At 37.7% G+C, this 71,733-nt stretch overlaps 4 protein-coding genes and 1 non-coding gene across 9 annotated transcripts; 3 read left to right on the forward strand and 2 right to left on the reverse strand.

Annotated features, from left to right (window-relative positions):
• The first annotated feature begins 2,419 nt into the window (after window positions 1-2,419).
• Window positions 2,420-12,327, forward strand: LOC104437995 (protein FIP1). Its single transcript, XM_010051049.3, has 14 exons — window positions 2,420-2,809; window positions 3,030-3,117; window positions 3,216-3,324; window positions 5,564-5,613; window positions 5,752-5,818; window positions 6,518-6,590; window positions 7,361-7,416; window positions 7,652-7,748; window positions 8,010-8,094; window positions 9,522-9,584; window positions 10,060-10,119; window positions 10,938-11,030; window positions 11,617-11,679; window positions 11,807-12,327. Exons 1-14 carry the CDS (start codon window positions 2,754-2,756, stop codon window positions 11,897-11,899), a joined length of 1,053 nt encoding a protein of 350 aa, XP_010049351.2. The 5' UTR covers window positions 2,420-2,753; the 3' UTR covers window positions 11,900-12,327.
• Window positions 12,328-13,086: 759 nt separating this feature from the next.
• On the reverse strand, window positions 13,087-18,922 carry LOC104437997 (tubulin--tyrosine ligase-like protein 12). Its single transcript, XM_010051051.3, is given in 18 exon segments — window positions 13,087-13,275; window positions 13,278-13,341; window positions 13,562-13,685; window positions 13,687-13,717; window positions 13,799-13,868; window positions 14,104-14,178; window positions 14,306-14,629; window positions 14,794-14,951; window positions 15,344-15,509; window positions 15,590-15,731; window positions 16,062-16,169; window positions 16,655-16,892; window positions 16,895-16,910; window positions 17,006-17,131; window positions 17,209-17,425; window positions 17,499-17,623; window positions 17,907-18,158; window positions 18,577-18,922. Coding segments are annotated over 18 exon segments (2,583 nt in total). The 5' UTR covers window positions 18,844-18,922; the 3' UTR covers window positions 13,087-13,195.
• A 15,495-nt stretch (window positions 18,923-34,417) lies between these two features.
• On the forward strand, window positions 34,418-39,683 carry LOC104440101 (receptor-like protein 15). The gene is made up of 5 exons (XM_039309867.1): window positions 34,418-34,769; window positions 35,007-35,096; window positions 35,712-35,780; window positions 36,842-38,931; window positions 39,666-39,683. The coding sequence occupies exons 1-5, from the start codon at window positions 34,418-34,420 to the stop codon at window positions 39,681-39,683; spliced, it is 2,619 nt and encodes an 872-aa protein (XP_039165801.1).
• A 9,335-nt stretch (window positions 39,684-49,018) lies between these two features.
• LOC104438124 lies at window positions 49,019-52,338 on the forward strand. Its single transcript, XR_005549041.1, has 5 exons — window positions 49,019-49,172; window positions 49,417-49,564; window positions 50,946-51,098; window positions 51,247-51,423; window positions 51,668-52,338. It is a non-coding gene; the product is annotated as an uncharacterized LOC104438124 (transcript).
• A 3,454-nt stretch (window positions 52,339-55,792) lies between these two features.
• On the reverse strand, window positions 55,793-61,322 carry LOC104438120. Of its 5 annotated transcripts, XM_039308401.1 has the most exons (9): window positions 61,197-61,322; window positions 59,357-59,401; window positions 58,718-58,992; window positions 58,525-58,627; window positions 58,300-58,443; window positions 58,147-58,209; window positions 56,794-57,215; window positions 56,664-56,711; window positions 55,793-56,580 (listed from the first exon to the last, which is right to left on the reverse strand). In XM_039308401.1, the coding sequence occupies exons 1-9, from the start codon at window positions 61,237-61,239 to the stop codon at window positions 55,954-55,956; spliced, it is 1,770 nt and encodes a 589-aa protein (XP_039164335.1). In that variant the 5' UTR covers window positions 61,240-61,322; the 3' UTR covers window positions 55,793-55,953. The 5 variants fall into 5 exon arrangements, with proteins under 5 accessions (XP_039164335.1, XP_039164333.1, XP_039164332.1 ...); XM_039308399.1 differs by having other exon boundaries at window positions 58,525-58,965; XM_039308398.1 differs by having other exon boundaries at window positions 58,525-58,992.
• Between the last annotated feature and the right edge of the window lie 10,411 nt (window positions 61,323-71,733).

The raw sequence follows: 71,733 nt of genomic DNA on the forward strand, positions 1-71,733 counted from the left end.
AAAGGAAGACGAGCCGTGTCATCATCTTGTCAGCATGTGAGCGGCATTATTTGCTTTGAAATCCAATCCCATTCGATTCCTTTCTACGATCCAACCCGTTTGGGCACTTGATCCCGGCTATACCACTTGACCTAAAGGCTTTATGCTTGTTTGACGATTTTGCTTTTTCTAAATGATTTCTATTGAATTGATGTCTAATGTTAATTTGCAGATGAATATCCATTTAGCAAAGCTAATAAGATTGTGGAAAAGAGTCAGAAAAAGATGTTTATGTAACCTTTTAAATCATCTCGAAGGATCGAAATTGCATGTTTTATGATCATTGTCAAATGCAATTGATCGTCGAAACATGTGACACTTGCCGGCTTGATAAACACCGAAAAACCTTTCTTATTAACTTCATCTTGAGAGCATTGACAACAAGAGAAGATTACCGAAACACTATTTTCTAATTTCTCAATCAATTCGGTGTCCAAACTTATTTTCACCACCAACATTTTCAAGCTCTTTCTAATGATATAAATCAAAGTTAGATCGAATGGTGATATTGCTGTCACATACATCTCTCGGATTTAGCTATTAAACTTCTAGTGCTTGTTTGCCTTACATGATGCCAAAGTGATGTTGTTCTAGTTAAAAACTAGCTCTTTTAACACTCATAAGCGCTTAAACATTCTAACTTCTCAACCTAAAGAATCCTTACCTACTAATGCACAAATAGGACTCAAAATTTGGATTCAATCTTTTGACTTGCACATATAGATAAATGGGTTAAAGCGTGAAATTTTGTTACTATGATTGACTTTTCAATGTTTAATTGGTCGAAACTACTCTGAAACATATGAACTGCCCATAGGGGTCATGCTCTTTTAACACTAGTCTAGGTTGGAGCATCCTCTAATTGGCTTAGATATTGATTGTGGTGGTGGTTGAGCTACTTGGCTATACATCCGAACTTTAGAAAGATGGAGAAACAATCAAACACACAGATCTCCTCGGCTGTGCCTCTGCAAACGGAAAAAGTGCAAGAAAAGCAAGTCGCTCTTGTGCGGAAATCGAAACGCAGCCCGGAATCGGAATCGCATCAAACTAGGAATCGAAATTACAAGAACGGAACGAACGTTACATCACATGAAAACAAAAAGGCAGAGAGATGAGCGGCGGCCTCCTGCTGCAGCATCGCGAGAGAGATCGCTCCAATTCTTGACGGCATTCGGCCTGCGATGGTAGCAGGATCGTGGGCTTGACGAAGGACCGAATTAGATGTTAAGTTAAAAGGCCTGCAAAGACGGAACGCATCGTTCTTCATTGGGCCGGTTTTCAAAGCTTCGAAAAGGCCACGGAAAAGGCGCCGAAATGGCAGGAGAAAAATGGGCAAGAAAAATCGACCTGATCGGAAGTCGCGTGATTTGTGCTCGATCCTCTATCGAGAAGACAGCGTGTTTAAGGGCTCCTGTTTGGCAACGTCTTGCAAATGTCTTGATTCCGATTTTTTGTTCCTAACCGCCGGGACGAGAATCGCGTTTGGTAAATTTTTTGTTCCAGGGAACGATTTTGGACAAGATTTGAGAATAAAAAATTGATTCTACGTCCGAGAATCGAAAAGAATCAAAACGTAAACTCTTGGTTGCCATCCACCATTGCTCGCCGCCGTCCGCCGTCGCCCGTCGGTCGCCGGGTTCGCCGCTCGGCCGCCGGAGGCAAGCCCGGCCGACTGACGAGGCCGGGCCTTGCCAATTTGACGAGGCCGAGCCCGCCGGGTGGCCAGGGCCCGCCCGGCCCGGCGAGGCCGGCCGCCACCACGGGTTGGGCGAGCCTCGCCGGCACCGGCGAGGCTCGGCCTCGCCGCACTGGCGAGGCTCGGCCTCGCCGACCGGGCGAGGTCGAGCCTCGGGGGCCGGGCGAGCCTCGCCCACCGCCAAGTGAGGCTCGCCCGGCCACCGGAGAGGCTCGCCCGGCTCGCCACTGGCCGAGGCTCGGCCGATGAAGGCCGACCTTCAGCCGAGGGCTCGACGACGTCCTAAGTGAGCGTCGCTGCCTGCCTCGGCCGCCGCCGATCCTGGCACCTACCAAATGAAGAAGAAGAAGAATAGAAAAAAAAAGGGAAAAAAAGAAAAAAAAAAAGAGGAAAAAAGATAAGAAAAAAGTAAAAAGTAAAGAAATTATTTAAAATTTATTTAAAAATCAAAAGAAATTAATTTGGAATGTAATCAATTAATACAAGACTCAAACACAATTCTATTCCGTAATAAAAATTTTAAACAGCTTACAAACGCGCTTTTTCTCGTAATCGCCTTCTAACAAAATAAAAATAATCATTTCTAGAATCGCCTTCTCGTAACGTAATCGTTCTAAACGCGTTTAAATTCCTGTGATCGCTTGTGCCACTCACCCGCCGTCCAGGAGAGGTGGTGCCCCTCAGGTCGTCTAGGTTTTACGTGCTGCCGATTGTACGGCGGTTTTTCGGAATTCAAAAAGAAAAAGAAAAAAAGGGCAAGAAAAAGGAAATACTCTTTCTCTCTCCTCTCTCTCTCTCTGTGTTGAGTGTCGCGCAAGGAGGAAGAAAGAGGTCGCAAAGGCTTTTCGCTTTCGCAGTCCCATCGCGTGAAACTTCTCGCCAGCTCGAAGGATGCCGATTCGCAACCCGCGCGAATGAATTGCACTGCGCCCGCGCTCTCCTTCTCCTTCTTGTTCCGGAAATTGTCGACGCGGCCCCGCTGAGAACGGGGGTGGCGAGGATCCAGTCGACGAGGATGGCCACGGACAGGCACGCCTCGGTGGCGGCGACGTCCCCTGAAGACAACGCGCTGTGAGTGTGGACGGCGGACTGAAATTTTGAATTTTGTGTTCTGGGTTTCGGTGTGTTGCTCCGGATGATGGATTGACTTTGATGGACTCGGAGTCTTGAGGGTCGATCGGCTAGTTTCGGCTTGAATTGTTTCGACTGGAGCTTCTTCTTTTCTTACCAAGAAAGCATTTTGTGTTGATGCGCGATTTAGGGTGGTCGTGGGTGATTCTGGGTCTTGCAGGTTCCTGGATATACTGCACGAGGCGCCTTTGTTCGGTCACCGGAAGCGCACCCCGATTTACGGCAGCATTGCGTACTGTTTCTTGTTGGCAAGTACATTGCGTATGATTAAGCGAGAATTGTGAAATGCGATGATGTTCGGGTGTTTTTGTTGCGAATTGGTCGCTGAATGTTTGTTATTTTTTAGGTCGGGTATGCTGTTTTGGCTGTTGCAGCTCCGTGGATCTTCAAATCTATAGAAGCGCTGATCCCGGCTTTGCTTTGCAGTTGCAATGTCGCCTTAATGATAGTCACAGGTACTTGCATTGATCCTTTCCCTTTGCGAAAAGAGAGTATTTATTGTGGTTTTGTGGGGTTCTAGCACTTATGCTGAATTTCCTGTTATTTATCCTCTTTGTCCATGTAATTGTGTGACTAGATTCAGATATATACAGATGATCTTTCCTGATACATGCTTTTGTGAATGGTATGGTGATTGTGGATAAGTATAGAGAAAGAGTGATGTGAAGATGGAATTATCCTGGGGAAATATGGAGTATAAACAATCTAATCCAAATGGGTCAAAGATGGAGAGTGCAATTCTTGTAAATAAAGATTTTTGAACCATGAGAATTGGAAAGGAAGTAGTAAACAATGGGCTCTTCCGGTACACCGGCTTCTCTCTACGAAAAGGTTGGATATCCTATGAGTGAACTGGAGCAACACATTTGATTCCTTTAGCGTGCAGAATGCAACAGAAGTGTTAGAGCAAAATGTATGCAGCCATAGTAATAGTGATAATGCCTTTTAATGAAAAGTTTGGAGAGTCAAAGTACCAAAATACACACAAGATGACTAGCAGAAATGAGAAACATTGATGTGTGCATATTAAAGATGATAAAACAGGAATTGAATTATGGGAGAGGTCCCCTTTTCTCATGACATGGAAGAAAATTTGTGTGGATTAAATTGAGCAAGTGAAATGAGGGCCTTGAAATACTCTGGTAGGAACTTTGACTTTGTGCTAGAAGAGTGGGTCAAAAGGGAGAAGACCTGAGAAGTAATGGGTGAAAACTTTTTTGGAAGGACCCTGAGTATCTGCAAGATAATAAATGTATGAGAAGAAAATGAGAGAATTCATATAGCTAAACCCATCTAGGGAGAAATGTCTGATTGCTGTTATCATCATTTCAGGCAACAGTCGTAGTTGAATCAACTTGTGGGGTCTTTTTCCCAATAAGACTTGGTTTAGGCCTCGAAAATTTTAGCTAGAGTATGATGTATCTCACTTTCAGTTGCTATGGAAAATGACTATAAATATACTGGCCACAAAGCATTTTCTGCCTACAGCCCAATAGTTGGAAGATCATTCTTGCTGAATTTAAGATGATACTATACATTACAAGTGCTATAGATTGATCCTGTACTTTCCTGATTGGGATATGGAAAGTTGTTAGTGGTTAATCTGAATTTCCTTTCTCCAAAAAACTAGATTCTAAGCCATGTGTTACCAATTAAATTTACTTATTAATACCTTTTGTATGACAATTTGTTTCAAAAGAAGGCCAAAAAAAAAAATAAAAATGAAGAACTTAAATTAACAGAACTATAAAAGATAATGAGATATGATTTTTTTTTTTCAAAATTGTGTGATGTATAATGGAATTTTATTTCGTGAATGTCAAGAATAATACTTTTTATCCAATCTTCAAAATTGCAATAACCATGCTTAGACTTTGATTTCACTTATGTTAGTCTATACTCGTGCACACTTAATCAATTGAATGTTTATACAATGCACTGTTCTAACTACTACCATCGGTCAGATAAAAGAATAATTTTAAATGAAAAGTGAGAATAAAAATAAAATGTGGATCAACAAAAATGTGAGTTTGGAAGAATATTAAAATCACTAGAAATACTCAAGAGGGCTTCAACCTTGTACTTATGTTCACTATTTGATCCGTTTATTAATAATAAAAGATTGCATATAAATAGTAGTTTTAGGGTTGGGCAAGGATGAATATGAATAAATATAGAGGGAAAAAAGTTTGTTTGGAGAAAAAATAAAAGTTATCAAAAAAATCATCTCATTACCATTCATCACCCAACCACTTTAAGATATAAAATATCTGCTTATACAGTATGACAGAGTAGATCAAGCAAATGTTCTTTGACTTCGCTACATGAATCTGATATTTGTTGGATTCAGAGGAGGGGGACATACTTTGGATGCCATGCTGCATTAGTTTTGTGCTGAGAGATATGTGTGTAAAGCCTGTAAATTTGATGACGTTGTGGTGCTTGTTTGGAAATCACTTGGTAACTTCTGTGATATATGTTAGCAATACCATTTTGCGTTGCCAAAATACATTTCTAAATTCTGCATTTGCTTCTTGTGCTTATTTGCCAATTCCCAACCCTCTTTCTCCTCCAAAATTGGCCCCATTATGCATTTTTTTCTGTGTTGGTGCTATTAGACAACTGACATTTGTTTGCTATACAAAGATCTTGCTAAATGTTGATTCTATTTCATATAATGTTTCATTGGTTCAGGAATCTTTCAACAGTATCTGGTCTACCAAGTGCAGAAAATACGTCTGCAGGTAATCTGTCTCCATTTCTGCAACAATGTTATGGAGTGAAATGGGGAGGTGGCATTCCTATAATCATTTGCTGCCTTCTAATTAGATATGTGAGGTTTTGTGACTATTTGTTTACCCTAAGTTTTTCTCTTTGGATAGGGTTACTATAGTTTCAGCCAGAAGTTGAAGCATATTGTCCGCCTACCTTTTGCATTCACAGCATATGGTATGTGGTTTCAATTTCTTGATTTTTTCATTTGGACAAATAAGATGATACTATTAACATCAGCAGCAACTTTCATGTTTTGCTCATTTATTAATCTGTTTGTTTATTTTGACTACCATACATGAGATAAATCACCATGGTCCTAAACATTGAAAGCTTAATGGTTCCTTGTAACTTGAGTCTTCTTTAGTGCATGACTTACACAAAATGAGATATCTGATGCACTTCAAGGAATTTCATAGCTTTGCTCTTAGATTATTCTGCACATAAGCAGTTTCTTATTTTCATTGTGACTTATATGGTGGAATAAGAGGCTTCTCGATCTTTTATATGCATATGTGGAAGATTGGGAGCAATAGCTTCGTAGGGAAATACTCTTAAGTATAACCCAAATACAATCCGAACGTGGACATGGAATAGTCTATGTGGAAACATATTAGGCCTCTAGGACTAGATAACTAGTAAAACCATGCAGTGCTGGTTTTGTTTGTTTGATATTGTAGTTGTGTGCCAGGGCTAGGGGCAAATGGTTGGGGTGTTTCCTTAATTTATGAGTACCTTTTACTATAAATGCCAGAGGAAATATTGTTATGTTCTATCATCTTCTCTATCAGAGGCAAAACTTCAGTGGGATTCGCATAAAGAAATATGTCGTCTATGATGCTGCTGGTACTGACTTGAGTTTCTTTTGGATGCTAGGAACCGCTGCTATGCTACTTGTCATTGTCTGGAATCGCTATGTCAGTTTTCTCTCCATACCTGTGATGCTGAGGTATGACAACCGCCCACCTATATCAATGGTTCTTGTTTGACAAATGGCATTGGCATGTATATAGCATGAAAGTTCTAGAATAGAATTTTTCTGTTGCAGCTTTTGCAAAATGGATGATTAACCTTAGTTTTATCTTTGTTTAATGAAAGCATAACAGAAACCTATCAAGCAGAATGAAGTTTTACAAATTGAGAATAGAGATTATCTGTCTTCTTTTTCCTGAGAACTGGTTGCTGAATTTTCACTTGGATATTGGATAACATGATGAAGTTCTTGAGGAGAGTTCAAACATTTGATGTGTCATGGAATATGTTTATTAGACTTGCTCTATGTTCTTTTGCATGGAACTGATTGCTGAATGTTGCTTGGTTTTTGATGAAATGATGAAGTTTTTGAGGAGAGGTCAAAGATGTAATTATCTTAGGAATTTGTGATTTAGCACATGATCTATTTTCTTTTCCACTTACTGGTTGAGGATGTCTCATTATCCCTTTGTCATCTTGTTAGTATTACTGCTGTAGCCGACCCATTATCCTTTATTTATCAATCTTACAACAGACTTTTTCCTCTTTTGCTTCTTATTCTTTCTCTTTGTTTTTGTTTGTTTTTGTACCCCATTAATTTAGTTTCTAGATTTTTGTACCCTTTAGGATTGAGTGCATGAAATCTAACGCTGGTTTGAGTAGTCTCATTTTTGTTGAATTTTTGTGATTGAAAATTCTTGCTCATTTCTGTGCGTAATAATAATTTCAATTGTAATGGACATGCAGGATTATCATGGTCATAGAAGCAATATGTGCTGGGTCTTTTATGAGTGTATATATTGGTGAGTAGACATGCATCATAATAAACGTCAAACTTGTAAGAACCTCTTGATACATGCTCATCTCACACCAATACAGTCTGGAGTTGTACTTTAATTTTTCTTCGTTGTTCCATGATCCAGATATGAGCTCATGCAAACACATTTATATTGAGTATTCTTCTCTTGATATCGTGAGGGTTAACAAATTGTGTATCATTCTATCAGCTTCGGATTTTCTTTTTGTTGGTGCATGCAGGATATGTCCACCGTTACAATTCGTTAAATTCTCATCCTGATGTTTTAAAGTCACTATACTCTCCACTTCAACAGTCAAGTCCTTTGGAAGCTGTAAGGTTGATATTCTTTCTGAAGCTTGAAATTCGTTATGTCTACTTTTATTTCTTAAATCATGAGTCATGTAATATACCTCTTCTGGCCTTGCAATTTGGGTCCTTATATATTGATGTTATTGGAGTTTGTGACACTTGGTCTCCTGTTGGAGCAGTTTTGATTTGCTGAAAATATAATTTGAACTAACAAACAGTATTGCCATGAATAATGGTTGATACTTTAATGGATTTCATGATATGGTGTTGTGATAATATGTGCTGCAGATACCATGATGGTGGACGGCTTTCTGATCAGCAAATGGCTTTATTGCAGTATCAACGTGAGAACCTCCATTTTTTAAGTGAGGAGGTAGGTGTTTTTTTTTTTTAAAGCTTAATGGGTGTTTATGATTTTGGTTTGCACTTGTTGATCCCTCATGGCAAGACGTCTATGAGCTCTTTCTGTTTCAATCATTGGAAGATTGAGGTTCATGGTGTTCTATATATATTAGAAATTGCCAGTGTGATGCTGCAGAACTTCATGAAATTTCATTAAATTCATCCAATATGATTTTATCTAGTCAATACCATTGGCAGAACACTCATCAGATTGATTTATACTTGAAACATCTAAATCTAGTACATTATGAAATGTCAAATATTTGTTGCCTGAGGATCAAACAAATTTAATCAATCGTATATGGATTAACCTTACTGTAATAGGTCCTTCCTATCATTTAGCATGAATACTAGTTCAGTATCAATATTTATTAAATGAAAATTAAATTCTAACAGCAGAAAAAACATAACCAGAAAAAAGCAACTTGTTTTTTTGGAGTTAGTTTCGTAGCCAAATTAGGTCCACCTGCTTACCATCCAATGAATGTGTAACTTATCTTTTACATCAGCTTTGGACTTAATATAAATCCTATTTCTAAATTTACAATAGTATTCTTTAAATTTTGATGGGAAATATAATAAATAATTTTTTCTTAAAAGATAATAATAAATGCCATTCTTTTGGTTCATCTATCCATTCGTGATGAGATGGAAAACAACCAAGGAAATGGGAAAAATTGAAAAGTCAGAAATTTCAAGAAAGAAACTTAATGAAGAAACTTAGAATAGAAAAGCACTCAATCAATAAATTCCAAGCAATGCCTATTCTTGATAAGATATAAGAGATATACAATGAGTTATTCAAACTTGAATAGGTATCACAAAATTTTGGAAGAATTAACAAGTTGAAAATATTAACAATTATAAAATGAAAATCAAAAGCACACATGGTTAGGTTAATTAGGAAATACAAAATAACTAGCTACAGTGATATAATCAATGAGAGGCAGAAAAAATAGAACAAAGTAAATTTGTCTGTAATTAACTTTGAAAAAAGCAAACAGACGAAAACAAAGGAAAAAAGCAAAATGATGCAAAAGATAGAATTTATCTTTACTTAGAGTGGTATTGAAATTTTTTTTTCTTTATTTGAATTGAAAGAAAAAGAAAACAAGAAAGAGGAACACAAAAAAGCAAAGTAATGCTAAAGGGGGCGTTATCTGGATTTGACTTGTCGACCTTGGGCCTGCAGAGAATGGCCATGCTCCACTCCACTGGGCTATCTCATACTACATGTTCTCTTGTTCAACTTTTGTATGTATAATGAAATAGTGAGCCGAATTACAAATTACCATTTGACACGTGGAGAAACATGGTAGACCCCCAGCTGTTTCTCTCTTGATATGCTACTATAGTGTTGTCAAAGATAAGATAAAAAACTGTAGGATTGTGCTGCAGGTTCTTCGACTGCAAGAATCCTTGAGCAAATATGAGCGATCCAATGACGGGAGCACTCCACAGGTAGTATCTTTTGGCTCTCCTTCAGTTACATGGTTGAAACTAGAGTATGAAGGTTCTTGAGAAGGTTTACTGAGTCGATATAAAGATCTAAAGAAATTAACATATTGATAATGATAATTCTTTATATAAATGTTGAGCAGTAAGTGTGCTGTGTGCTTGTAGAGATGAAATGGTTCTATAAAAATTATTTCAATTCTTTACTCTACCACTCTCTTATGTAGCACATTATGTGGGTGAGCCTGCCAATCTCATTGTGATTCATATGGAGACGGATGATCTACCTCCCTTCTTAGATAAGTTAGCCACTGTAGCTGAGGACGAAACAAGTTTTATGTATGTTCCTGGATGTGAATGGATTTCAGACAACTAGTGATGGTTTAAGTTGTTTTGTTATCTACTGAACACTGATATTCCTATAAACAAACGACTGTTAGTTGGCCATGAGCAATAGTGATTCTCAGCGGCTGCTTTTCAGGTTGATCTGGCCCACCTATTGGCAGCTCGTGATCAAGAGTTAAGGACGCTCTCAGCTGAGGTAATATTATGTCCTACCATCGGAGTATGATCTCTTTAATGGGAAAGTGCAGCTTAATTTAGGATGTAAATGTGCGACCTGCTGCCAAATGACAATCATTTGCGTTATTCTTAAGGCTGGCCCCAATCAAATTCAAGTTAGTGAATGGAACCTGGGAGATGAAAACTGCCAAATTGATGTCTTTACATGATTTAGAGTAAATGATCATGTGGAGGAAGCTGTTACAAGTTTCTCCACATGATTGCTTTATCACAAAACGTTTAAGTTAGCGGTAATATGGCTATAATCATTTTGTAAAAGAGGCATCACTGTAATAACAAGGAAGTTAGGTTCATATATTCAATTTCTTAAAGCCGTGAGCCTGTAAACATATGAGACATCAGGGGATAACTTACATCTTCGGGTTTTGTTTTCTGTTGTATTATTTTTGTTCCTTATATACATGTCAAAGATTCGCTTGATCAAACACCTAGTTATATAACAATTTAACTCAGTGATATATATTATTTATCAATATGTACTCTAAACTATCATAATGGTTTAAATTCTGATATCCTATCAAATGACTTGGCTTCTTTATGGAAGTTTAACTAGAAATGTTTCATGATTGAAGAAATTTATCTTGGGCTTCATTACCACCTTCATAACCTTCACAATATGCCTCTTTCGCACTTCCTGACTCTGGCTTTATTGATTTTTTCATTCTTGTTCCTTGACATTATTTGTGCTTCCTTGGTCAGTTGAATCCAAGATCATGATTGGCAATGTGGACATATTATATCTAGTATTCTGTTGGTGACATTTTTGGCATAATGTAGATGGATCAACTGCAGTCAGAGCTTAGGCTTGCTCGGTCTTTGATAGCTGAGAGGGACTCTGAGATCCAGCGTGTTCGCACAACTAACAATCAGGTATGAAATATGGACTTTTCTTTTATGGACTATAGCAATCACTCCAACTCTGTTTCAATATCAGAAACAAACGTGGAAGCAGGATGATTTTTTTTTTTAACCTAATCGAGAAGGATGAGAGTTAAAAAAGGTAATAGCAGTCATCCCACAAAAAGAAGTTACTAGAGAAAATTCAGTAAAATTCACATCCCCTCTCTAGGAATCAAAGGGAATTGTCCTCTTTTAACATGGATTTCTGTTTGTTCTTTGTCTTACATGCTTGAGCTGGGGATGGACCTGCCTCATCTCATAACTGTTTCGCTGACATTGTAGCACATATCCCACTAGTTTCAGTTAAAGTTCTGCTCTGTGAGGCCTTTACAAAGTAGATTATAGACTTGCCTTGTGAATTGAAAATCCTTCTTAGAAATTATTCCTCTTTCAAGGGTTTAATACTTGCAAGGCTGGTTAGGAAAGGAACTGTTGGAGTGGATGTCACCTGGAATTTACTTTGCAAGCCATTACACATTTGTCTTCTATACTACAGTTAGGTTGTTTTCTTTCGTGCTTATGATGACTTACACTGCAATTAATTCTTGAACAACAGTATGTTGAAGAACATGAGAGGCTAAGAGCTATCATAGGCGAGTGGAGTACTCGGGCAGCAAAGGTACTGTTTTGTTTATTTTCTTCATCATGCCAATGTTTATAAATCAGCGATTGTGTAGTGCATAGCACCTTTTGTATCTTTCATTTATGAAATGTTTCTTCTAAGACAATGATTTGACCTTTTGAAGCTTGAACGAGCCTTGGAAGAACAGCAAAAGAAGATAGCATCAAGCAACCAGCCACAAAGTTCAGCAGCTTCAACAGAGAAACAAGGACCTTGATAAGCTTTGCTGTCATATTAAGGATGATTTTTGTACAGTATCTGCTTAGTCATTGGTCAAATAGCTTCTAGATTTTAGAACATCTTGATTACGGTGTCATGGCCCTCAAGGCCTTATCATTGTTCAAGAAAAGAGAAAGGACTGACCATATCTGTTCACTTGTTAGGAGTGTGGACATGTGGAGGATAGGAAGTACTGACCATATCAATGTCCATTTACTGATCTTCAGGGAGTTTGAAATTGGGACATGTAGAGGATGTAAAGTGTTCATGTTGAATCAAGCTACTAGCAAATGCAGCCAAGCTCTTGCCAGTGTTGCGTGTGCCTCTTTCTTTAGACTCACTAGGGTTATGGTGATGCTCTAAAAGTCAAATCTTTCGATATGTAATGAGTTCATTTTTTCAATGACCCTTTATCAGCACTATCAATTGTGGCGCTCCATACCTTGTGCGAACATACGTACCCATCATGTACTCAAATCTGCTCTCAGCATTGCCGTCCTTGCAAGTGCAGGTGCTATTTAGGGAATGGTAGTAGAAAGGGCGAGAAAATAATGCTCCCCGGAATTCCTTGAAGAGGATAGAGGTGACTAAATGCGTTGAATGCACATTATAGGCGAAGATGTTTCGGGGTTCAGGTCATGATCGACTCTTTCATGCTTGATCTCTCTAGAAAAAAGCTTAGAGAAGGTAATAGATTAGGGTTCAAGGGAGTATAATTAAAATTGTTGATTCAGGTCCTTTGCACATTTTTTTCCTAGAAATACTCAACCGTTCTCAGGCCTAATCAGGTTCTAGGGGCCATGTTATACTGACCATCATCCGTGTGTCCGTTGGGCATATGAACTTCTACGCATGAGTTTTAGCCTGAGCCTACGGTATCATCATCACCACACATTCGCTCAAACTCCCACGTCTCATTCAGGTATCTAAGCCAATCAGTTAGAGAGCTATAACGCCTATTAACAAGTTCGAACGGTAATACTTTATATGACAATGAGGGGAATTGTGATCCTTATAACTATGGAAAATGTTTAATTGCCCTCTAATTCTCTCTTGCCATGCAACTCTTCACAGTTGATTTGGGAAAGGCCCAAGGGACAAATTGCCGTTGCGACAGGAAAAGTAAACACTACAAGAATATTTGTAGAGATCAAATTATGCGGCACTGGTGTTTTCGTCCCTTACTTTTACAACATGACAGACCAAGATAACATTAGTTGAAAAAAAGACAATTCAACAAAAAGACCTTACTTTAACATACATTGGAAAAGTATGTTCATCTCTGCCGAAACCATCACAATGGGCTAACATGAGTGGTTTCATTTAGGAAAAGACAACCAAAGACATCGTTGAAGAAGTTGGAACCCCTCATTTCTTCCCTTTAAAGACAGATACCATATCATACTTGCATGCTCTTGTACAGTCAGGACAGTAGGTCACCTACATATCATGTGAAATTGTCTTAGAAGATTAGTGATAATGAGGATTGTCTCGCCATGAATGAGCATGAATTGTATTGTCTTTCCTCCCATCAGTAGCAGATTTCAACAAGTGCCGCCGATTGCTGGGTGATGAAATTCGGGGAAAAAAAAAAAGAAGAAAGAAAGAAAGAAGCAGCTCCAGGATATTTACAAGAGAAATACACAATTCAGTTACATACCTCTAACAACTTGGGTTTGAAAGAGCTATCAAGCATGACATCCACTCCATAAATGGCCCTAGACATTGGACTATGCATCTCAGGATGCACAAATGCAGCTGCCTCAAATACTGACCTGATAATCTTTTACCCTCTCGTGCACATCGGACCACTTAACTGTAATTAAAGGGAATCCAGTTAAAGTTGAGTATAGGGAGAATATTTCTTGTCAGGCAATGAAAGCCAAGACTTGACTACCTTTATGTTCCTCTTCAAATTCCCTTACAAAATCAGGCGTGTTTTTATGATTGATTCTTCCGCGATAATTCTGAAATGTATAGAAACAATTAGAGAATCAGTGATTCTTTATAACTTCATATCCCTAATTCATATTGACTACCTACCAATAAAATCATTGATAACTCCTTTTTCATGAAAGAAAATTGCACAAGATGGAGCATTTCATTTAAATCCTGGGTTGAACCTTCTAAAGTGTGAACAACAGTGCAACACTACCAAAAAACTAGGAAAATCATATGGAATAAGGTGCTGTAGAGACATACCATTACTGTAAAGTGAGTTTCATACTCAAAAAAGCTGTTCTTCTCCAAGGAGTAAGGGTTGTTTGCCAACCTTACCTAAAATTTGAGATAATTTCAGAGCAAATAGTGAGTACTGTTTGATGCAGTATCTAGATGAGACAAACATTGGATTAAGAAGAAAGTTTGACTGATGTTATTGATAGTTAATGAAATGCAACCTTACCCAGAAAACATCGGAAAGGAATATCTCTAAGGGGTTTATACTGCAGACAAGTACTATATAGCGGATATCAAACTTTTTCCCTTGGAACAAAGCAGGATGCTCAATGTACTTCTGACATATTTTTGGACCAGTCTCCATGAGACGGATTATGGCTGATATGTTATCGGTGACAGTAGTGTCAATAGTCCGTGCCATGTTCCAGGGCTTTAAAATCCACAGATTATTAAGGCCATCTCTTTTACGTATGTAATAGTCGCCAATAAGTTGAGACAACTGCACTTCCAAGTTATAAGTTGGCTGTAGCCAGTCAGGTGATCCATATGCCTGACAAATGTAGAAGGGAAAACAAATTTCAGAGTCAAATTTCTGGAAACATTAACTAATTTTTGGCTTCAGAGAGAACCCAAAACTTGCAGGATGATGGAGAAAATGAATAATATTCTAGAAACTTATCTTCTGCAAACTAGAGAAACCTAAATCTTTCTGACCTTTTGAACTGTCTCAGCCAAATGATGTTTCATCACAACACAAGCCTCATAAGGGAACTGATTAATAATTTGGTCATCTGTTATTCCAGTCGCTTTCTTTGTATCCTCATCAACTTGCATACTTGTCCAGATGATATGTGCGTCCTTTGAGTCAGAGGCTGCGAACCAAATATAATATTAAAAATGATGAGGAGACATAATGGTGAAAAAAGAATTGGCAAATGCTGCTACTTGTAACTCAGGTCCAAAATGAGTTAACTAAACACCAAGCAATCAGATTTATATCAAGAAAATGGAACTCAGAGACCACAATCATGGGCAACATGAAGCCTACATCAAATAATCAGGAAACAAAAATGTCCTGCCATCTTATTAGGAAAGTCTCGCCAACCTCCACTACTTCAACCAGATATATTGAGTTGATGTGAGCAATTATTGAGAAATGACAGCTCCTCGAACAATAATAGTCACTACAACACAAGCCAAACTAAAAGACAGCAAAGAAGAATGATGGGGTAAGTTCTAAAAGCAGTTTGAATCCAGTACATACTGAGGATGAACTCAGGCCGTTTAAGAAATTCTTCAACTTGAGGTATGTCAGTGTACACACGTAAAGGACATCTGTCACCTTCAAGCAGGCTTTTAGTCACCAAAGACATTGCAGATGGGGGAGTAAAACTTCTGGATTCCAATTCGTTACGGTGTTTCTCATATTCCTGGATGAACAAACAAGTATTAATGATAAATCTACAAGCAGCTGTTTAAAATTGTTACAAAATAAATGATATGCTTGTACTTTAATAAAGTAATTTTCAGGTGTATGAAACCAAGCAGTAAGTCTGGCGGATCGCTGTTTGTCCTCTCCAATCCCATAAAGATAATCACGGGTGCACTCATCACCCTCCTGAGCATTCTGGATTGGCCATAAGAGAGAATAGCTGGAAAACATAGAGCAGACCCATTATAAAGATGACTCTGCCACCATTTCGCTAAATAAGAAAAAAAATAGAAATCTAAACTGACAACATAAAGATTGGACGAGCCCTGGGACAATGATTGATGATTAAAAACACGAGTTTGTTTAGCTAGAGGGAAAAAAACGAGTTCCATAACTCGTCAAACTACAGACAGAATGTGACAATAATTCAGGCACTACATTCATTGGTCCAAAAAAGGAATCAAAAATTGCATTCACGTATAGAAGACAAGGTTGTCGAGCAGAATGATGCCAAAAAGGCAAAGTTGAAGAGGATATAGTTGTAGCTGACCTCACAGCTGATGCTAGGTTTCCCTCTGGCATGTAGAGAAATGGGGCCACCATGAAATTTGGCTCATCGCTGTGCCTTAATGCAGAGCCCAGTTCATCCATCACATACCTATGCCACCAGAGAGATTGCACTGTTTATATTATCACAAAAGACATCCTTGATAAAGTACATCATACGGGAATCTTGAATGCTATTCCATAATCATAGAAAGGCAATTGGCAATACATAGAATAATAATGGGGTTCACAGAATTATAAGGTCAGTCATGTCTGCTATTGATATCTGCACAAAGTTCTTAGAGCATTTAATAAATAAAAACAAAGCTGAAACAGATATGCCTTTTCAGATGGTGAAATGTTCTCAGGCAGTATTAAATGAACCGCATGACATTTCAAGTTAAATATCAAATAAAAGTATACTTAAAGTGAGAATATTACAAAGATAAACAGAAAAGACATATGGACATGTCTCATTGTGACATACTAGGCATAGGAGGACATGTCTCATGGTAATATACTAAGCATGGGAGGACCTTGATTATATATGGCTCATTGTTCATGTAAAGAGCAGGTCATTGAAAAAAGCACACATACCATGCAGGAGTCTCATCGATCTTTTCCTCATCTGCAAGTCTATAAGTCATTAAATATTGCCACATTGCATTGATAACCCGATCTGCAAGGGGCTCTTCTGGTTTCCATTCCGGAAGACGTGGTTCAAGGATAGAATCAATCACATGCTTCCCAGCTTCTAATATTTTTGTTGCACAAACACCATTAAGGAAAGAAAGATTTGGGAGTGATTCCAGAATCACTACTGCACTTTCACCGAGGGTCCAGGAATATCCACCTATGTAAATAATTAACCTCTATTTAAAAATTGAAACTTTCAAACTCTCGTGGTAAGTTCTTGGAACAGTTAATTAACAAAAGCAAAATAATCACCTCAAGAGCATTTAAGGAAGGAAACTGCTTCAAGACTTCCAACAACTCACTTGCTGAATTCTCTTCAAGTGAATTTCCCCGAAGGTTCAAATATGAAAGTGATGGCATCATAGCAGGTGAAAATGCCTGCAGAAAGAGTAAAACATATTAAAAGAATAACACAAATAAGTCACTAAGAACAGTAAGCTAATTGAGTCACGGACCTTATTAGCAAGATTGTGGATGCCTCTGCCAGAAATATCAAGAGATGTCACTTTGTGCAACTTATGGTCACTTCCGCAGTGCTGGCCTGGGTTATCCTTCCCATAGACGTCTGCACAGAATCCCAATGCCCACTCCCCAAAATTATGGGTAAAAGATGAATTAAGGATTTCAAGCCCAGGACAAGCCTGAAGAATTTTATCTGCCAGACAGCCATCACTGAAGGTAAAACCATTAAGCTTTTCCTCCTCTAAAAGCCTGCTCTAAGTTACTGGGGTGCAAATGCACATACCATTTCTCTACAACTGGATTATTGTTGAGCCACAGAGCTTTTAGATGCTTGAATTTGGTAACTTCATGAAAAATGATATCTGCCCTCTCAAGCCTGTTTCCACACAGGCTAAGAGCAATTAAATCCTAGCACAAGAAAAAATAAGCATGTAAACCATATGTTCATCACATCACAATAAGCTCAAAGATGGTACTGGATATCATCTCCAGGGCAAGTATGTTGTAAGGAAATGATGGTTGCTTGTGCATATACTCCACAAAACTTGGTAATGTTAATTTTTAGTCTATAAATAACACATGATAGAGTTTTTATACCATAACTATACCATAGTTATGGAAGATGAAATTGTACAACATACATATAATCATGCGTGTCATTTAATTCAGGAGGAATGTAGTGAACACCAACCGGAAATTTAGCAGATAAATTGAGAGATAAGAGCGTGTCATCATTGATATTGAGCTCATCGAGCTCCAACCATCTGACAGTGTCCTTGTTCTCTTTTGCTTTACACAGTTCATGTTCCAGCATATCCTCAATGCACATGCTGCCAGCCTCCGCTATCGAAGTCCCTCCCTCAGCTTCTTCATCTACATTCAGATCGCCATCGACACACATTAAAACAGCCATCCTCTGAGCCAACCCCGGAACTTCCTGAAGCTGTAAAAAATGCAACTTTATGAAGACTCGTGCAGCCAGGAATCCTGAGGTTTTCTAACTCAAAGTTTCAGAGAAAGAAAACCCAGTAGGCTTTGCAGTTGAACTAATAAAAAAATAAGTTTATGCATTTACTTATTCTGCATATTATAAGCAAAAAGAACATATCACCCTATAAAATGATTCTCTATTGTACACTAACACTATTATTATAAAAAACGGAATGTCCCGAAATCATACCAACTTCAATTTACCGAAGTCTTTTAACCTTCCACGACACTCAATTCAATTTCTCCCGTCACAATTCAACAGTCAAAACACTAGCTTTGCCATTACATACACTTAAAAAAATCCGATGCCCATTTCCACCATTAAAGAAAAGTTAAACCGGACATGGGTGTCGAAACAGAAAATCAAGAACCTGCTTGAACGCATCGGAGAGCCGGAAAGTCCAAGCATGGTCGACGAGGAAGACGTCGGACTCCTTGCCCATGAACCCCGAAGTGAGGACGAGCCTCCTCCGACGCCCATCCTCGCACAGCTCGATCTGGAAGCGCGCGCCGCCGTCGAAGGTGTCGGCCGACAGCTTCTTGAAGAGCCGCTCGTGCAGCGGCTGCGGCAACCCGGAAGCCGTCAGCAGCAGGCCGTGAACTTTCACGAAGTCCTCGAAGGTCTCGATCCTCGACATTGCAGCGAGCTTCGGTTCCGGACCGCGCGTGCTGGCTATGCCTTGCTTTGGCCGGGATTGATCATGCGCTGTTGCTTCGGTTTGGCGTTCCTCGGTGTTTCGAGGTTTATACGAGGTTTATGGAGATGGTTTGGGCCGATGGGCTCCGATCCAAATGATCAGAACGTGGGCCTGGAGAAATTATGAAGTGGATCCGGAAAGCTCCTGAGTCCATCTATTTGGACCCGATTGATTTCGGCGGGTTTGCAATTCCCGTAAAATGAACGTTCTTAATGAGATTGTTCGCATGATTTTGTCTAATTATAAATATGTTTCAACTTGATTATAAAGTATCATCAACAAAGAGAATGGTAAAAAAGACTCACATATTCCACCACAACTCTCTCTCCCTCCCCCTCTCCCCCTCCCCAATTAATTCAAGACTTGGGAGGTGCTAGCGACCCCCTATAGGAATTACCATGAGGTCTTATACGGTTGCATGTTCGAATCCAGTCATAATTACTCCCATTACTGACAAGTTTAAAGTTTGAAATTGACAAGTCCATCTCTGTAACCCCTATCAACACGCTAGCATTGAAACGTACTCATGTTCTTGAGAAAGATAAGTTATACCTTTATCACAAGGCCAATGGGAATGCAACCTTACTTTGAATAGACTTTATTGTGGCTTTTACTCTTTTATCAATTATGATTGTGTCGCCCTAAATTTTATCTTCAAAGAGAGCTTAAGATAATTTAGTGAATTATCCATATACATTATAAAACAATTTCAAACAATCTTTTAACCTTAAATCTTTGCACAAAATGACTTACTACTCATCGGTGGGAAAAATGCAATTTGAAAGGGCCAACATAAGTCCCATCATACTCCATAAATCTCCGGTACATTTAGAATTTTGTTTATTCCCCTGAACAAGCAAATTATATAAGTTTTTCTTTCAACTTTTATCACACATATGTGCACCCTTTTTGCTAGTGTTTAAAAAGAGTATGTTTTATTTTATGGTTATCAAATATTTATCTAGTACTTTGGCATCGATGTACTAAATGTGACAAGAATAGAAAAGAGGGAACAAGGGAGAAACCTTCTTTATCTCCTCAAAAAAAAAAAAAAAAACCCGTGGGAGAAAAAATTTCTAAGACGTGAATCGGCACATTATATTGACCTTAGACTTATGGAAATTTTGGAGTTGAGAACAATAAAATCGATGATAATAAATCAAAACCACGGCTCTTTTCTTAAATATCACACGTCTGATTCGGAATGAAGTGATTTCCTTCACACTTACATTGCTCACAACTAATCAAATGCAGGCATAATATTAACTAAGTTGGTAATTACTTGCATATTCACTTATTTAGAAAGCACTCACTTAGGAGGATCGACATAAATTAAAAGTCAATCTAATTTTTGGAATGTATGATTGGCAACTAAACCAACTCTTTATGAGTCATAAATGAGGTGACATATCTTTCAACTTGATGAATTGTAAGCGCATAGGTCATCAACACTAATTGAGGTTAAATCAAAACTATTGATATGATATAGGTTGTGATCTTATTGCCATATTTTTATTTGGTCAATATTTCTTCAAAAAGATGAGGTTTGGTGTTAATAGTATAATCCAAACATAACCATGGAAAACCCTATTTGTCAAATGGAGTCGAGGAGATCATCGGGGAACTTTCTCATAGAATGATAGTATCTATATATGTTTATTTTGCTTGGTAGGATAAACTTATTAAGTCGAAATAATCTCTTTGGAATTAGTATAAAGAATAAAAAGATATTAGTAGAAGTAGAAAGGATAAAATCAGTAAATTATCTCTAACTGTTGTTCCAATTTATCGAAGTGGAGGTTATGGTCCTCAATCACCGGCCGAGTGAGAAATTTGGGTTGTCCACTGGTCCTCAATTGACATTCGACCAAGAGTAAAGTAAGCTTTCTTATTGGTCTTCCTTGCATTTTGAAATTGAAAACAATGCGATCTGTTGCGATTGCCAGAATAGATCAAAACTAGGGCACTTTTCATGCCTATTACTTTTACAATTGGAATGGAGCGAGTTCTTCGCACTTACAACTCGCGGCTAATAAAATGTGAATTTTGTATGAAATGGAATCAATCATTACTCGTATATATCACACTTAACTTAGAAAGCATTTATTTAGGAAGATCGACATGCATTAAAATGCAATATACTATTTGACATGGCATTATGGGCAACTAATCCAAAGTCATGATTAGGTTGACATATGGTCCAACATGATTATGTAAGCGCATAGGTCAACGGCACTATTCTTATTTAGGTAATGAGTGATGTACAGGCTATAAATATGGATGATTCCCATCAAATTGATCATTCACAGAGGTAAAAGAAAAGCTCTATTCAAGCAAAGTGATAGGGATGTACCTTTGTTCGGGCAGTGACTTATCAGAAAATTTCTTTTGAAAGCATTTTTTGCTTTGCTTATTTTTTGGTAAATCACTGATCCGATCAGAGTTCATCCCTTTTGTCAACATCAACATGGCAGTGTGAAAAGATGCCATGTGATGTACCTCAGTAACCGGCAACTAGAGAGAATGCTAATTGAAGATCTGTTGATTTTCTTGCTGTTTCCCATCTTCTTCGATTTCTTATTCAATTCTCTTTCATTGTAATGAGTGATGTATTACCTTTTATTCCTTCCCTTGTTGCAGGTAGATGTGTCCAACATGTACGTCGCATGAGGATCCAAAAATTCACAAGATATGCCAAGCATCGTTATGGATTAATGAGATTATTGTATCAAATCTTATAGTGGAAGTTGAGTTCATTTTATTTTCTTTTATGATCGTTAGGTGGAGATTAAGAAAGATGGTATTTAAGCAAAAGCAAATTATTATTATTGATTGTAATTTTATGTTTTACGATATTTTTCTATTTGTTAGATGTTTGTACCATGTTGGTGCCCACCTTTTATTATGGGACATTTTAACACAGCATAAATGTTATCGACGGTCTGCATTTGCAACGTCCCAGATGGACGATCTCTTGTATTTCTAATTCCCAAAGACTTGGTTGATTTGTTGAAGATACAATATAAAAAATGAGTTTTTGTAAGCTCTGTAAAAACTACACTAATATAAATTTTCAATCTCTTTTCAATCCCTTTCGCGAAGGAAAAGGAAAGAAAAATATGAGTATCTACTAATTCAGCACCATATTTATGGACTTGTGTTTCCCAGTTTATTTTTAAATTTCAAGCATTTTAAACAGTTGCCATGTGAAACGTTTTCTTTTTGATAATAAATCTTAGAGAATTTTTCTGTGAATTATACAGAATGTCTCAATCTTAATGCTTGTGATTTGATGATTTGAACTTCCGAAAATTGTAATAATCACAATAGACCTGTCTATACAATTTATGGTATAGAGTTTCAACGTCACATCCAAACTTACCCAAAAGTTGAAAAAGAACACAGATGAAGAAAACTTCAATCTACAATTCGTGCTCCTCAAGAATCTTTTAGTCCCCGTGGCATGTGGTCAAAACCATTCTTGGTACAAAACCAAAAAACATTCAATCCAAATGCATAACTGCCCACTCTTATCGTTAACAATCAAATCAATAGGAAGCAAAATCGCTTTTCAAAATTTTATTTTTGCACCTGTGGTATAAGGTTAATTGTTTGGCTGAGATGGTTCTTGAACCAAATATCTTTCATCGAAATAGAGGTTTCTTCGATTTTATTGTTTGTCTCAGGTTTTGTGTCATTTCGGAAAAGAAGTAACGGATTCTAATGTAATTACGATAAAATAAATTATGAATCTGAAATAATCGAATGTAAATGCGAAAACAAGGATAAACAAAGATAGCTTAAACCAATTGTATTGAAGTTTCTTTTGCAAAATGTGCAATCCCTAATAATGATGTTTCCTCAGTTGTTTATAATCTGGTGTTGTGAAAATCCATCTTCCTACTTCAATTTCAAATTTCCCAGAATCTTTAGTATTGCGCTGATAACCGTATCGTTTTATCCGCCGCATCGTCGGTATTGAATTCTTTAGAGACTACCTTCATATTTATCCTCTTGCTCATGGGTGATACTTGGCACCGATCTATTGGTATCCTCGACAGCCAGTCTTGCCCAAGCTATTGTGGGCCTATTCTTTTCACGTATTGGGCTTGGTGGACTTTACTATCTATCCATGGCCTATCAAGCCAATTTTTGGTGCTAACATTAATTAATCCTTCCATCTCTCCCCTTTCTTCTTTAGGCATTGATGTCGACCACACCACTATCATTGTTGTCGTTCATCACTGCTACCTTGTCACTGATCTGCGGCAACGACATCGCCATGACCACTGCAACGCCTTGTCTCTCCCTTCCTAATAATCATCATCACAAAAGTTTCATCCCTCTATGATGGGTAGCAATTGCCTTAGATTTCAAACAGTGTGCCCCAAATAAGAGACATTGCTAATGTGGACATACAATTATGAAAATTCGACTGAAAGTTAACAGCGATAGCATCTATTTTAGCTAATCTCTTTTTTTTTTTTTTTTAACGGGACGATTTTCAGCAAAATTTTAAAAGTTTAGGAATTAAGTTGAATAGAAAAAAATCAAGAGATGATGTTGAATCATAAAGAAAAGCCGAAAAACATTATCCACGTCATTACCCTTTTTTATTTTGACTTTGTTTATGGCAAAGATAAACCTATGTCACTCATTGGAAGATTATCAATGTGATGTGATGATGTTTTCTAAAATTTACCGTCAATTGTATACTAATGAATATTTAGTTTCTTATTCAGTATGAGCTTGAGGCTCACTTCACCTAGTATGAGTTTGACACTAGTGGTTTCAAATCGACTAAAATTGTGAACAAATCCAGACTAAAAGAAAACTCGTCACTACCTCTTTTTATTATGACTTTGTTTATGGCAAAGATAAACCTATGTCACTCATCGGAAGCATTATCAATGTGATGTGATGATGTTTTCTAAAATTTACCGTCAATTGTATACTAATGAATTTTCAGTTTCTTATTCAGTATGAGCTTGAGGCTCGCTTCACCTAGTATGAGTTTGACACTAGTGTATCCAAATCGACTAAAATTGTGAACAAATCCAGACTAAAAGAAAACTCGTCACTACCTCTTTTTATTATGACTTTGTTTATGGCAAAGATAAACCTATGTCACTCATCGGAAGCATTATCAATGTGATGTGATGATGTTTTCTAAAATTTACCGTCAATTGTATACTAATGAATTTTCAGTTTCTTATTCAGTATGAGCTTGAGGCTCGCTTCACTTAGTATGAGTTTGACACTAGTAATTTCAAATCGACTAAAATTGCGAACAAATCCATACTATAAGAAAAAAATGGGTTGCGGTCGTTTTGTTTTAATTTATTTGGTTTTATATTATCTTCAATTAGATAAAGCTGGGTTATAATCCGAACAGAACCAAATCAATGCCCTATTCCTCCAATGGATGTGATATTATCTCTGTCCACTTAATAATGTATTTCAGATGGGTACCAAGAAAACATAATGGTATGTTATGGAAATAGGAAAATTATCATTAGAAAATTGTGTTGATTAATCAAAATGGAAGTTATGGTCCTCGGCCACCGGTTAACAGAGGAATTTAGATTGTCCACAACTGACATTTGACCAAGATTGAGCTGAACTTTTTTCTTGATGTCACTTGCATTTTGGAACTGAGAACAATGATATCCATGATAATTCATTAAGACAATGGCCCTTTTCATGGCTATTACATGTCAAATGTGGAATAGAGTGACTTTCTGCGTACTTAAATCACTCCCGACTAATCAAATGAGACGTGAAATCAAATCAAATTATAACCCTTTTTTTGGCAAGGCGTTTGTTTTGGAGGATCGACTTGGATTAAAACCCAACCAATAATCTGGCATGCACGATTGGCAACTAAATCAACTTTTCATGACTCAAAATTAAGCTAACATATGTTTCTACTTGATGAAATGTAAGTGCATATAGGTTATCAAGGCCAAAAGCGCTCACAAATGAAATATAATAGTATGATATAATTTGTAATCTTACTACATTAATTTTATTTAGTTGACATCTTTTTAAATAGATGAAGCTTGGTTGTGTTAATTGTATAATCCAAACAGAACCATTAAACACTCTTCTTGTCAAATTGATGTTTTTGAGTCACTAAATCACCGAGAAAATTTCTTATAGAATAATAGTATCTCTGAATGCTTTGTCATTAAATAGACTCAAAACACTAGCTTTATCAGCCTTCCACTATTTCCGTTCTCCCTAAATCACAGCTACATTTTGAATTTTAAATTTTCCCTAAATAAACAAATCATTTCAATTTTTTCTTTCCAATTTTCTCGCACGTATTTGTGCCCTTCTGGTAGCGTTTTAAAAATAATATATTTTTCTTATGGTTGGCTAATATCTATCTAGTACTCTGACATATAAATGATACAAGAGTAGAAAAGAGGGAAAAAGGAAGAAACCCTCTTTATCTCCTCCTAGAAAATATCCGTGGAGCGAAAATTACCAAGACGTGACAAAATGGACACATTATATTGGCCTTAGACTTCATGGCCATTCTGGAATTGAGAACAATAAAAATGATAATTATAGATAAAGAGTATGGCCATTTTCATGATTATTAAATGTCAAAATTGGAATGGACCGAGTTTCTTTGCGCTTCCATCGCTCATGGCCTATAAAAATGGGAAGCTAAAATTAAACAACATCGATGATTTCTTGCTTATATTCACTAACTTAGCAAGAATATAATTAGGAGGATCGACATGACTTAAATTCCAACCCAAATAATTGACATTGCATGATTGGCAACTAATCCAACCCATTTTGAGTCATAATTAGATTGACATATTATCCAGCATGGTGATAGGTAAGCGCATAGGTCAGCGATACTATCTTATTTTGGTAACGAGTGATTCATAGGCTATAAATATGGATGATTTCCATCAAAATGATCATTCACAAGAGCAAAAGAAAGGTACTATTCAAGCAAAGTGATTAGAGATGGATCTCTGTTCGGGCAGTGATCTACCAAAAAAATTCTTCTCACGGCAAATTTGCTTTACTTATTTTTTTGGTAAATCGCTGATCCGATCAGAGTTCATTCCTTTTTGTCGATGTCAACACAGCATGAGCGAAAAAGATACCATGGAAGTATTTATTGATTTTCTTGCAATTTCATCAACTTCTTCTGTTTCTTATCAATTCCCTTTCATTATCACGAGCGATTTTTCCTTTTCTGTTTCTTCTTTGTTACAGGTAGATGTGTTTAAGATGTATGTGGCACGAAGATTGAAAGATTCACAAGATATACCAAGCATTGTTGTGGATAGATGAGATTCTTGTGTTAATTCTTATAATAAAAGTTAATTTTATGTGCGTCTTCTTTTTTTGATCATTTGGTAAAGATTAAAAGAGATTGTTCACTAGGCAAGAACAAGTTTTTATGACCATGATTGTAATTTTGGACTTTGCCTTGTTTTCCTGTTTGTTTGATGTTTGCACTATGTTAGCACCCACTTTTAATCATGCGAGTCTACTGCACGACATGGAGGTTATCAACGGTCTCCATTTGCAATTTCCAAGAAGGACAAAGATCTTATAGTTCCAATTCCCGAAAACCTAGTTGGATTGTTTGAAGATGCAGGTTAAACCTAAATGAGTTTTGTAAGCTCTGTGAAATCTACACCAGTATAAATTTTCTACCCTTTTTGATAAGTGCTTTATGCATTTGATAGTTTGAATTTGAGTCCAAATAGGATAATTTGTTATTCTATTTGGTATTTGAGAACGTCCTATGAACCGAATAAATCCGGATAAATCTTTAAAAAAATACTGGATAAAAAAGGGTTGGATAAACTCAAATTGGATAAGAAATTTTCTTTTTAAAAAAAAGACTTATCAAAAGAGAAGAAATGGTAGGCATCCACGTCAAATCAGCCCAACCGTTCTATCTGGAAGTTTTCTCTTAGTCATCTGCATCATCGACATCGTGCTTGTCAAGGTCGGGGAGCGGCACCGTGACCCGCACAGACACGTTGAAGAAGAACACCTCCTGCGTGCCCCAGGTCAGAAGCAGCCTATCCCCACGCTTGCCGCAGTGGAGCCGCGACCCAGCGAGCTTCGCTTTTGTGCATGGGGTCGAAGAAAGTGCAGAAGTTGTCGTGCACAGCCGCCAAGATCGGCGTGCTAGGGCGGAAGAAGTCGGCGGAGGGAAGCAGGGGACGGAGGACGGGGTTGGTGATGGACTGCCACGTCGTGCACAGCCACCGGAAGGAGGAAATGTCCGGGGCCGAAAGGCACAACAGCACCAAATCGAGTAGATCGAGAGTGAGATCACACCATGGACTGTTTGCTTCTTCTTGTTCTTCTTCTTCTCGCACAATATCAGGAATGAAATCTTCCATGGTGGTCGTGTCTTCAATCGCTAGTCAAGCGGAGGCGGTGGTCAGAATTCCTAGATCTAGGGTTTTTCCATAGCTTTTAATTAATTGAATTTTCTAATTAATTAAATTTTTTTATGTATTTTTAAATATTATCTTAAAGTGTACTAAAGATTTTATAGGATTCAATATATCCATCTTTATTATTCAGAAGATGTTATATCTCACTTTATCCCATCTTATCCCAATTTTACCTTGACAATCAAATGCAAGATTTATGACCAAGAAGGCAAGTTTTACATGGCAATTATTTATAATGCTTGAAATATAAAAATAAACTAGGAAACACATGCCTTAATTATGGGGCTCAATTACTAGAAAAATATGAATATCTAATAAATTGAGAACCATATATGAGGGCATGTGTTTTCTAGTTTATATTATTATCAAACATTATAAACACTCGCCATGTAAAACATTCTCTTCTTGGTCATAAACTTAAAGAAATTTTCTTCCAATTATGCCAAATGTTTCAAACTCTTGATGCTTGTAATTTGTTGATTTGAACTTCTGAAAATTTTAGTCATCATGATTGGCCTAACTATGCAATTTATAATTTGGCTTTTCAACATCACGTCACATCCTGGTTTTGCTAGAATTGATCTTGCAATGAAATATCTTTCACTGAAAACAAGTCTTTTAATTAAAGGAGGTAGGTTATGTGGTGACTCTGAACAAATTATATCACAATTGAACAAGGAAATCAAAGACTTCACTTTAGACGAAACTGTACAAAAATAAATCGCACCGTAATTCAATTGACAACAAAGCTTGGAATATAACCAGAGCCATTGCACATGCTTGATCACCAGCGCATGCACGAAACCAACTCGAATCGAGACAAATAAGTAGGAAAACCAAACGAGTTTTGGGAGAGATGAGGGGGGAACCTGGAGGAGGTTCTGGTTGAAGTAGTATTAAGGGTCGTTGATCTCCGTCACGCCGCAGCACCGTGGCTTCTCGGGGCGATCCTCATCCTCCTTTAAGGTCTTGCTTCGGTACTTCGACATCCTTCCCACCCGCCGATTCGCTAGAGATTGAATCGGTTCTAGTAATAGGTTCCTCTCTCTCTCGAGGAGGGATTGTGAGAAAACTACGGATCATGTAACATCAACCTTATTGATTGTTTCAAATACGAAGAAGCAAATTTAACGCGCAAAAGAGAATTATTAACATGCAAGTAAGGTATCAAGTCATTTTTTTCTCAAAAGAGAAAAAAGGAAAAAATGCCACAAAAAATCCTAAATTATATTCACTGTAATCAGTTTACCTTGAACTTTTTGTTTTTGTTTTTGTTGAAGTCCTTGAACTTTTTGTTGTGACATGAAAAACCTCAAATTTGTACTTATATAACATATTTACCCTCAACTTGTATCCGTACGACACATTTATCTCAAAATTTGGGATAAATATGTTACATGAATATAAGTTTGAGATTTCAAAAAAATAATTTGGAATAAATGTATTGCATAGTAATAAGTTAGGCATTTTTTGTGTGACCAAAAGAAGTTTGAGATAAACGTGTCATACAAGCGTAAGTTTAGGATTTTTTGTGTCACAAAATTTTTTTGGAGTAAATTGTGTCACAGTGTACATAGTTTAAGCTTTTTTTTGTGATTTTTTTAATAAAGAAAATAGAGAACTTTTGAAAAACAATCCCAACTTTTGAAAATACACAATTTGCATTTATAAACTACCCCTCCACCACATTTTTTATCCCAGTCTCTCCACCTTCTGCCACACCAAGTCAACTTCTCTCTCCATGGCCAATAGAGCTCGAAAGTCACACTTGAGGCCAGGACCACAAGCTCAAAGGCTGCACTAATGCCTATGGCCTTTGAGCTCGAAAGTCACACGATCTGGCAAGCTCGCCATGGCCACCTAGATTCGTCATAAAGTTCCACAACGCAATTTGGGCAGCAATGGACGCCTAAGCTCGAGACAAGAGAGAGGGAGGTAATTGAGGCGAGGTGGTGGTGGCTTGGCAACTCGACAATTACGAGCGGTGCCGAGGGGGGAGGGGCTAAGTCGTAGGCATTGGGTTGGGTTAGGGCCTTGGATAGGTGGCTTTTGGTGGTGGGTAATTTTTGAATGGTGAGTTGAAAGGGGCAAAGTTGGGGGAAAATGATAGATCTATTAAATCAGGTTATAATGATTAATATCATATGCAAGTTGAAATGGAATTTGCTCAAGTAAAGATGGTTACTGCAACCACGGTAACAGAATTCCAACTAGAATACTACAGTCCCACGCTCACCTTCTCCACAAAAATCTCTCTTCCACACTGAATCTTCCACTACACGTCTAGGTTATGTAAGCCTAATGAGAATTGGAGAGAAAAACAAAGCGAAAAGTGCCAAAAAGTCTTAAACCTTTTGTCTTTGTGCCGATTTAGTCCTAAACCTTTTTTTTGGTGTCGATTTAGTTCTAAACTTTTTTATGTTGTGCCAATTTAGTCTTTTCTGGCCAATTTTGGTTGGATTTTTAGTGACTTTCAAATCCGGCTGATGTGGCTTGATTAGCGCTAACGTGGACAACTTTTAATAATATTTTAATATTTTTGATTTTTTTCTTTTATATTTATATTTATATTTTTCTTTTTTCTTTTTCTTTTTTTCTTCTCCTCTTCTTCCTCTAGCCGGTTGCCGGACCTTGGCGACCGGCCAGAGGCGATGGCTAGCGAGGTCGACCTCAACCTCACTGGCCACCTCGCCAGTGGCCGCGAGGGCAAGCCTCGCCCGCTTGGCGCGAGGCCGCCCTCGAGGCCTGGGTGGCAAGGGTGAGCCCCACCAACTCGGCGCGAGGAGGCGACCTCAAGTTGGTCTCGCGTCGGGCCACTGGAAGCTTCCGACCAGACGACGAGCCCGTGTGCCGTCAAACATCTCTCTCTCTCTCTCTCTCTCTCTAGTGCGACCGTCGAGATTCCCTTTGTTTCGTGATCCTCTTGTTCTCCGCATCCCTGGCGTCTCCGACGATGCGAGACACTTTGTCTCAATCGATTGCGGAGTGATCCTTCCCCAATCGGAGGAACCCACGCAGTTCGCATGATTTCGAGTCCAGGAGTAGTGCACCCGCATGCGCTCTCGAGGAAATTTGCATGAGCGAGCCACCCGTGGGGGCCGAGTTGCCGATGGTAATGTCCGACAATGCTAGGGGGCTCGTGCTGGCGTGGCCTCGAGTGCGTTCATCAATGCGAGCTTCATCCTCAAGAAGAAGGGCCTCAAGCGCTCCGCCTCCGACGGTAGTCGCGTGGATCGGCTTTGTTTTTCCTCCCTTGCCCATTCGTGTTGCTCCAGAATCACACCTCGATTCGCAAGTGCGATGGCTGAGGTCGACCTCAACCTTGTTGGCTGTCGCCTCTGGCTGGTCACCGAGGTCCGGCGACCGGCTAGAGGAAGAAAAGGAGAAGAAAAAAAGAAAAAGAAAAAGAAAAAGAAAAAAAATAAAAGAAAAAGAAAAAAATCAAAATTATTAAAATATTATTAAAAGCTATTTACGTCGTCGTAATTGACCAACATAATTAGCCGGCATCCAAATAGCAAAATCTGGCCAAAATTGGCCGGAAAGGACTGAATTGATACAACGTAAAAATGTTTAGGACTAAATCGGCACAAAAAAAAGGTTTAGGACTAAATCGGCACAAAAACAAAAGGTTTATGACTTTTTTTGGCACTTTTCCCATTGAAGCATAATTTGCTGTTATCCAAACTCAATTGTTCTTATGATTTGCATCATGATGTGCTGTCTTCAAAATGCAAAGTGAGGATCATCGCAAGCATCTTTTCAAGTTCCAAAACATGACAAACTCAAGCACAAAGCAACCGGTAAAGTTGTCGTCCAATTATGTCGGTGTGGTATCTCCATTAAGAAGGAATGAGCATCTAGGAAAAGCTCATTTACGTGCAATCTGACTTCCTTCTACTAGGTATGCAGAAACTCAATGATCTTTCTCTTATCTCACTTATTTAATTAATGTCAAGCATCCCGATACTTAATCAAAGAAAGATCGGGATCCCATCAACTTAAGAGGGCAAATCCACTCAGTTAAACCCGTTTACATATAAAGCATCAAGTCAAGGTAGAGAATTCATCAGACATGATAACTAAGCATGTTCCTTTGATGAAGCTTAAGGTTCACTTGATCGTAATTGTCATCTATAGAGAGTGAGCGCCCTTTAGGGCATTAGGAGAACTGGCATGGGTGATGAACATTTTGACTTGTTACAAATGTCGAGGTAAGGTAGAGAATTGTTAAAGTATATCTCGATTTTGAGCCATTATGCAATCTAGCTTGATTGGATAACAAAGAAATCCACAAAAATCTTTCTTTGATGGCGAATCTATTGGAGAGTTTCCTTTATTTGTACATCCAAACCTCAGGATATAAAAGATGACACTTGGACACCTATAGTGTCAAAACTTGGCATAGGGAGATGCTTAAGTACTAAAAGTTAGGAAATGTACACTTAGGTGAGAAAATCGGAGCAAAATGAATTAGTTAAGTGTCAATGACGAGAAAATCCAGTTAAAATGTTGATGTGGTATTTTTCTGGTGATACAAGTGCAAAACAACATCGTTGTGCACACTGATGTGATAGATAAGCCGAAAATGATGTCATTTTGTATGCTGACTGACTAGATAAGCCAAAAACAATGTTGTTTGGCCTTAGATTTGAATTTTAACATAAATATTAGTTAAATTAAATTTACAACTAAATTATTAATTTAAAAAAAAAAAAAAAGGGAAGAGGAAGAAATTGCAAAAGACGTTGGGCAAAGGTTGTGCAATCCCTCTCCGTCGCCTCCCAACGATGGTGGCTAGGGCTCGGCGACTCCGACCAATTGATAGCGGGTCAAGTGGGCGACGACCCTTGGTCTAGTTGGGTGAGGGCTAGAGACTCTCATTAGATCTAGGGGAGGGACACGACCTTCGTCTCAAATCTAGGTGAGGGCTTGCCGACTTTCGTTGCCGATCAATTGGGGTCGTTGGGCCCTCTCCCCACTGTCGCTGGCCCTTCCCAATGATGACGGGGATGCCGTGACAAGGGCTTGCACAACCCTTGTTGAAAGAGCCTTCTGCAATTTTCTTCTTCTTCTTCTTCTTTTCTTCTTTTTTAAGTTCTAAATTTAATTTAATTTAATTTAATTTAATTTAATTTAATTTAATTTATATTTATATTAAAATTCAAATTCAAGACAAAATGACGCCATTTTGGCTCTTCTTTGCTGAATTAGCTCTCTGGCAAGCCATGTATGCGAGTTATATTAATAAAAAATTACCACGTAGAATTTTTGACAAGGGTTGCTAGACTTAGCACTTAAATGTCTCAATTTTCAAAAAATAAAATAAAATGGCATTTATGTATATTTTTCATAAGTTTTGGCACTTAAGTGTCCCCTCATGCTAAGTTTTGGTACTTGCGCTATACTTTGGCCAATTTGAGAGTGTATTGGTTGGACTTGGGCAAGAAAAAGATGTGAGTTCAATTTGGGGGTTGGACCGTGTAGACACCGGCACATTGAACATTGATAGAGAAATTTTCTATGGGCAACCACCGAGGGTCCAGTAGAGAATAGCAATGAACTTTCATGGCCATATTTTCTGTGGACAACAACCAAGGGCCCCAGTAGAAAATAGCAACGACCTCTCACGGTCAAATTTTTTGTGGGACTTTAATTGTCTACTCGAAATTTTCCTTTCGGTTGCACAAAAGAAAACGTGTGGGGTCAGGAGTAGTTAGAGAAAAGAAAATAAATTAAAAGTAAGGTTTTGCTTTTTGGGTTTCATTCCTGGAGAAGCCAAATAGTGGGTTCCTTTAGAAATCGAGCCCCCGCATGAAGAATCAAAGAAAGAACGTATGGATGTTCTTGAATTAACTGTGCGAAGGGCTTTGTTATGGGCTTAAAAACGGGTGATTTATGTTGTGACTTTACATCAATTAAGTTGTTTATTTATAAATATGTTTTAGTTTAATCTTAATTTAGGTGTGGGAAACGCTTAAGCGTGTGGGCGATTGTAGTTCCGATTCTCCGACTATAGTGAATTATTTGTTACCGACTCTCTCTGGGATAGATACCGATATTTAGATCAAGTCTCGTAAATATTTTGTATCTTTGTCGTTCCCCATTTATTTCTTCAATGTTTTTGCGTTAACTTAATAGCAAGATCTTCTCAATTTTCACATTAATTTTACAATATGTTTGCTTCTGAAATGCCTCTAGTCAAGATCACTTTCTCTTGAAGGCCCCCGATGCAAGGTAAATTAACAGATTTCCCAAGTTTAGAACCATCCAATTTCCAGACATTTTCTGGTGAAGTTTCACTTATACATACGGACTTGTGGGGATAATCCACTGTCACCCTTGCATTAGGAGCAATTCAAATAATGTTAACTGGACACGCATTAAGCTAAATTAGCCGCATTTTGAGAAATCAAAAGGCAATCTCTTACACTTTTTTCTCTTGTGTGAAATGTGTGAAAGCTGCAGATTAGTAATTTTCATTATCTTGAAAATATAAGTATTACAAGTTAGTCGAGCTGAACAATAAAAAAAGCACTTATGTGAACTCGTCATCATATCTACATCCAATGTTAGTTTCCTGAATAAGAAACCAGTTCGTTATGAATAATTCTTTAATATTTACTATTTTTCATGTCACCATCATTTAGTTGCATTCTAATTGTTCAAGATCATCTTGGGCTCTAACTGGGAACCAAGTGAATCACAATAGCTGTGCTGTTCATTAGACAAAGATTGAATTAGTCACATGAATGATAAGAGTTTACTACAATAGACTAGACTTAACGTGTAGAAAATTATGCCAATAGAGACTTTCGGAAAATTCCCCACCAATGAAATCTGGCCATTGCATAAGGTACATTCCCCGCCCCACACGCTAATTAACCTTGTCAATAAAAAGGAGCTAAGCTACATTCATCACTAAAGATGACCAAGACTTTGGCCATGACCACAACATCTACACTTAAGCACAGGCATCGCTGAACTCTATAAATTGCACTAACTTGCAAAAAAGAACTCAAGAGTGTGATACATATAAAGTTTGGTCTTTCGAATCTACAGTCATGAAAAAGAAAGCACTATGGGTGCTTGTGGTGGTTTGGGGTATTGCATGTTTATGTGGCTCTCGTGGGTGTCGGGAACAAGAAAGGGTTGCACTCTTAGCACTCAATGCCACATTGGACTTGCCATATTGGGTGGACGTTGGGGGATCATATTTCAACTGTTGTAGCTGGGAAGGTGTTGAGTGCAACCCCACCACAAGACGAGTCACTCAGCTAATGCTCTCTAATTCGAGATATTACCGCTTCGGCTTCAAAACTTGGTACCTAAATGCTTCTCTACTTCTTCCCTTTGAAGAGCTCAAGAGCTTTGATTTGTCCTACAACTATTTGGGAGGGTGGATTGCCCCAAAAGGTAAAAATTCACCGTTCGTTCATTTCCTATAAAGCAAGAGAAACTCATTCTCTAATGAACTCATAAGTTAACCACCTTCGCAGGTTTTATTCATTTCCTGCATTATAGATGGTAAAGTCCATGTCATCATTTATCCACAAGCCTACGACATATTTCCCCCGAAATGGCAATACTTGTTTGTGCATGTACTTGAATAGATTTTTGCCGATTTTATTGCTTCTTGTTGTTTGTTCGCAGAACCAAACCTGCTATCTTCCAAGCTGAGCAAACTGGAGGTGCTTGACTTGAGTTACAACTCTCTAAATAATTCTATTCTACCCATTCTCGGTACAATTCCTACCCTCAGGTGTCTATTCTCCAAAACAAACAATTTGACTCGGACTTTACATGTGAATGTTAATTTCTCTAGCTTATTCTATGTCCATAATTCCGTACAAAATCACCATCCTTGACTTTTTTTTTTGGTCGGAGCCATTCTTGACTTGAGTTAGCAATGTTTGTGGTAAATTAGGTGGTTTCAGTAATTTAAAGGAGCTGGACTTAAGTCATAATAAAGTCGATGCAGTGGCTATTACTGAAGGTATTATTTTAGTTTTCATGCAGAACCTCATTTTTATTCATAAATTAAACTAACTAGCCTATGAGTCATGTAGACAGGCTCTTTAATACCTTTACATGTGCGTCATGTTGAGAATAAAGAAGTCATATATTGCAACCCCCTTCTCTTTCAATATAGAAATGTTCTCTTTCAATATAGAAATGTTGTTGATTCAAAATATTTCTATCCCAAAGCATCCACATGGGCGCTTTCATAACTCTACTGCCAAGCAAGTTAATTTCTTGGAATTTTATTGCTAGGCATAAAAAACTTGAGCCACTTAGAGGAACTCTGCCTAGATGGTGTCCACTTGGAGGATGTGGGGACCATCCTACAAGCATTAGGGGCATTGTCATCCCTCAAGATCCTTTCTCTCCAGAATAGTACAATAGAAGGAACGATAACTGCCCAAGGTTAGTCAACTCTGTTAGTGAATGTATAATCAAAATAACGCTTTGTTCGTTTTGCTAAAAACAATTTTCAAGGAAATGTTTTCTAGATTTTCTAACTTTTGGCCATGGAAAATGAATGAGTTAATAGAAACATTTTCCTTCAATGGAAAAAATATTTTCAAAAGTGGGGAAAATACAAAAATCATTTTCCATTCTCTTTCTTTCACCTAGACCTATTTTCCTCCGTGCACTCTTTTTATTATTTTTCTTCTTTCTTTTCTTCTTTTAAAATGGGATTTTTATTTATTTATTTTTTTTTTCCTTATTCGTTTCCTTCTTCCTCAATCGGCCGTTGGCCATGGTGACAACCGACGACCAACCATAGGTGAGGGACAAGGTCGTTGAAGGCCAAGGCTCGAGCTCACCGGCCTCAGACAATCTCAACCACACTTGTGGCTAGTGATTAGCTGAACAAGAAGGGGCAAAAAAGAAAAAGAAAAAAAAATTAAAAAAAAATTTAAAAAAATGGAAATAAAATATTATTAAAAGGAGTGTACGTCTGAAAATAAAATCAAATTTTCATATAATAATCAAATTTCAGTTGAACATTGGAATAATATTGATATTTTCCTAGAAAATAACTTGCTAGAAAACATTTTCCAAAAAAGTCATATTTTTTGCAAAACTAATGGAACCTAAGCTTTTATTAAAGAATTTCCATTCACTCGTGATATTTTTGCAGAATTTCATGATTATGCTTGTGTAAGGAAATTTGATGTTCAGTTATCTCTCCTTTTTTTTTTTTTTTTGGAAGATTTCCATAACTTCAGTAAGTTGGAACAGCTCATCTTGGATTATTCTTCGTTGAACACAAGCATGGGAATCCTTTCCAGCCTTGGTCCTTTGACATCTCTTAAATTGTTGTCATTGTCCAACACTAGTCTAAGTGGCAACATATCAAATCAGAGTAAGTCCTAATCTCTTAGTATGAAAGCTAGAGATGAAATGGACCTTTGATGTACTTGAATGTATGTATTGATATATGTCATTGGAGTTGAATTGATTTGTGATATCTATAACAGGCTTATGCAATATGGTAAAACTAGAAGAGCTGGATCTTAGCATTAACGGAATTACTGGTGGACTTCCTACATGCTGGCGAAACATGACCTCTATTCGGATTCTAAGTCTTGAAGACAATGAGTTCACAGATAATGTCGCTTCATCTCCCCTCACTAGTCTTACTTCACTCGAATTTCTTTCCATTTCGGGTAACCATTTTGATATCCCCTCATCGCTTGGCCCACTTGCAAACCATTCAAGACTTAAGGTGCTATTTCTCGATGACACCAAACTAACAATTGATACCAAAGGTGCATCTTTGATCCCAAGGCTCCAATTGAAGGTTTTTAGTATGGCAAATAGTCTATTAAAAGGATTCAAAGTGACTTCTCTTGACTTTCTCAATCATCAATATGACCTGAGAGTCATTGATCTCTCCTCGAACGACATTTTGGGTCCCTTTCCAGCTTGGTTGTTGGAAAACAACACTAAGTTGGAAATACTTCTCATGAGAAATAACTCCTTTACAACACTTGAGGTTCCATCAATAACCCTTTTTAATCTTTCGGTGATGGACCTATCCAACAACGGCATGAGACGAGAGCTCACGACTGAATTTTGTTTCAATGTCCCAAATCTACACCGCCTTAATCTATCAGCCAACAGATTGGAAAGGAATATTCCATCTAAACTGGGTAGTATAAAATCCCTATATATCTTAGACTTGTCTAGCAACAATTTCTCAGGGGGACTACCTGTACAAATACTAGAGAGTACCTTATCATTTGAAACGCTCAACGTAGCAGATAATAACTTGCAAGGAGAAATTGTGTTTTCTAATGATAGCATGAAACTAGATTTGTTAATTTTGCGGTTAGACCACAACTTGTTCACTGGAAGTCTCTCTTTTCTTTCTTCCCTCGTAAATTTGTGGGCATTGGACCTTAGCGACAACTTATTCATTGGCAAGCTTCCGAGATTGATTACAAACTTGTCATCGCTTGCGGCCCTTGACTTGTCTAAAAATCAATTGGACGGCATCATCCCTCAAGAACTCTTTAATCTTGAGTGGCTTGTCTATTTGGATTTGTCTGACAACAATCTCTCTGGTCCACTACAATCATTTTTTATGTCACAGCGGATGAGTCACATCCATTTGAATAGGAACAAATTGAATGGTTCAATCGTGCATGTGCTCTCTAACAGCTCCCATTTGGTGACCTTGGATCTGAGTGAAAATGAATTCTCTGGAAGCATACCTTATTGGTTAGGTAACCTCTCTCAACTGAGCATTCTTTCACTGAGAGGTAATAGCTTCGTTGGAACATTTCCCAAGCAATTGTGCAACTTAAAAAGCTTAAGTATGATTGATCTTTCTGAAAACAATCTGTTTGGTCCATTACCTAGTTGCTTGGGACCCATGAATTTCTCCTCCAGTGGATATGCCGATAAGTCAATTTCAACACCGATGGGAACTACAATTACAGGATGGTTACCTTCGTCTTATGTGAGGACAATTAAAAGCCACACCAAGCTATTCTCCGAAGAACTAGAAGAACGGGCATTTCGAGTTCCACAAATAGTCGGGTTCACAACAAAAGGAAGGTTTGATTCTTATAAAGGCTACGCACTCCTTAAAATGGTAGGACTAGATCTTTCTTGCAACCAGTTCAGTGGGGAGATCCCACCAGAGATTGCAATCTTGCAAGACATGCTTGTGCTGAACCTGTCCAATAACAAGCTTACAGGACATATACCGACGTCATTGTTGAGCCTCACAAAGATAGAGAGTATTGACCTTTCCTACAACAACTTGATTGGATCTATCCCTGAAGAGCTTACTCAGTTGAAATCCCTAGAAGTCTTCAATGTGTCTTACAACGACTTGTCAGGAGCTATACCAAATAAAAATCAGTTCGGGGCTTTTGATGAAAGCAGTTACTACGGAAACCATCTTCTTTGTGGACTTCCATTGAGTAATGACTGTTCAACAACCATTAACGTTAATAGCTCAGCAACAAAATCATACATGAAAGCTAAAGAAGATGGTTTCATAGACAAGGAGACATTTTATATCAGCTTCGGAGTGTCATACACGATGGTTTTACTGGTAATTTTGTTTGTTCTACTCATCAACCCCCAATGGCGGCAGGGATGGTTTCACTATGTGGAATTGGTTATCACTACGTGTTGGAGCTTTTTCATCACATGCGACTATTTTGTTTAGGACGGTTTTTGAAAATTGTCCAGTGGTCGAATAATTTAGGTTTTCTCATTCTGCATTTCTAGGTAATGGCGGGATTGGGTCTTTTTTTGTTGTTGTTTGTTATTGTCGTTGATCAACATTGACCCCAATGTGGATCTACCAAGTCATGTAAGTTCTTGCCTTCACAATTGAATAAGGTCTTGCTCTAATTTCCTTGAAGACAATACATTGCGTGATCATTCCCTCTTTTGAAAAGGTGATTTTAACGTAGTTGCTTGCTCATCTCTATTTGGTTATCATACTACTAACAATGACAAACAACAACAGAAAAACATAGCTCTGTCTCTTCTCACTGGTTTTGTTTCTGCAGTAACACATTTACTTTCCTTTCCGAATGTAAATTTCCATCTCCGTATATCATTAGGTCCATTCGCAAACTATACGAGATATAAAACTCCTCTTGCTTGACAATAGAGCACTAAAAACTGAATGTTCTTTAAAAGTCCCAGGTTAATGGCAGACCCGCAATTTGGTTAAGACATCGATTCCCATCTTATTAGTGCTAAAGTGTCTCATGAGATGGTTAATTTCACAGTCGAATTTGCATTTTTCATGACTATTTTTGTTGGTCCTGTCAGCATGGAATGAGGTTTTGACGTTTTGCTAGGAGCCTAGCTTTAGCCTGAAAAAAAAAAAAACCACCGCACTTAAGGCATGTCCTTTTCAGTCTCGAAGAGACCAAATTGTATTGCCTTGATGTCTGCGCCAAATTTGAGCAAGGGCCAATGCAGATCGAGGCCCAGATTGGTGCATACGTATGAAAATGGCTGCTAACAACTAGTAGAGTTCCCATCCAGGCTAGGCCACGCGGCTGGGTGCCTAAGTTAAAAGGAATAACCTCCTATGTCAAATTTTAATTATTTCTAGAGCCTTTTGATGTGTTACAGGAATTTTCATTTTATAAGAGTATTTAGAATTTCTCTTGATGAACTCTCTTTATGAATTCTTGATTTATCAATGAAGAATTGTGAGAAAACTACAGATCATAAACCATCTCCCTTATTGATTATCTCAAATATGAATGCAAGTTTAACGATCAAAAGAGAATCATACTATCAGGTAGGTAGAGAATGAGCAAGGGATCATGTCATTTTTTTTCTCCAAAGAGGAGAAAAATAAAGAACCTTCGAAAATCAATCCCATAATTTCATATTAATTACCAAATATCTTCCCCTCTTTTCAAAATACACAATTTGCATTTTCAGAGAATGATCGTATTTATCTCCCGTTCTCTCTATCTTCCACCACACCGATGTCAACCTCTCTCTCTCATATGACCACCAGCTCCAAAGTCGCACTCGAGTTCATGACCACCAACTTGAAGGCTGCACTGATGCCGGTGGCCTTTGAGCTCGAAAGTCACACGATCTGCCAAGCTCGCCATGGCCACCTAGATTTGTCATCAAGTTCCACAACGCGATTTGGGCAGCAACGGATGCCCAAGCTCGAGACAAGAGAGAGGGAGACAATTGAGGTGGGGTGACGGTGGCTCAGCAACTCAACAATTGCGGGCAGTGCCTGGAGGGGATGGGCTAAGTCGTAGGCATTGGGTTGGGTTAGGGTCTTGGATAGGTGGGTTTTGGTGATGGGTAATTTTTGAATGGTGAGTAGGGTGGGGCAAAGTTGGGGGAAAAAATGACAAATCTGATAAATCAGGTCAGAATGATTACTAATGTCAAATGCTACTTGAAATGGAATTTGCTTAAGTAAAGATGGTTACTACAACCACAGTAACAAATTTCCAACTAGAATACAACAGTCCCACGCTCACCTTCTCCACACAAATGTCTCTTCTACACCGAATCTTCCACACTAAATCTTCCACTGTAGATCGGGGTTATGTGAGCCTAATGAATGTTGGAAAGCAAAACAAATTGAAGTGTAATCCACTGTCATGCAAACTCATAGCTCTTATAATTTGCATCATAATGCGCCATCTTCAAAACACAAAGTGAGGATCGGTGCATGGACCTCTTTGGGCTCCCAAACATGACTCAAGCACAAAGCAACTAGTAGAGTCATCATCCAATTATATCAGTGTGGTATCTCCACTAAGATGGAATGGGCATCTAGGAAAAGCTAATTTGTGTGCAATATGACTTCCTTCTACTCGGTATGTAGAAACTCACTAATCATTCTCTTATCTCACTTATTTAATTAATGTCAAGCGTCTTGATACTTTGTCAAAGAAAGATTGGGGTCCCATCAACTTAAGAGGGCAAATAACCCCATTGACATATAAATACATCACAAACATCGAGCCAAGGTAGAAAACTCATCGAACATGATGAATAAACTTATTCCTTTGGTGAAGCTTCTCTTATTGGATATAAATCCATGATTTCATTCAAACCTTGAGATGTAAAAGATTTGAGAGGGTATTGCTTCGACTTTGTGCAAGAAAAAGATATAAGTTAAATATAGGGGGTCCCGGTGTATACACATTGGCACATTAAATATTGACAGAGAAATTTTCTATGGACAATCGCCAAGGGCCCCTAGAGTGTATATCAATGAACTCTTATTGTGAAATTTTCTATGGAGTTTAATTGGCTACTTGGAATATTATTTTCGGTTGTATAAAAGAAAGCACGTGGGGGTCAAGAAGTGGTCAAAGAAAAGAAAATAAATTAAAAGCAAGGTTGGGGTATGCAAAAACTCAGTGGTCATTCTCTTATCTTGTCTTGTTTAATTAATGTCGAGTGTCCCGATACTTAGTCAAAGAAAGATTGGGGTCCCATCAACTTAAGAGTGCAAATCGACCCAATTAACCCCATTAACATATAAATTCATGACAAAAGTTGAACTAAGGTAGAGAACTCATCAGACATGATGACTAAGGGTGCGTATGATAAAATTTCTATTTCTCGATTTCTCTGTTTCTCTATTTCTCGAAACAGGTTTGGAACAGAAATCCGTTTGATAGCGCAATTTGATTTCTCTATTTCTGAAACAGATTTCTATTCCGTAAATAGAGAAATCGAAGAAATCAGAAGCTGAAATTTTTAATTTTTCAGTTTCTGAAATAGAAATAGAAATTATTTTTTCTTTTCTCCATTTGGGCATCCTTCTTCGTTCACAGGCTTTTCTATTTGGGCATTGCTTCTCCTTCTCCTCTCAACGCTTCAACGAAACGTGCAAGACCAGGTCCCAGGATGTTGATGACTTCCTCTTTTTGTTTGGTTTTTCCGGTGTGTTTGGGTTTGGCATTGCGGGGGTTGCTGGTTTGGGTTGAGCTGAGCGTTCTCTGAATTCGTTGGGTTTCCTTCTGACTTCGTTGTTGTTGTTTTGGGGTTTTCAGATGCTCAATTCTCAAGTTACGACGGCGCAACACATGGCGTGAGAGAAGGCTTATGATATTGTGAGTTGACTTCTGCTGTTTGTCCTTAGTTTTGACAGTGTAAATTGCCTCTGAAATTTTTAAATTTTCTCAGTATTAGTATGCGGGTTAGTGTATCTCAAATAGCATCCTTGTTGAAGATTCCGTTCTTGGATGAGGAGGTCACGAACAGCAGCTCTTTCCAGCGCAAGGTTTGCAAGCTTTTTTGAAAAAATTGTTGGACCGCGTTCTTCATCGGCCGAGTTAAGCTGCTTTCTCGCTTCCACCTTATATTTAAAATGATATGGCAGAATTAGATAGAGGAGGCCTTTCTTCGTGAACTTCAATGGTTTCCTCGTCCAATTATCTTATTATCCTGTCATTTGAGTCGGCTACTCGAAGTTCCGGTATTTTAAGGCAATTCTCTCCTACTGTTTTTTTGTTCTTCATATGGTATTGAAGATAATGAATTGGTTTCATTTTTATGGGCATATTGTCCTCATATACAATATGCCGGAAATTCCATGAAATTGTATTTTCAACTTTTGTAATGTATTAGTATTATTTCGACTATTATTTTGTATTTGAGGATTTTTTATGTTGTTATCTAATCAATTTCTATTCCTAGAAATAGAAATTGTATTCTGTTATCAAAATGATTTCTGTTTCAGAAATATAAATTTTGAGTCGTTATCAAACGGGTTTCTTTGCTCGAAACTTGTCTAGGGAATAGAAATTGAGAAATCAATTTCTAGCCATAAATCAATTTATGAAACAGAAATTTTGTCATGCGCTCCCTAAGCATGTTCCTTTGTTTGAGCACAATTGTCATCTATAGAAAGTGAGCGCCCATCAAGGCGTTAGGAAAACTGTCATGGATGATGAAAATTATGCCTTAGTTATAAACGCGATGAAAGGTAGAGAATTGTTAAAATATGTCTCAAGTTTAAACTGTTATGCAACCTAAAGTATGTGGCCGGTGAGAGTCATTGGACCTCAATTGAAACAAAAAAAAAAAAAAAAGAGAAAAGGAAAAAACAAAAAACCAAAAAATTATTAAAATTCAAACAAAAAATAAAAATTGTAAGAAAAATCCATGTTAGGACTAGCTATGCTAGAAGGATTGCTGACATTTATGTCAGTGATTTTTGGCCTAAATTGGCTGGATTGAGTTAATTGACAAAACGTGAAAAAGTTTAAAACTAAACTGTCGCAATTGAAAGAGTTATGACTGAATTGATACAAATACTATATGTTTATGATTTCTCTTTTTAATTTTTTTTGGTAATCTATACTAGATTGAAATAGCATTAGCATCTGCGATACGTGAAATAAAAAACTTCAACATCCAACAAATTTTAAGGCTTCTTTTCCTTAAAATTTATAGTTGCACCCTGCGGTCAGTCAATGCCAGGAGCTGCCAATCAACCAGACTTCCTCAAGCAAAGTCACCAGACCATCTTTTTCGTTATTGCTTCCTGGTATTTCCTGTTTCTTAGCTCAAGCTTTATGTACATGTACATATAGCCAAAAGTAACATGTCAGGGCCGTCCTCGTGTCAGCATATCATGCCAAATTTGAATGAATTATGCGAAGTAATTTTAGTAACGCTTAGCACGGTTCGTACCATTTGCAACCCATGATTTAATGCATTTCGCCTGGCATCAAGAGCATATGCGATGCATACAAAGCTCTCTTCCCCTTCCAATCTAACGAGCTACATTTTTGTTCACAGAATTACAACACAAATACCAAAACTTGACACGGAAGGCATTTAGATGCAAAAATTTACCAAAGATACACATAAGTATCATTTTTTTTTTTTGAAAATTAAGACATTTCAATGCCAACTTTGACTAAGGGTCCTGAAAATCCTACATAACATTTTTTTAAATAATTTTATTCATCCACGTGGCTCGCCAGAATCTTGAATTAGTAAAGAAGAGCCAAAATAATGTCATTTTGCTTCTTATTTATCTCATATAAATATTAATTAAAAAAAAAAAAGATTGATTGATTGCAGAACACTTGGGTGAGGGCTGTGCAAGCCCTCACCGAACAAGTGCAATCCCCTTTTTTCTTTTTAAATTTAAATTTAAATTAATTAATATTTATATTAAAATTCAAATCAGATGCAAAACGGCATCGTTTTCAACTAATCTTAGCATGTTAGCGTGCAAAATGACGTCATTTTATATTTGTCTCGTTAGAAAAACACTATATCAGTATTTTGGGCAGAATTTTTCACTATTGGCAATTAAGTTATTCATTTTTCTTCGATTTTGGCATTTAAGTGTACCTCTATGAATTTTTGACAATTAAGCATCTCTTGTGCCAAGTTTTGGTACTCCAAATGTCCATACCTCTATTTTTGTTGATAAACAGGGACCTCGATCGAGCTAATTAACTGGCCCTTGATTGGAACAAAGATGATTAACTGAACTTCGAACCAAGAAAGGGAGCTTTCATTTGTCACCTACAACTTGCGATTTTGCATGGTCGATGAAATGAAATGCTGGGAGGGCCAGTAGGGGGATAGTAATGGTCGTTGCTGCTGAACTCACCGAGCTCGTCAAACGCTCGAAGTGCTTCCTCAAGCATCAATGTGCAGGTTCGAATTCCTCCACCCAAATACGGACGGCCCTCGCTACCAACCATCACCGCCCTCACCCACCACCTGCTCTCGCTTCTCGCCTCCCTTTTTCTTTTGTTCTCGGTCTCTGCGAACTCAGAACCGTCCAAAAGCCATAGCTTTCACCTGCTTCCTCATTATCTTAATATCTGAATCGATCCCCCGGCAAAAAAACGGTTCTTGCAGGTCGTGTGGGGTCGCTTTGGCTTGCCACGCTCTAGCGAGAGAGGGAGAGAAAAGAGTAGAATCCCGAAGCTGTGTTTCATTATTTGTGTTTGCCTTTTCGTCGGAACATTTAATGTGTATTCTCGCCCTTCACGCATATATTACACCCGCTACTAGTTCTCCGCTTTCTCCCCCTCATTTCCCCTTTGCCTTCGTTTCCCTTCCTGCTGCAAAGAATCAGTGTTCATGGCTGCTTGCGCTTTACTGAGTGGTGTCGACAATGGCAGCAACACTGACGACAGCAACAGCTGTCGCGAGAGCATGAGCTTCATGAGTTCCTCCGACATCGTCTGCGGCGGGGGTGGTAAGGACAGAGGAGGAAGAGTGCTCCCCGAGCGGTGGAATCAAAGAGAGACAGAGAATAGCCAATCGTGAAACTTCTTGTTATGTAATTCTAGTATTTTGGGTCGAAAGTGGATCCACAATAGACCAACTAAAATCCATATTCTTTCTAGGCTTTTCTCTTTGGACTCATCTATGACCTATATTCTACATTTATGTGACTGATATCTAACCCATTTCAACAAACTTGAGTCAAAATATGGGTTTGTGACTCGTTTTGACTGTCTTAGGTGGAATGTATCACCTCGTTGGCGCCTGCAAAAAACAGAACACGTTTGTGTTTTTTTTTTCTTTTTTTGTTCACTTACAGAACACGATTGTAGATCCAGCAAAATCGTGCTTCATGCAGATCATGATGAAAAATCGTGTCTTAACATACTGTTCGTGCTGTTTTACTTGTTTGATTAATGTATCACCTTTCTCTGTCAAGGTGCTACATGACTATTTTCCTGTCCTGATGACTTTGTGTGGCACTCTTCATTTGAAAATAAGTGATTATCACATAGCAGACAGTTCAGAATTTTGCTTCACCAAAAATCTAGTTTTGCCTATATAATTGGACGTGTACTGCTGGGATTGAACTTTTTTTGAGGTGTTTATTAGCTAGGCGGTTTTACCGAGCCTAGGAATGGAAAATTTGACTTTAAGAATTTCTTGTCATCTTGTGATTTATTAAGTTTCAAAAGAGGCTTTGATGTGCTGATGTTATCATCTGAATGGAATCTTGTCTATCAGAACGTGGACAATCAAGTAATCTTAATCATCGAAATGGAAATACTTGATCATCGGTTCGTTTTTTCCTGCCAAATATCCCGGTGACTTTTAGAAACTTCCATATCTGTGTTAGTGTTGGTTCATTACTTTGCTGAAAGAAAGGTTTTAAGTGCTTGACTATAAAGTCTTCAGACACAAGCTCCCCAAATGCTACTTTTGCAAGTTCTATAGTGCATTAAGTGACTGATATCAAAATCTGCTTGTTCTGTCGTCTAAGATTGCAGTATCATCTGATTAATATTGTAAAATTGCTTTCTGTGAAGAATGACTTTCACACTTTTTGGTTGTATTATGTTGTTCTAACTTGGTTTGCCAAAATCTGTAGCTTGATCTTTGACAAAGTACCAAGTTTTAACTTATAGCAATATGGCCTTGATTGTTAACCTAACTAAGATACTGCTATGCTGGGCTGGCATTTAAAAAGCAAAAATAAAAAAATGAAAAATAAATTCCCTATCCTATCACCCTTAAAAATATTATATCTTGGTATGATCGTGCCTGCAATTTGTTGGAAGCTTCTGAAGAGATGCTCCATCATGAATGTGCGAACTGGTTAATTTATTTAATTTCAGTTGATTAGTTACTATTCTAGGGCTACACCTCCTAGACTAGCCCAATGCTCATCCCGATGAGAAATTGGATAACGGTGGGAACTTGGAAGTGTTTTTCCTGTTGCTAGGAGCAGTCTAAATGTTTTGGGTGGTGGAATGCACAATATTTGGATGTTCATGCGTAACATCATTAAGTTTAGCTTGTTAGGATGGTGAGAGCCAGTTTTTTTCTCCTCTTTTTCCTTTTACCATAGGCAGCCACTTCTTGTCTAGCTACTAAATATAAATTCCGAAGTCTGGTCCAAAATCCGAACTTTAGCTGTAAAGGCACCTTGAAGAAACACAGCATCATGGTGTTCAATCTTTGCCAGTAAAGGAAAAAAGAAGCTGTTAAAAATTGCAGTACTCAGAAGCGAAACATCCATTTTGCAGCATAGGAAAACCCCTGATGTGAGTGTATAGTATAAAAGTAAATGTGATCTGCATCTGCTGGTGCCGGAGTTGCTCCAAGGTTCGGATTCTATAATGCTTGATGACTATCTATCTTGATCTCTGTATATGTTCCATCTAACACAATGCTTTAAGAAATTTATGATTGTGACCTCCAAGTAGTCAGATTTATGGTCAAATGATGGTTTTTGAAGCCCTATCCTTTCTTTCTGTGATTTTTCAGGAAAGGCATATCGAACTATTATAGTGGTCAGGCAAAGTTCTTCACGAGCCTTGCAGAGTCCTCGGCCTCTTCCTCCATTAAAGACCTTGCAAAACCTGATAATTTCTGCAACAGGAAATGCAAGATCTCACTAGCTCACAGTAATTTCAGCTTCAAGAATCATGGCTATGCTTTCAGAAACAGTGGCAGGAGTGGGATACAGAAAAGACCAGTTAACTCCAGTCAGAGTGCATTACCAAGTACAAATTGTAGTAACACGAATAATTTTAACACAATGTCTACATTGCCATCTTGCTTTCTTCCACCAATATATCCGCAAAGGAGAATACCAGAGGACATTGGGGCATCAACACAGCCTCGGTGGTGGAATCTGTGCTGGTCCCTATCTCCGGCTGACCTACAAGCCATGGCAACTCCGATGCCTAATGTGTCTGCATTGGCAATTCACCATGAAGACAAGGACAAGAGAATAGGTTGATTGGCCAAATGGAGCTCATCTTGGAGATTCAATAATGTAAGGAGATTGTGAAACACCAAGTAGACAATTAGTACTCTGCATCTTTAAGAAGGTAGGTTGTATGTTTGCAGATAGATTTTTTTTTTTTTGTTAACCTGATCACCACCGCCCTTCTTGCATTTGTGTGTTTTTCGCTCTTCGCCACCTTCTATAGCTCATATCTCATCCTATTTGAAGGTGTCTCTTTTGATATTTTGATGCCATTGTGCTTCTTGATTTTATGTAAACAGATCTTCGCATCTCTCTTATTTCAGTATCTTTCATATCTCATTCTACTTAAAACTGCTTTTTTGGTTACTTTGATCCGCTACTTACCAGCATCTAAATGGCCTTTTTGGATCTTGCAGATATAAGCATTATCATGTTTATAACTCTCATTTATTATTTCGTAAGTGTGAACTTTCACAATCACAACAAACTCAATTATAAGAATTGTTAAAAAGAACTCTAGAGGCATGGTGTGATATTTGTCTTAATACATTTGCACCCCAGCATCAATCCAAGTTGGTTTCTCATGACCCACTTACTAAACTAATTTCGTTTGACAAAAAAGATGCAAAATTGATAACCCATGACATATTTACCCTAAATCAATCCTTCGTTAGTAGGTTGGAATATGATGTGAAGAGTAAATTTTAAAGATTTTTCATAGCACAAATATTAGTTTGGATAGATATTTAATTTGAAGTAAATATGTCATGAATTATCAATTTGTAATTTTTAGTGATATTAATCCTTTCTTGAAATGCTAATAGCTTCCATTGATATATTCATAATTAATTTGGCCCAACTGAGAAACTATAATTACTCGGTGCATCGACAGTAAAATCAACATTTTTTTGGCCGAGTAAACAATTTTCCCTCTTTCGGCAAAACTCGTTCGTACTCGTAGCCTCGTAGTATATAATCCAAACGATGCGAACCCCAAATTGCCCGGGTACCGCCATCATTTTTTACTGTCATAGCTGCGAACTTCATCCCCATTTTTTTACTTCGCTATTCAACCACAGTCCTATAGGCGCCAACAGAGTCCTGTTCTTCTAGTTTCGAAGGTATGCTTTACACTCTTATCACTTGTTTTGATGCGAATTGTGAGGTTATTTGGACAGATGCAGAGCAGCTCAGTTCATGTCAAGGCACCCAGAAACCGACTCCACATGGACTGTGTTATCTCCGAAGACGTGTCGGATTAGTGATGAGTGTCGAATTCTCGATTTTGAGAGATGGGTCTTGAGTCAAACGCGTTGGCGATCTTTGTATGGTGGAAAATAACTGTTCTTTATTGATTTTTTGCAGTGTTTGGAGCCTGAACATGGAGACGAGTCCAGCCGGCGAAGAACCCACCTCGTGGGACGAACGGTACAACATCAATTTGATGCCCTCCGAGTTGTTCCTCAAGTTTCGGAAAGAAATTCAGAAAAACCGAGTCGGTGTTAATCTGGAGGTGTTTCTTCTGATGTGCCTAAATTTTACTTGCCTTTGTGTTGCCACGTATTTGAAGTTTGGTCTCTAGCAGATATGATTGGCCTGGGTGAATGAAAAAGGATGATCTGGTGGCTTAATTTTGTTGAGAGAGCTGTGGAAAGATGAGCCAAACCATTTTCGGCAAAGGCTTGAAAGGAATGAATGAAATGTTTCGTTTTGAGGTCATCTGCATAGGGTATCTGAAGCTTGGGTCAATCTTAATGTTAATAACTTGTTCGTTCTTTTTTTAATTTTCATGTTGCTGACCTGGATTAGGTATGCATATTGGATGTGGTTCCTGTCTAATTTAATATGGCATACTCTGTTCTTTGGTCCTGAAGACAAGTGCCGGATATTTCAGTGTGCGGATGGCACAACTTCGCTGTTTAATTAACGTCAAAGATTGTGGCACTGGTTCCAATATTACTGACTACTCTTCTAACATGCATGTGGGAGAGAGTTTGAAATGTTAAAGGAATTTTAGTGATGCTTCTGTCTAGTTTAAGTTTGCACATAGATTGACATGGAAAATTGACTTGGCAACTTGCCATTGGCAACTTCATGAGTTATACATACTCGAGGCCCTCTCGTTTGCTTCCGTGCATTGAAGTCCATTTTAGGGCTCTGTGTTAAGTCAATATGTCAGTTCACATGTCAGGAAGAATCTGGAGAGTGTTGAACTATTCAGATATCAATCCATGCTCTCATGGGAGATAAAAGAGGTTTTGTTACAGTTTTCACTGATGTTTGATTAGTGAAGATGTTAGAAGTTGAGTAGATTAACAGGAGCACTTTTATGTTTTTTTTCTTTCAGTGATCTCCATAAGGTTGAACCTCACTTGGCTGAGCATGTTGATCAGACTTTTATAAGATCTGGCATGCAGGATGTTACAGCCTTATAGTCATTCGCATAGATTCCATTGACATATGCTAATCAATATAATTTCCGTAAATTCATTGCCTGGCTTGGCTTTGTGTTCACTGTTTCGTCTTTATTGACCTAATACAGCTTCTGTCAGTAATAGTCGCATAATGAAGTGGATGAACATAGACTTTCTTTTTCTTGTTCTCTTTTGTTCTTCTATAAGCTCTGAGTGCGATTTTAATTCACCAGATATTTTGATTTTTGTGTCCTCATTCACCATACTTCAGCTTAAGTGGAACAATTAAGAATATATTTGTGTTTAATGTTTGTATATTCATGGTCAAATTTTTGGGTCTGTCTTATAGTGCTCCAACGATTGGCCATTGAGCAAAATTTTTGTTGGAGCCTTAAGGCCTGGTGTAATTCTGCTTTTTCAGTTAATGCAGTTATGGAATATAGCTTCATTATGACATCTTGATTTGATATTTTGATTCAGTTTTACAATGCTCCAAGGAATGATTTTCAAGCGAAGCTTGTGTTCAAGCCTCTCTCCCCAGACCGTCTGTGGAAGTTTGTCTATGAACCCATACATCAAGACGTGCGCATTCTCTCGAAAAAGATTCCTGTCACAAAATTCTTAAATCTCCAGGTTTGAGGCTTCTTTGATTTCACCTCTGTTTTGTGATGGCGTGGCCAAATATTCTCAATCATCAATAAGTCTGTTAACTTCTGTGGGTATTGAGTGGTAATTGGTAAAGCTTTTGGGGAGTCAGCTTGGTGTGCTTTGAAAATTACAGGTTGGCGTAGGCCACAATTTTCAGTTAAATGCAATTAGTTGGAAATGGAAGCTCACCACATGTTTGGGTGAAGACGGTGTATCTCGAATTAGAAATAAGACCACTCTTTGGACTTTGTCCAGGTGTAGATTTTCGGTTTGGGTGGAGGGCTGATTACGTTCTTCCAGAAATCACAGGGTAAGTTTCTTCCTTCTCAACTACAATATATTTTGCTCTTGGAAGAAACTAGATGGGCCATATATCAAAACAAGTTCTAATTGTATTAACTATTCGGTGTCACGAATTAAAATTTTGCTATTACAAAGCATGATGTTTATAACATACAGTGAACTTACAGGTGTGGGTCATGTGCTTCCGTGATTTATGTCACTCTGTTTTATTAATTTTTTCTGGGGTTCAAGTTGTGTGTTTCATGTAACAGGGGTCTTGGTACTGATGAGCCACTATTCAACATGAACTCTGGGCAGTTGCAAGCATCGCTAGATAGAGTGGTAGCCATTTTAAGCTATCCAGATACTGTTTAGAGGATATTGGTGAAGAGATGTTATGTTAATTGGTTGGCTCCTTTGAACTGCGTTGAGATGACAACTACTGGCATCTAATGTGCACAGGATGATGCTTTGACAAGAAAATTTTGAACATGGCTGAGCAAAAAATCGTTTTGCTTTTGAGTGTTCATGTTGGCCTCAGAAGTTGCTTGTTTATCATTGTTTCCCGGCACATGTTCATATTTAATTGCAGCATCAATTGTTTGCCTGAATTTCATATTCAGCTGGAGAAGCGGGAATATGGGAAGGGATGATGAGGTTCAGTGGTGCAGTGAAGAATGAGCATTGAAGCCTTTAAATATCATCAATTTTGTCGGACAATGTTGTTGTACGTAAGGGAAGTAGTGGAGTGGTAAAATACGTGCAATCTGTTTCATCAGTTGTTTTAACTCTTCATTTTTCACTTCCATTCCCTTTCTTTACATTTACTGAAATTTCGGTCATCTATGAGATATTTATAGAAACGAAGGTCCCGTCATCATCAATGGGATTAATTTTGTGTCAAGGCAGATGATTTGGAATGATGATAAGGCATTTCTCGTGACATCCTATCAAGCAATATCCATGTGCATTTCATACATGACTTTGATCATGTAATTGAGCAATCCCTACTCTGTTTTCAAAATTGCTGCCCAACGGTATATGCTCTCTAAGGAACTTTTTCCCTTTTGGTTTTTGTTTATCGGTGTGGCATTTGCTAGAGTAGGGAGATGCCCTAGACATGCTAGGGAAAATCCCTAGGGATGTACTACAAGAGGTGAATCATAGAGCGCCTGATGCTTTGGCCCTGATTAATTAATCTACTTTACAATGCGTTCTCAGAAGTTACAACTACATATCCAAGTGAACCAGAAAATGGAGCTCAAAACATTTTCTTGACTATATGCATTTTTATGAATAGTATTTTTGACATATACTTGTAAGTATTAGGCAGTATTTTGTTCTCTCATTGTTTCAATTTCCTCTCTCTCTCTCTCTCTCTCTCTCTCTCTCTCTCTCCATACAATTCACATGTAATTTTGTGGAAAGACAAAACCTTCTCTCATAAGTCGATAAGGAACCCTCACCGACAATTCTGTGCCTTTTGGCTTTTGAAACACTTGGGATAGAGAGAAATGAGTGATGCCCACCCATTGCACCACCCAAGACAGAGAGTGATAAATGTAAAGGCGGTGCCCTCTCCAACCCGTGTCCTAGCCGTTGAACTTGAAACTTTGCCTTCTTTCACTTTCAAATTCTCCCCTCTTGATGCATATAAAGACAAACACCCAAATACACTCCCCAAAATCAAAAAGAAATGCCTGCCGTAAAGTTGAGAAGTTCTTATTCATTCCCGAGTCTCCTGCTCTCTTGCTTACGATTCATTCTTTTCATGCTTCTGCAGCGTCTTTTGCTCCTTCGGTCCTCCTCAAAATTCCCCCAACTTTGCTCGGTTTCGCTTTCCCCATAATGTCGTCCATTTTATTCGTCTCCTATTTTGTGGGCTTCTATTCCCAGCTCACCCGCTTTTGCTTCATGACCCACTTCTTGATCCTCCTCGCTTTGCTGTCCAGCCAGGTGCTCAGCATCCGGGTGCTGTTCACCAAAGAAAAGTCAAGACTTTCGCTGCTGAGATCGCAGAGACTCGAAAGAGGCTAAAGTCCTGGTGAGGCTGGAGTGCGGGGTTTTGATGGCTATGTGCTGCTGGAGTTAGTGGTGTTGGCGCTGACGTGCATCGTGCACAATTGCTGGGTGAGGGAGTGCGAAGGGCTGGGAAAAAAAAGGGACGCGGTGGAGAAGAAGCGGAGCATGAAGATCGCCATAGTGCAGGAGGAATATATGGTCAACACAGCTAAGATCGTGGAGGTCAAAGCCAAAGAGTTGGATGAGAGGATGAGGTATGGGCAGTGGTTAACACTAATTTCGCAGCCTGAACTTCCATTAAACTGAAATTGTCTTTTTCTTCTGTGTTTTTTTTTTTTTTTTTTTTTTGCCCCTTAGGCTTTGACTGCGATTTTAAGGACGCGTTTGAACGTTTTACGTTCAAAAATTGCTCAGGGAACAGAAAATAGAAAAAAATGTTTCTTCCAGAAACAATTTTTGATAAGAAAGATGCGTTTGGTAAACTTGTTCCGGAATAAAAAATGAATAGAAACATGTTTGGTAAATTTTTATTTTTTTTTTGTTTCTTTTAATTTTTTAATTTTTAATTTTATTTTTCCTTCTTTCGGCCGGTCGGTGGCCTCCGGCGACCGGCCGATGGGGTGGCAGCCTCGCCCAGCCATGGCAAGGCTCGGCCTCGCCGGATTTGGGCGAGCCCGAGCTCGCCCAACCAAGGCGAGGCTCGGCGTCGCCGGCACGGGCGAGGCCGAGCCTCACCTTGCCGAGGGGCGGCGACGCTTGACCTCGTCGGGGCCGGCGTCGCTCCGGCAAGGTCACCGACCCTCGACGGCGTCGCCGGCCCTCGACGGCCGGTGGCCGCGACCGCCGAAAAAAAAAGAAGAAAAGAAGAAGGAAAGAAGAAGAAAAGAAGAAGAGAAGAGAGAGAAGAAGAAAGTGTTTCTTCAAAATCGTTTCTGAACAAGAAACAATTTTTTTTTTGTTTCTCATTTCTGTTCATTTTGTGTTCCCAGGAACAAAAATCCGATTTTGAACAAAAATGCAAACAAATGCATTTCTGTTCTTTTTTTGTTCCCGGGGAACAAAAAAACAAAATTTCTGTTCTTGAACAGAAATCAGGAATAAAAACATGCAGGCCCTAATTCATCTGTCATTTAAATTTCTGTTTCCTCGTTCACCGCACTTGAGCTTGAGCGGAACAATTAATAATATATTTGCGTTTAAATTTTTATGTACGAATTTATGACTCTTCATGATTCATGTTTCTCAGCACTTTGGGTCTATCTTATAATGCTCTATAGTGGAAAAAAGTAACAAAAAATATCAAATCTATTGCATTAGATTGGTACATTTTAATTGGACCAATTTAGTTATAATTTTTTTTGCATTGGTATCTATCGAGTCTATCATGTCAATTTTGATTGGAAATCATTTATGTGGACTCCAATTGTTTTATGTGGCATGATCGACATTCACGTAAATATTTTTAAAATATTTTAATAATATTTTAAACTTATTTTTATTTTTTATTTTTGTTCTTTACTCTCTTTTTATTTTTGTGTATGAGGACTGGCAAGGGCTGCCAGCAATGGGCGAGGGCCACCACGCCCCTCCCGGCTCTGGCAAGGGCCACCACGCCCTCACCAGCCAAAGCGAGGGCATGTGGCCCCTCGCCTAGGTCTAGCAAGTAACCCAACGTCTCTCGGCCTTGTGTTCCTCATAATACCGTCCACCCGTCTCATATTCCTAGCTCACTCTTTTCTGCTTCAGGACCCTCGTCCTGATCCTCCTTACTTCGATGTCCAGCCAGGTGCTTAGCGCCCTGGCGTAAACGTCAAGCCTTTCGCTTATGAGATCACAGAGAGACCTGAAAGAGGGTAGAGTCCTGATGAGACTGGAGTGCTGGATTTTGATGGCTATGTGCTTCTGGAGTTGGTGGTGTTGGTGCGGACATGCACCGTGCACCGTGCACCGTTGCTGGGTGAGGGAGTACGAAGGATTGGGTGCAAAAAAGAACGCGATGGAGACGAACCGGCGAAAGTGCCAGGAATCGATGGCCAACGTGGCTAGGTTCGTAGAGGTCAAAGCCAAAGACTTGGATGAGAGGATGAGGCGCAAGTATGGGCAGTGGTACGACTGGTTTTGAAGGCTGAGCCTCCATTGAACTGAAATTGTTGGTCCACTTGCTACATCGGAAGTTACTTGTGTTGGGCCACTAGTTGGGTGGCCATTATAGAGAATTTGTCTGGATCTTTGCTTTTACTTGATTGGATGAACCCCATTGAGTATTTGACCATCATGTTGCTGATTCTTTGAAAATTGGGTTCACCTTGTACAAGAATGAGCAATGAAGTAATTGCTCACAGTTTGGGGGGAAACAATCCCATAACACATTGTGGCAAGGTGTGCACTTGACAGCATATGTTAAACTTTAGTACAAGTATTATTGATGTTACACTTCAAGTCTTTAAAATGAGTGTAGCATGACATTCGCATCACACACAGTAAGAAATGCTAACAAAGATAACATTATGATGTCTTTGTCTAACAATAGTAGAGATTATTTCCATATCTTAATGGGACGGTAGAGGGGAGGCCAGCCAGTGGATTCGAACATTTCAACGTACAAGGGAAGCTGTAGGAGTGCAAACAATATGATAGGAATGGCAGCAAACAAAGTAATTGGGATGTAGATCCACTCTAATCGTTGGTTTAAGACCATTGTAAGAGCAGAACCAAACGCTACCATCATAAAGGCCAAAGAGAGGAAGAGAAAAGTGAGGCCTAGTATCATTTTTCTCGGCAGCGAGTGGACAAAATCTTCAATGGCATAGCGTGAAGTTAGGATAGCCAAGAACATCAAGGTGGCGGTGACAGAGGAGAAGAGAGCAAGAGCGTCTGCAATCGCAAATACAATAAACGAGCTCTTCTTTAGAAAGATCGGGATCCCGTCGTCATCGTTGCCTCCAGGTGCCGTAAAAGCAGCAGCAAAAGCTACCGTAATGATGAGAGTCGAGATGAGACTACAGGATGATGATGTATCCTTCATCCATTGTCCAGCCTCTTTGAGCAAATCTTGGCGTTGTTCTACAAAAACTTCCCAATATGTTTTCCCTCTCCTTTCTTTTGTTTCTTCCAATTTTAGACTTTTGAAAGAAGGATCGCTCCCATCTTCCTCTTTCGATACCTTCACAAAAATAAAGGGCGCCTATTAATGTAAGTGTACATTACAGCTCACATAAGGGTGGCAAACAAATAAGGTGAACTGACCTTAAACTTCAGACGTTTTAAAGAAGGATCGCTCATATCTTCCACCACCTTCACAAAAATTAAGGACCCTATTATTATAGATGTATATTAAAAAGCACGAAATTGTGGTAGGCGAATAAGGTCAACCAACCTTAAACCACTGAAGTTCCCTCTGTATAAGAAAAGCTGCTCCAGAAACATCTGCCGATACACATCTTGGTGACCATTCTACTACTGCCTCCATCAGGCTACGTCTCGTCAACTCATCATCAGTCAAATATGGAGTTGTGTTGTGTGCGCTCAGTCGTCTAAACAACTCGACATGCCGTCCCTTCACAACTTCTTTGATCAGTTCTTTTGTGAAATTTTTTTCCCACATCAACTCCGGGAAAAACATCAAACATAATTGGACAAAGTCAGAGATTCCACGAGATGCAGCGTCAATGACAATGTTTGAAGTCAATAAAAACTCCCGTATTTTGGGAATATCCATAGTAAATATCTTGTTGAGAAGAGCTAGATTTCCAAATTCTTGCCTCAACTTCGATTCTACAATCCTTTTGATGAAAGAAACTGCACGTATTATTAGATAAGCAATTTTATATAACAAGGAAGAATCAAAAGGCTAAAGATATTAATGATGAATTTGGGCTGTTTTGTTACATCTACATAGTAGTTTAGAAGAAAATGATGGATGTATGACATTAATCAAGAAAACAAATTTCATATAGCTTGAAAATAAAAATGCATGCACGAGAGACTAGTTGAATGTATTGATGAACACACACAACTTTATTGGAAAAAAAGTTTTTCTTAAAAGGGAAGATTCAATAATGGATCAATAGATCTATCTTGGATTGAGTATTTTTACAGATTCACATAAAGGATATATATCATTTAGTCTTGGAATTAAATTAAACTGAATCATATCTTCATATACGAATTGAGGTCCGGTCCATCCTAATACCTATGATCTCAAGGGATACTGAAATATCAATTTACACTTTAAATTTAGGGATCTCTACCTATGATGAAATGAGGTCATTTTTCCTATAAATACCATGCTAATTTTGTGTACCTAGATTCGTGGTAAGATTCAAGAATGATATCATGAATTGCTTTGCAACTGCCACGAAGAGGAGATTGAAGATGAACGAAAAGATACATATCACACTCATGAAACAAAAATTGCACATGCAATGAAATTTAATAATACTTGAATATGTTAAAAAAAAAAAAAAACTTGCATTGATCAACCTCTAGATGAAATCCAAGTCTACAATTCTCAATAATTCTACCCGGCAATCTGAGATTGAGTAGGACTTCTCGTCTTACTTTACAACCGTTATATATGACTTTAATTTGTGACCTACCTCATGATTTAGATATTAAATTGTATACATAGATGTAGTCATTGTTCCCTTCAATTCTTTATTGATAGGATCTATGAATGATATGCTTTTTGTCATGTTAGTCCATCAATTAAGCAGATTCACAGAAATACCTTTGGTCAACTCCGTTGCTTTACATTTGCCAAATGATGTATGGAACAAGCATGAAGGAATATCTAAAAATCATAACAGATAAAGTGAATACCATGCGGATAAAGTTGCTTGAATTGTACAAATTTAACGAAGGAAGCACAACAAGCACCTACTTTTGTAAATAATGTTTTCCCAAAAGTTGAGTCTAGCTCTACTACGGAAGTAAGACAACATAGGCACCAAGTATGCCAACATTCTATCGTGTTTAGTATCTTCACTTGCCGCTTGCTGGGAGTTTTCTAAAAATAAGACTATGTCTTTTGGGACACAAGAACAAATAGTTAGTTCAAGTAAACAGTGAAGGAAATGAAATAATATGAGTGAGTGTTAAATCCTACCCATATGACCGGCCAGAGTAAGGCTGCTGATAATATCATCATGCTTACTGATAGTATCATCATGTCGGGAGGATATTTTCCTCGCCAGGTACCAAATAACCTCCTTTTGAATAGGAGCCCAAGAAATCGCAGTCAATAAGGCAAGGGCTAAACTTTCAGATTCAAATTCAATTTTGCTTATTAATGCCTTTACCATCCTTATTCTTCCACCTCGAGCAGCATTGCAGAGGGCCCTCTTTAAATTTAAATTTTCTTTTCTTGGAGGCAAGAGCTCGACTAGGTTCTCGACCAAGTGATCATGTGTGCCAATAACCGCAGCCTCAAGCACAGTAACAGGTCCATCCTCTACGGTCATAACTTCGGCCATCACTGATTTGCTATCATGAGAAACCTCTTGCTGGACAGATGTCCAATGTCCTGTCATTGCAACCTCAAGCAATCCTGGATGGATCACCTTTATTGGAATGACTACAAAAATTGCACATTAAAAGTCCTTAGGCTTATGCACTTCCTGGCTTTTAGGTCAAGTGTAGTTATTGCGCTTGCTCAAATTTCCATGAAATGCAAATGCAAGCCAATAGGCAGTCGTTTACTCAACTCACATTTTTCTATGAGTGTGTTTATTTACTCCTGGAAAGTGAAAAAGAAAATTGGGCTTTCTCAATTATATTTCAAGATATTGTTCAGATTTCAAAAATTATGAAGATTATATTTGAAATATATGTGAGCATTTGTATGCTTAAAATTTTAAATTTTTTTAACAAAAAAATGCCAAAATGCATGAAACACCATTTTATAGAAGAATGAAAATTAAAAGCTCAAAGTGACAAACCTTTATCAGTTCTTGTGCCTTCTGAATTTCCTTCTTCATTAGCCACTTTGTTAACAAAAGAGAAATGAACATAAATAACGTTAGAAAATTTAATTATACCTTGTATGCTTTAAATCATCGATACATGACTAGAATCAGGCTCAGTCATTGCATGAAATTTTCTGTATAAAAATTAAATTTCTAAACGGAAACAATTTTAACGTCAAAAGCAGATCATGATCAACATAAGGGAACTTGTGGAGCCAAATCAAACCAAATTAGGAGATTTGACTATAAGTAATACATCTGGAAGGAATAATTATGTTCATAGGCCCGTTTTAACGAATCAATTAGCTGTACTTAGTGGCCACACATTCCTTTGGATATTTTAATTCTAGGAAATTGAAATTTTTTCGGTCCTTGTAGTTTGGAAAATCTCACTTTGACCTCTATATTTTTGTTTCGGGAAAAAGAGCACTAGAAGTGCCAAAAGTTGTGTACGGCGCTCACTTTAGCATCAAAAGTTTTTTTTTTTAAATCACTTAAGTGCTAGTTTTTAAAAAAGATAAATACTTAGGTGTCAACTCCAATCTAGATTGCCAAAAATCTAACATGGCCATATTTTATTAATTTCTAAGTCCTACGTAACTCAGTAGCATGCCCAGCCAGCCTATAATCCCTCAGCGACATTATGTAGCAGGTTAAAAAATGATCACTTTAGTGCCAGTTGTGAAAAAATGATCACTTCAATGCTAGTTGTTGTTAAAAAATGATTACTTCAGTGCAAAAAAAATTGACAACTTCGATAAAATTTTTAATTAAAAAAACCACGTAATTTCTTTTACCGGAGGCACTTAAGTGATTGTTTTTTCTCCGATTTGACACTTAAGTGGGCTTGTAAAAACTTTTGGCATTAAAGTAAGTGCAATTTTTGATATTTCTAGTGTCCTTCTTCCTTTCATTTTGTTACGGAAAAAGAACATCATAAGTACCGTAACTTTCGTACAGCGCTCACATAAGTGTCATAATTTTTTTTTTGCTAATCGCTTGAGTGTCATATCTTATGTATGGTGCTCCCTTGAGGGCCACAACTTTTTTTTCCGATTACTTGAATACCATTTAACTTTTCAATCAATTACTTGAGTGTAACATTCACCATAATTGTTATGCCACATCAGATTTTCAACACTTAAATAAACATTTAAAAAAATAAAATTGGCACTTGAGTAATCAATTGTAAGTTATGACACTCAAGTGAACATTTTTTAAAAGTTATAACCCTTAAGTAGTTGAAGAAAAAAAGTTATAATGCTCAAGTAAGCGCTATATGAAAATTACAGCACTCGTAGTGTCCATTTCTCATTTTGTTACGATTCGCATCCTTATACAATTATGTGGTGATAATTAAGTCACCTTGTCAAAATTACGGGATAAAACATGTTATTTGCTCGAATAATTTTAAAGTAACTATTTTTTTAAAAGAATTATTTTTATTTCGGATGATTTAGCTGAACTTTGGAAATTATTTAGAAATCATTTTCCGTTGGTGTAGTTTTTCAAAGCAATCCAGGTACGAAATAATATCAATTTTGGTCTTTTTCAGTTCTACCAAACGTATTGTCATTGAAAATTTTTGGAAACGACAACAAATTATTCTTCTTTCAGGCTCTGTCCTTTTTCATAAGGATTTTGTAAAAAATGTCCGGGCACTTACTAAGTAATGAAATAAAGAAATACTACAATTTTCTATACACTTACAGTCCACAATATTGCTTATATTACTTGGAAATTAACACAGAAAAAACGAAATCTTTCCGATGTGGGATCAAATCAGAAAATCAAACGAAAGAAGGGGACATGCCTGGCGGTGGTGGCAACGTCAACACGCCGCTTGGGATATCCATGCAGGATTCTCTGCGGTGACTTCTCGGGAGCACTGCAAAAATCTGAAGCAGACAAGTGTATTATTTACGGGGTTGAAGTCGAAGTCGAAGTTATTTTGAGTCCTCATGGATCTCCTTTTATAGATGGACTTGTGGATGGAGCCAAGGTTCCAGCTGTAGATGACGTACCATTCTCTTTTCTGAATGACGTCTTCATTTCCGAATTTTATGACATCAGAAATTGTATACATGTCACGCAAGAGGAAGAAGAGAAAAGAGATTTAGAAAACCATTGAAAAAATGGCAATTGACTCTTCGTCAACTCTTATTCTACTCTTGGCAGAAGTTCATCTTATATAGTGTAGATTGAGGATATTCCAAACTTTTACATGGTCCAATAATAGCGAGCATTTATAGAATGATTTATGGACAGGTACAATGAAACTAGCTTAAAATAATGGCCCATAAAAGTAAAAAGAGCACATTAGTACAAGCCAAATGACCGACAGAAGATGTCGACATTGACTCCGGAATGGTGCCAAAGTTCCGCACCAGAGAAGTAATTCTACGTGGTTGAGGACCTGAAGTCGAATTTATTTTGTGTTGTCATGGATCTTCTCTTTTTATACATAGACTCTTTTTACTGAATGACGACTTCATATCCGAATTTTATGACACCAGAAATTTTATGGAAATTCTTTTTATATTACAAAAGTGTAAATTTGAAAATTTACTGAAAAAAAGATACAAATATAACTTCACATAATTATTGTTTTTTTTTTTTCCTTTTCTTCCATCATTCCCTGCTTTGCAAACAGCATATTTCAATGGACTTTTATTCAGTGCACTAGCAATGTAAAAATTTCTGTATATATAAGAACGTTTTATAAAATGACACATACAATTTTTCTTTTTGGCAAGTAGTTTTAGTCCATAAACAGGTTTTACATTTTGAGATGCCAGTGTAAAAAACACTTTTCGACCCTGTTTCAAGGGACTTCTAAAATGTAAATGCCGATGTAAAGTTTTCTTCGCACAAACAAGTTTTAGATAATGATACACAATAATTTTTTTTTTTTTTTTTTTTTTTGCATGTAACTATACTCAATAAATAGATTTATAGGGCCAATTCCTAAAACCCCCAAACTTTAGGTTCAGTCTCAAATCTACTTTGAACTTTTTTTGTCTTAGAAAAAACCATAAACTTTAGGTTCAGTTCCAAATCTGCCATGAACTTTTCTTTATCTTAGAAAAAACCCTAAATTGTAGGTCCAGTCCCAAATCTGCCCTGAATTTTTGTTTTGTCTAAAAAAATCATAAAATTTTAATCTATTCTCAAATCTACCTCGTGGTCTACTCTCAACTTAACGTGGCATTTCCACATCGATAATCACTATACATTGGCAACACAACATGGAAAATTATCTTCAAAATAAAACTATTCTAGGATATAAAAATTATGGACAACTATTTATGACTTTTGGATAGAGGGCTAAAGGGGGCAAAATTTAGGAGTCGAGGAAAAATTGATGATATCTTTTCGACAAAAAAAATGGGATTTGATCTACAGTTGTCTTTAGACAAAAAAAAAAAAATCAAGATGGATTTGAGACTAAACCTAAAGTTTGGGGTTTTTCCAAGACAAAAAAAAAAAAAAAATTGGGGCAGGTTTGGGATTAGACCTAAAATTTGAGATTTTTTCTAAGACAAAAAGAATTTTGGAATAAAATTGGGACTATACCTAAAGTTTGAAGTTTTTTAAGAAATTAGCCTTAGATTTATCTTACCATTATAAGACATTTTTGTGTAAAATTTTTTTATGATGCCGATGTATTTATTCATCATCATTAGATTTTTACTTTCTCAATATTTTGGGGAAAATCATTCTCTTCACCTCTTTTTTTCCCCGCTGGGAGACTTTTGGCCACTACCACGCTATAAAATCATGGAATTGCTACTCCGATTAGCGCTGAGAAAGGTGTGGAATTGCATCAGAATTGTTGGGTTCCTATACATAAGTTGTTCACATCTTAAAATCCATCAAGTAGGTGCATTGGAATCTATGTCTATCAAATTGAAATTAATGGTCTTTACCAAAAAAAAAAATTTGAAATTAATGGTTCAATCTCAAGGATGCCTTGACCATACCAAACCAAAGAGTCTAGCACCTAACGTACCAACATAATACCGTACATCAAATGAAAACTCTCAACTGTTTCGATAGCCCATGACACAAAATTAGCACTCCAAGTAATTCGTTATTCTGACAAAAAAAAAAGAGAAAGTAATACGTCATGATTTTTCCAAACCAAGTTCACGTTTGAATGGTAGATGCCCAGTCACTAGTCAGGTTTCAGTCGATTCACCCACCACCAATAATTTAGGGCATGGGCCCCTCTTAATTCCGGAGCATTTACGCGAGTCCGTGGGGGTATCCATCCAAACATACGTGAGATGGTCTTATCGTATCATCTTCTTTCGCAACGGGCAAAGAAAAAATATTAGCATGTCAAGAAAGAGCAGCGCCAGTTTAGAAGAAACCTAAACTTTGCCCAAATAAACAATAATCTTACGTGTTCACGTAAAACATAAAATTTTTTGTTCCTCTCAAGTAAGACTTTGCATGCGACATGAGATTGACTCTAAAGATATGAAGATGAGAAGATCATTCATAACAAATAAATTTGGATAAGATTTTGCCTAAGTTTGGGCAACTTTGGTCATCAAGCTAACATAGCCTCCAAGAATATAGGCCATACGTTCTAATTCAATAAAATTTTATGCAAATTCTTAATTGTCACCAATCTACTATCTGTGTATTATTCAGTAATTCAGATTTTCTAAAGTCTTTGAGATTACAAGGCATATCAAAATCCATTTACTTTTTTTTTTAATCGAAATAACCATTGAATTTATGCCAATCTCAACCTTGCAAATATTCCGGTAACATGTCATTTGGCAACCATGAAGGGAGAGCACAATGACTTGCCGCATTACTAGAAATGCGTTCTCATTAGGATTCTGAAGCCAATTAGTCCAATGATCAAAAGTCGAGTCCTGACCCATCAAGATCCTTTGAGGCTGGGGATGTTCCTGTGTATGAGAGCACCGTCTCCCGAGCATGTGAAAACCTGAAGCAGAGAAGTATTTTATGTGGGTGAATTCGAAATTATTTCCTGTTCTCTTCGATTTCCCCTTTTTATACATTTGTTTTTGGTCAGACCTTTTGTACATTGACATGCGGATACACACACACACACACACACACACACACACACACACAAATATATAGCAACTTCTGAATGTTGACTTTATTTCCAAATTTTATGACCTTCAAAATTTTGTGGAAATTCATTTTATTTAAGATAGTGTAATTTTGGAAATTTACGAAAAAAAGATACAAGAGTAATTTCACATAATTATTCGTTTTATTTTCTTCCACTGAACCCTTCTTTGCAAACAACGTATTTCAATGGATTTTTACTTCGTGTACTGGTGGTGTAAAAATTCCTTTAAATAAACAAATTTAATAAAATGACATATATAATTTTCTTGTTAGCCTGTAGATTTAATCTATAAACCGGGTAATGTTTTTCTTTTGAGACTGTGTTGTGTAAAAATGACTTTTGCATGGATATTATATGAAGTATAAGTTCTACTTCGACATGCTTTCATTCTGTACAATAGCAGAGTTTTCTTCACACAAGCAAGTTTCAGAAAATGATACATTACCAATTTATATCTTTTGCCCGTAACTTTATTCTTTAAATAGGTTTATATTTCCATTCGAAAACTATTTGTTTAACAAAAATCTTTGACAATGACGATGTGTAATTAATATATTTATTCATAATATTTTTATTCACCGCAGTTAGATTCGTACTTTCTAAACATGGGGAAGATCATTCTCTTTACCTCTTTTTACTTTGCTATTATTTTCATCACCAAAATCAAAAAATATTCGAAACATAATTTGAGTCTAAATCGGGTGCTAATATGCCTTTCTCATGATAGAAATACATTGACATCTTTAACTTTATCTCATAGAATGGGAACATCCAGATCATTCATTAATAAATTTTTTATATAACTTTAGCTTAACGCAGGTATTCTCAAAAGCTAAATATCACACTTTCTTCTAAGAAAAAAAAATTGACCGTATATGGAATTTATGTTACCTTTGAAAAAGCTAGGAAAATAGGGAGGATACAAATTTAGATGGGAAGTCAATTGATGAAATTAGAGCTCATATTTTAATAAAATAAAGATGAAACTTTTTTCCCGTGCATCGTGGGATAGAAAAAAGTCCAATTAAATATGAAATTATTATGCACTTTTATCTGCTCTAATTGTGCACTTGTCACGCAAGGACGTCCTTTGTACAACCCCTTTTTGGCCCAACATTGAATTCAAGGATGTTGCCAAAGGTCGTCATCCCCAAGGGTGCGACATTCTTGCCTCATCTCCAAAGTTCGTCTGACGCCATTGGTTTGGTTACATCCTGACACGAAAGCTACTTGGAGCGACAAGTACAGCCTTGCTACTTGAACCGGCAAGTGGAGCCTGAGCACATTCCGACTCCTTGCGACAGCACCGCAATAATTTATTCTAAACTTCGAGGGTGATTTTTGGTGAGATAGAAAGAGTCCACCAAATTGGGACCGGGTAGTCATTTGCCTTTCATAGGGATAATTATCAAGAAAAAAGAAACTTAAATCTATCGTATTTGTGCCAATTTAGTTATGAATATTTCAATTTAGCCAATTTAATCTTAAATATTTTGACAATTTGTCAATATAGTTTACCTGGTTAATTTTATCTCAAAATTACCGCTATAGATGTCAGCCGTCCTAACCGACGCTAATGTAGACAATCTCTTTTGACTTTTTTGGAAAAAAAAAAAAAAAACCTAATGGAATTGACTACTCAAGGGGCCCAAATCACAGCACTGCCCTTCCTTTATTTTATAGGCCGCTTCAATTTTTCTCTGGTAACAAGGGAAGACTCACTTGCCTCATGGTCATCAGCAATGATGGACCTATCGGTCCATTTGAAGAAGGAACACTACTATCTCTAAATATCGTGATTTCATCCGCAAGAAAAACAAGAGCCAGGTTTAATTTTAGACTAAAACGATGTGAAGGTGACAATTCAAAGAAGTTGATAAATTAGTACATTATTGTGATGTTGATATATTCATTATAGTGTTGGTGTTTAGATTAAAATGATGTGAAGTTAACAATTCAAAGAAGTTGATAATTATATCAACGTTACAATAATGCACTATTTTTTTTTTTTAATAATGCACTAATTTGCAATTCACCAACAGCTGCAGAAATCCACCAACTGGGAGGAATTTACAGATTTTCCCGACTGGACCCTGAACTCGTCCTTTTTTCTTCTTTTTTTTGAACAAGCCTGAACTCGTCCTTTGCCAACATGAAAAATGGCGAGAAAAATGGAGAAGCCATGCCTATCATCATCTTCTTAGGCAGCGAGTAGAGGAAGTTTCTTGCCACGTATTGGGTGCTGATAGGTTCAGGGGCCACACCCATAATTATCTCACCAGAATATGACAACAGAGATCAAATAACACCACGACACGTGGAACACTTGCAATCAAAGAAAAGCCGTAATTCAAGTTTGATATGAGGTACACACACAGCATGCGACACCCCATAGCCAAAGGATCGCGGGGTAGCTACACTTAAATAACTCATATATGGTTAACCACCATGGGAATCACGTTCCCCAGTACACCACACAAAATATAGATGTGTTTAGTAACAATTTTATTCTTGAGAATAATTTTTATACATAAATAATTTTTTTATTATATTTTTGGATAAATTTATGAACATTCGAACGCGTTTAGTAATGCACAAAATTTATATTTTCGGAATAGAAAAAAAAAATGAATACGTATAGTACGATCCTCAAAATTTTTTGTAATGAAGAATTTCTTTTTACTTTTGAATAATTCTTTTAGATTTTATTAATTTTTTTTTCATTTTCTTCTTTCTCTTCTAGCTAGTTGTTGGGCCTCGATGATGGCTAGCAACCGGCTAGAGACAAGAGCTGGCGACCTTGCCAACCTTGGGGGAGCCTCTCCAACCTCCAATGAGGTTGGCCTTACCTAGCCATGGCAAGGCTTGACCTTGCCCAGGCACGACAAGGTTCATCCTCGCCTAGCCTTGGTGAGGCTTGCCATAAGGTTTGTCTCGCCGTGCTACGGCGAGGTTGCTGGACCTCATCTCTGGCCGGTCGCTGGCCATCGTCAAGCCCATTGACTGGTTAGAGGAGGAAAAGGAATAAAAGAAAAGAAAAAAAAAAGAAACGGTTTGATTCTAGAATTGTTCTCAGAAATAAATAAATAACTTTTTTCCACATCTTGATTCTATTCCGAATCTATTCTTTGGTCACTGATGTATTTTCGGGAATAGAGAAATTAACTGACATTACCAAATGATTTTTTTTTATTCCGAAGAAGAAATAATTAAAAAAGTCAAGAATTGGTCGGTTACCAAACCAACTCTAAGTGTTTGAAGAGCATGATGCATTTGAGGATCCGCATCACAAATATTCTCCTAGCCAATGGTTGGCTTCGACCATTTCAACGCCCAACTCAATGCCTTAACTAAGCGATAGGGAAAGCGGCTACCGAAGTGGTTGGATGTATTAAATTCCCTTCAACCATTCGCCCATGAAGATCATAACTTTTGCGCAGCAGATTAGTTCGGATGTGAATGTATCTGGGTTATTTCATTGTCTTGTTCTTTTCAATAGATAAATGCCATGTGATTGTCTTGTTCTTTTCAATAGATCAATGCCATGTGACACTTTTGCTCAGCATTTTACGAGGACCATGACGCATATGACATTTTTGCCCATTTTTGCTCAGCTTTTTACGAAGACCATGATGCTGTTGTCTGCTAATCTCGACTTCTCTTATCTCAATATGTTCTCTTTTTAGTTTTTGGGAAAAAAACTTAATAGGATTTCATCCGCAAAAACAGAAAAGAAAAAACGCGAGCCATCTTTAATTTTTTATCCTAACGAGTGAGGGTAACAATTCAAAGAAGCCGATAAATTGTTTAAATGATAGTGTTGGTAATTTACTTATGGAGCTAGTAATTTTTCAAAAGAGTTGATAATGCATTAATTTATTTGGAAGTTAAAAAATTCTTAATAATGTTCGTAAGTTATTAACGAGTTATTTGACAGTCAACTTAAGGTCAGACCTTTTTCATCAACACTGTTAAAAATTTACCAATGGTTATAGAAATCTACCGACTACGAGATATTTTTCAAATTTTTCCTTGATTGGAGCCTGAACTCGTCCTTGCCAACGTGAAAAACGGGGGAGAAAAATAGAAAAAGTCATGCCTATCATCATCTTCTTTTGCAGCCGGTAGAGAAGTCTCTTGCCACATATCGGGTGTTGATAGATTCAGGGGCCACACCCATAATTATCTCACCATGATGCAACAATAAACATCAAATGACAACTTGTCGCGAGAGGTACACTGGCAACCATAATTCGAGTTTGATACTCGAATTCTCATAAATGGTTAACCACCACGAGAATCACGTTTCGGAGTACATCACAGAAAATAAGTGTCCTAAGAGTATGATGGATTTGAATATTTGATGATCCTCATCACAAACGTTCCTCCTGGCCCATGTTGCCTTCGACCATTTCAACGCCGAAGTCAATGTCTTAATTGGGCGATGGGGAAGACAACTACCAAAGTGGTTGGGATGTAACTGCACTTCTGCCTCAGGACGATCTTGACTTTTGTTCAACAAATTAGTTGGGATGTGAATGTAATTGGGTTATTTCATTGTCTTGCTCTCTTCAATAGATAAATGCTATGTGACATTGGCTCAGCCTTTTATAGAGACCATATATCGTTGTTTGCTTAATCCTTACTCCTTTCATCTCAATAGTTTCTCCTCTTTTTCTTTTTCTTTCAAGAAAAGTCACAAAAAATTCTAAACTAGAAGCGTTTACTTTAAACTATTTTGTATTATGAAAATCCCTAAATTTTTACCCGTGACACATCTACCTCTATCATGTTTTCATCAAATTCCACCGTTAAAAATCCTACCGTTAAAAATCCTACAAGGCTGCTTATGTAGACAAGGAAAGGCAAATATAGTTGATATGGCATCCATGTGGCTTGAGTAATTAAAAAAAGACAGTTGTTTGGATGGCTTACGTGGACCACTATAGTGTTTACCTCTCTTGGTTCCTCGCCAAATCCATGACTGTTTGACCAAGACTAATCCAAATTGAGCTTTCATTCAACTTAAGCGAGTGACTACGAGTTCAAATTTGTTCCAAACGGTGGTTGTTTGTACCGTCTAGTGTTTTTCCGATTCCAGGTTTCGACTCCTTCTATGGCGTTTTTCTTGCTCTTTGGTCATGCCCTTACAAAAGTTTTAGTGCCTTTTTGCCTCGTCAAGGTTCCCGTGAGGATCTTTTGCTGCATGGCCAGTATCTTAAAACTCCCCAAAATTGCGTTTCTTGTGGTTCTTTATCTTTCATGCTCATCGGAAGAGATGGATTATATTTTGCATTATTCAATTTTGTCAGCTCTGTGCTTTTCCTACATCTTTGGTGCATCTAAAATCTTGCCGGTTGTCTGTAATTTGATCAGGATTTTATATCAACAGTATTTTGTAACTTCAGTGCAAATGGACCAGTTGAAGGTACCATTGTGAACCTGGGATTGGATACTAGTATGAACTTGGCGCTCTTGTCATTGTTAAGAGCTTTCAAAGGCCACTGTACTTGGATTTAGTGGGCTTATGCAGTTCATTTGCCGAAATCATTTTGCTGAGTGCATTGCTTTTGTTGGGCTGCATATGCTACAGAGCAGCAGATACCTTTGTCTCGGCACTCTTTAGTTGGTCAAGTTAGCTACGACTTCACATAGCAAATAATTTTACACCACATATTAGGGGAGTGATTAAAAGTTCAGACTGTTCCATCCACCGATGAAATTGTTCGGTTCAATGTGCATGGTTTGGTTTATGTGATTCAGGGGAGTTAAGGCTCCTGGATTCCAATTCCTTACAGAGTTTCTCATATCCCTGGATGAACAAACAAAAATTAACGATAAATCTACAAGCAGCAATGGAAAATTGTTATTCAATAAGTAGATTCTTTTACTTTAATGAAGTAATTTTCAGTTGTATGAAACCAAGCAGTAAGTCTGGTGGATCGCTGTTTGTCCTCTCTGATCCTATTAAGGAAAGCACGGGTGCACTTATCACCATACTGAACATTTTGAATTGCCAAAGCAAGAACAGCAGGAAAAATAGAGCAGATCCATTATTAAGATGACTCCGCCACCGCTTCACTTGATGAAAAATAAGAATGAGCATCTAAACAGAAAATGTAAAGATTGGACAAGCCCTAGTACAATTGATTGGTGATTAAAGACCTGAGTTTGTTTAGCTGGAGGAAAAAAAAAATAAACATGAGTTCTGTGACTTGTGAAACCATGAACAGAATATGAGAATATATCAAACGCTACATTCATTGGCCCCAAAAATGAATCAAATATTGCATTCCTAGATAGAAGACAAGGTTGTCCGGCAGAATGATGCCAAAAAGGCAAAGTTGATAACTCAATCTGTGAGGGGTTCTTCTGGTTTCCATTCCAGAAGACGTGTTTCAAAGTATAGAATCAATGACATGTTTCCCTGCTTCTAATATTTTGGTTGCACAAGCACCATTAAGTAAGGAAAGATTCCCGAGCGACGCCAAAATCACTACTGCACTTTCGCCAAGGGGAGCAAGGAATATCCACCAACTTAAATAATTAGCCTCTATGAAGAATTAATACTTTCAAACTGCATTTTCAGCGAGGCTCCGTTGTGGTAAGTTTTGAGAAGACTTAATCAGCAAAGGGAAATTAATCACCTCAAGAGCATTTAAGGAAGGAAACAGTTTCAAGACTTCCAACAACTCACTGGCTGAATTCTCTCGAAATGGATTTCCCCGGAGGTTCAGATATGAAAGAGATGGCATCATAGCAGGTGAAAATGCGTGCAGAAATGGTAAAACGTATGAAAAAGAATAACATGAATGAGTCACCAAGAACAGTAAGCTAATTGAGGCACGAACCTTATTGACAAGACTATGTATGCCCTGTTAGAGATGTAACTTCATGCAACTAATGGTCACTTCCATAATGCTGGCCTGAGTCATCCTTCCCACAGACTTCTGCACAAAATCCCAATGCCCACTCTCCAAAATTACAGGTAAAAGATGAGTCAAGGATTTTGAGCAGAGGATAGGCCTGAAGAATTTTATCTGCCAGAGCCATCACTAAAGGTAAAATCATTAAGCTTTCCCTCCTCTAAAAGCCTGCTCTAAGTTAATTGGGCAAGAACGCACATACCATTTTCCTAGAACTTGATTACAGGTGAGCCACAGAGCTTTTAGATGCTTAAACTTGATAACTTCCTCAAAAATAATATGTGCAGTCTGGAGCCAGTTTC

The sequence above is a fragment of the Eucalyptus grandis genome, chromosome 3, assembly GCF_016545825.1.
Source record: "Eucalyptus grandis isolate ANBG69807.140 chromosome 3, ASM1654582v1, whole genome shotgun sequence".
Lineage (NCBI taxonomy): Eukaryota > Viridiplantae > Streptophyta > Magnoliopsida > Myrtales > Myrtaceae > Eucalyptus > Eucalyptus grandis.

Excerpts from the sequence above, each read along its gene's own strand:
- LOC104438120 (XM_039308398.1), bottom strand. The coding sequence starts at position 61,239 with ATGGATATCCCAAGCGGCGTGTTGACGTTGCCACCACCGCCAG. Across the intron at positions 58,993-59,356 it reads AGGCACAAGAACTGATAAAG|TCATTCCAATAAAGGTGATC; the intron begins GTTTGTCACTTT and ends CAATTTTTGTAG. Across the intron at positions 57,216-58,146 it reads AGCAACGGAGTTGACCAAAG|TTTCTTTCATCAAAAGGATT; the intron begins GTATTTCTGTGA and ends TAATACGTGCAG.
- LOC104440101 (XM_039309867.1), top strand. The coding sequence starts at position 34,418 with ATGAAAAAGAAAGCACTATGGGTGCTTGTGGTGGTTTGGGGTATTGCA. Across the intron at positions 35,097-35,711 it reads TTCTATTCTACCCATTCTCG|GGGCATTGTCATCCCTCAAG; the intron begins GTACAATTCCTA and ends TACAAGCATTAG. Across the intron at positions 35,781-36,841 it reads AGGAACGATAACTGCCCAAG|GCTTATGCAATATGGTAAAA; the intron begins GTTAGTCAACTC and ends TATCTATAACAG.
- LOC104437995 (XM_010051049.3), top strand. The coding sequence starts at position 2,754 with ATGGCCACGGACAGGCACGCCTCGGTGGCGGCGACGTCCCCTGAAGAC. Across the intron at positions 5,614-5,751 it reads TGCAGAAAATACGTCTGCAG|GGTTACTATAGTTTCAGCCA; the intron begins GTAATCTGTCTC and ends CTCTTTGGATAG. Across the intron at positions 11,680-11,806 it reads GGAGTACTCGGGCAGCAAAG|CTTGAACGAGCCTTGGAAGA; the intron begins GTACTGTTTTGT and ends GACCTTTTGAAG.